Genomic DNA, 70,672 nt, shown 5'->3' with positions numbered 1-70,672 from the left:
TGAGAGAGAGAGAGAGAGAGAGAGAGAGAGAGAGAGAGAGAAATCGATTGCCAATTACTTTATATTGGAAAGAAGCTGAGGTCTACCCATGAGTGAGAGCATTAAGGTTTACTCCTATTTTAGCATCAGAGAGCCGATGATATTGTCTTTGGATTAATTCACTTTAAAACAACTTCTATAAACTGTGTGACTTTTGTGTACAACTTAACCCCAATCTTCATCCTTTAATGATTTTGAAACTCACATGGTTATTAACTAGTTATACAGAATCTTAAACAGAAATCTAAAACTCAGGAGTAGATTTCTTGGCATTTAACATATATATTCGTATTGTAAGGAAACCTAATAGGGCATGTTAATTATCATAAGAGATGTAGGATAATTTTAAGTGGTGAAATTCATAGTGTGAGATAGAGTTTGATTGGGAGTGTTATACATGACTCACTGTTCTTGAATGAACAGTGTTTAAGAATCTGACAAAGCCAAGACTTCAATAATGGCTTTCCAGATCTAAAATCCCTTTGCCCTGCTTCTGCTGGCCACAATAAGGACTTTGTCATTGGGCTTGACCACAGAGATGGGCATTCACTTACTCTGGGATGGGCCTTTCGTGTAAAGGTGATCATGCGAACAGGGCAGAGAGTGGGACCTCTTCTGCCACACACAGGCTGTGGGACTGAATTGTGACTTTGGGTAGAATTTGTCCCTTTCATTGTTCTGCAACCTGGTAGTGAGCTTGTGATGAGCAGAATGTCTAACCCAACCCACTTAGAACCACCAGAGGATCAGCCTCTGACATTTACCAAAACAGAACCGGACATTTCCTGAATGGCCAAACGGACTTTTCCAGTTTGCAACAGTGTAAGCAGCCCTCCTGGGGCAGCTCTGGGGTTGGGATTCCGGTCAAGACATTTTTGTTCAAAAATCTCTTTTGGGAATATGGGCTTCCTGAGGAGGGAGGACACTGGACTCCCCTTTCTGTGAAGTGAGTGATGAGTGAGCGACCATCAGCAGAGTCTCTTGAATCCAGTAAGGAGCCACAGAGCAATGATCTCCCTGTACAGACGCTGTGAGTCTGTCAGTAGTTTCTGGGCTACTGTTTCATCAGGTAACATTTCCCAAGCAGCCGAAGATGGTGGATGCCTTGCAGATGCTCTGGAAGAGCGCCTGGCACAGGGCTGTGGGTATGGGAGGCAGCATGGCATCGTGCCCAAGGCTTTGGTTTCAGAGAGACTTGGCTTTTAGTCCCAAAGGTCTTACTAGTAGAAGAAGAGGAGAAACAGGAAGGAGATTCACTCCTCATCCTGTAGGTTCTTGAGTCAGATCTCCCTCCAGGTAAATGTCCTTCTTTCTCACGATGTAGAAACAGAAGCTGTCCCCCAATTACTGAATAAGAAGGAGAGTTGATGGGGATACAGGGCTAGGGGAATGAAAGAAACGCAGGCATATTTTAATGGTGTCACTTGAAATGCAACCTCCCACAGTTTTGGCAACTGTTCCTGTAACTCTGTGGCCTACAGAGGACTTCTGCATGGCTCGTTTTGATGGACTAATTCTGAATCTAATCTTGGCTGGAGGAAGTGCTTCACACTGCTCTGAATCTCCAGAGGAGTCTCTCAGAGGAAACAAAGGGCAAGCCCTACTGGTTCCTATCTGTTCTAACTTTCTTCCTTCACTTTAAGGCCTTGCGCCCAGGTGCTCTGGGAGGACGGTCCTTGACGTGGCTCTCACTGATTGGTGTTTCTGTGTGGGACCTTGAAGAGGAATGTACTTAGGGTGTCTGTCTAGCATGGGGTTGACTTTCCCTTATTACTCCACTCCAGGCATATTTGGCATCTTGTTATTCCTCAGAGATTCAAGTTTCACAAACTGCTATTTAGAGAAAGGAAATAAACTCTCATAAAATGATAGGTTGCTGATGTTTGCTTAAGAAGTGTTGCAATCTCTTTAAAAAGTATGTAACCGGCATTTTTTCCATATGGCCCTTTGAAGTTTGCTAATTTATGACTACAGTATTTCCCATTCTCTGGTAAACCCTAGATACCTCCTCCCTGGCCTATCATAAAGGGCCCTCATCCCCATCTGTAGGTCACAAAAGTCCCACCACACCCCCTGCTGATATACAAGGCAATTCTCAGCTGTGGGGAGGAGCATGTGTCTTAGGTTGTATCAGTATGTGAAGGAAAGTCTACAGTTTTGATGTGTTAAGGATCTGGGCTGTTGTGTTCACTCAGCTTCTAAGCACTTCCACCCCTCCTTCCCGCAGTGCAGTCCTCACTGTAAATTCTGAGGTTGTGGTTTTCTTTTCCGCAGAGGAGTAAATGAGAGGGAGGTGGTAGAGGGTCGGAGGTGAGGACAGGTCACAGGGGCCTTACAGGGCACTGGGAGAATGTTAGTTTTCCCTCTGAGAGATGCCTAAAATCACAAACTTTTCTTGTCGTTTTACCTACGTGTCCCATAAGCAGCTTGATGGATGTCATTTATCTGCATGCTATCCAATCATCAGAAATTTCAAGTCTTTTGAATTCTTAGCCTTTCACTTCACTTACGTAAAAAATTTCCAACCTTGGGTCAATATTATGCTTTGCCTTTTCTGTGTCTATTGCAGGGTCTACAGGAGAAAATGACACAGTTGTGCAGGTTGACAAAAAAGCCAATTTCTCTCTCTCTCTCTATCTCTCTCTCTGAATGTGTGTGTGTGTGTGTGTGTGTGTGTCTCAATTAAATTGTGACTCTACACGAGTACACCCAGTCACAATATAACTTATTATTCTAATGGGGACACTGGTGAGAGTGAATAGATATGATGAATAATTACATCAGGACAATAGGCATAAACCAGGACTGTCTTGGACATGTCAAGAGTAATGGTCAACCTATTTATAAATAATTTTACACAACAGGGGGGAAAAGAAGGAAGATTGAACCAAGGATAATTCCAAACCTTCCAAGCCCGTGTTGAACCCACTTTTACTTTGTAGGCTCTTTTCATCCCATTTCATAGAGAAAACTGAGGCTACCAAGCTCAGTTCCCTGCACTCTGAGCTATAAACTTGCCATATGCCTAAGTCCAACCTCACCTCCTCTCCTCTTGTTCAGGACAAACTTTCGCTGTATCTGGACCCCATCACCTCCTGCCTCTTCCAGGACCCACCTCTAGCATCCCCTCTCTCTCCTGTAATGTTGCATCCCTCCTTCTCTATTTTTTCCCACTTAAAAACAAGCTCTAATCCTAAAAATCCCTTTCCTGTTGATGTTAGATTCGCCTCCCCCTGCAGTGTTCCTACTGTTCAACCCAAACTCTTTGAATCACCATCTGCACATAACGTTTTCTCTTTGCATCCCATTCATTCAGGGCAGTATAATTTCTGTCTCCCGCTGGGTTATTGAAGCTACTCTCATCAAGGTTAACTTTATCCAAGTAGCCAAAACCACTGGACGATTTTTGTCTTTATCTTACTCGACTTCTCTTGATGCCTTCAGTTTTGTTGAGCGTTCCTAATAAATTATCTTGATTCCCTCAACCTCCATGGAATGAGATTTCCTGGTTCTCTTGTTGCCTTTTAGATTGCTCATTTATCTCTTTATGGTCAATTGCCACTGGTACAATACATGAACTACCATATGAAATTATAAAATAGTTGGTTGTTTCTACTTCCTGCAGATGGCACTAGAGACACAGGATCATGAGTAGATAGGCAAGGAAGACGCTGTGGAAAAGCTGGTGATGCTCGGTGTTTCTGACATGAAAATCTTCAGTGCTCTGTATCTGGAGAAGCCACGAGACAGAGGGGTCTTTTTAGTGAGCACTTTTTCAAGTCTCACCCAATTGTGGGACGAAGGTAGGACTGAGTCACATGTGTAACTTGCATAAGGGGGAGGCCAAATGCAGCGGCAAATGGTTCTTTAGAAAATAGAGTTCAACAATTTAAAATCAATTTTCTAGTTCTAAGATACCCAAAATAGTTTCCTGTGGCTTCTTATATTTCTTTAACTAGGGTTACCAGAATGAGGCTTTGTGTTGGAAATACCGGTTAAGCAGAAATGTGTCTTCCCTTCCCTGTCGGCACTGTGTCTGAGCCCCTAGGGCTGTTCAGGGTGGGTGGGGTGACAATCTCTTATTTTCCAGATGCTGAGGAGTCCACATATTCTGTGGACATATAAATGGCCATAAACTATTCTGGAGCTTTGGGACTCCATACAGGGCTTCACGTGGGGCCTGACTCTACAAGGGGCCTTGTGGGTGGGCTTGTGTGGAGCAGCTCACCCCCCACAGCTGGCCATGTGGACCCCTCATCACTTGGTGGGTGGCTTTACATCGAAGCCTGTGGCCTGATGAAGACTTGATTCTGAGTGAAGCTAAGCAGGCGATGAGGCAGTTGGAAACAGAGGATTCACCAGTTGTGGGAAGGTTATAAGAATTCCCATTGTGACTACAGACAAGAGCCATCTTTGTGTGTTCTGTGTTACTGAAAAGCCTTTGTAAACGTTCATTTGTTCAAGGCATCATGGGATGTCAGAGCTGGCAGTAACCCCAGAAACCAGCTAACCCAGCCTTCTCATTCTTTTTAATATAGGTTTCAAAAGGCAGATGGTGGTTTGAACCCCATAATTGCATCAAGTTATGTGATTCCAAAATTTTTTACATTCTTTTAATATTAAACTATTCATTGCTGACAGCTAAACAAGAAATGATAACCAGGTGAAACATAAAAGGTTTTTTGAAGCTAAATTCCTCATACCATCAGCTTCCAGGACAACCCCCATTTCTTTTTTTTTTTTTTAAGATTTTTATTGGGGAACTGGGGGAATGGGAACAATGCTGGGGAATTGGGGGAAGGGGAACAGACAAGTTGCTGTCCCTTTGTTCCTCAGTCTAGTTGTGGAGGACATCACTCCACTGGCCCAAGTTGGCACCATCATTGCGCTCTTCCTGGGAGAGGCAGATCAGTCGCTGGCTTCTGGACGGCCGCTCACTGCGGCTGCTGGCCACTCACGCTGGCTGCTGGCTACACACGGCAGCCCATGGCAACCCACTGCAGCAGGGGCTGCAGCCTACGCCGTCACCGGCGACTCCTAGCAGCCCAGCTCCAGGTTGAGCTGTTGTTCAGCATCTTAGCTATGGAGGGCAGTGTCACTGGCCCTCATATGTGGGATCTGAACCGGGGCCCCCCGGCATCCCAAGCCAGTTCCCAACCATCATGCCACTCGGCCGGCCCCCCCATTTCTTTATTAACCTGTTGCCAACTGACTTCTCTCCTCACCCTCTACAGAAACAGTTTTTAAGTCCTCATGTCCTCCTTCCTCCTGGGATCTTACACCATCTCCATTGACCCACTCTTCAAGGTCCCACTAGAATACCAAAAAGGGCTCTTGTTTTCCCCATGTTCATCATATATTGCCTTTGTTCTTGTTAAGGCCCTATTGGTGGGGTTCTGTTCCTGGCAAGCAAACTAGTGTGGCAGAGTAATATTTTTTAAGTGAAATAAATCTCTGCATCCCTCCACACCTAGTAATTCCTTTTCCCCTCGGTCTTTGCATGTCTGAACAGTATTCTTCAATGAAGGGATATCTTACTTTGCTTAAAGGCGACAAGGAATAGTTAGTTAGTAGTCCACAATGCTACCTACCATCATGTGCCAAATACATTACATAAGCGACCTCATTTAAAACATCCCAATGGACCATATCACATCCATTTTCCAGATGATAAAAATTGAGGCACAAATGTTAAGTAACCTGCCTTGCTGAGTAGTGGAGCTGGGATCTGAACCTCTCACCACTCACCCAGTCAGGGGTTGTAGAGTCTACATGAAAAGCTGCCTCTCTAAATGATGAGGCTGTTACTATTTAAACTTGGGCCTTGGGTGGTATCTGACCTCAAGGAGAAAAGGGAGGTGAAGGAGGTTCCTGCAGAGTCAGACTGGCCCCACTCTAGTCCTCTGGTTTCCAAGTCCTCAGTCCCCAAACATGCCACAGCTTCTACATTATTAGCTGTGGTTTCTCTTTTGAGGTGGAACCTCCTATAAAGTGTTTATCTTCCTACAAGTCGAGAACAGCAGAAAACATTCACACTTCCCACTTGGATAACATTTCCCATTTTCTGCTTAGAGCAACTCTCTTAAAATAGTTCCTTTAGGGGTAGGCAGAGCCCCTGGCCAGGATGGAAGAGTCTATATGTGCTCCTGGCTGCTCTGCTCATGTTAGTGTGGCATAAGCTCTGCGGGCTTTGCAAGGTAATGAAGGACCTCTGGGTTGCTGGAGGTAGTTGGTTCAGCTGGACATGGGTCTTAGGTTGGTGAGTAAGTTTGGCTTAGTGAGTAAGGAGTCATCTCCACAAGGACTTACTAGTCCTGTGACTGCTACAAAATCATTGCATTCTTTAAAAAAACTTTTTAATTTCAATTATAGTTGCTATTTGATATTGTTTTATATTTGTTTCAAGTATACAACATAGTGGTTAGACATTCATATAATTTATGAAGTGATCCCCACCATTAATCAAGTATATACACCTGGCACTATACATAGTTATTACCATATCATTGACTATATTCCCCACGACTATTTCATAACAACTAATTTGTACTTCTTATTCCCTTAACTTTTTCCACTCATCTCCTGAACCCCTTCTCATCTGGCAGCCATCAGTTTGTTCTCTGTATCTATGAGTTTGTTTCTGTTTTGTTTGTTCATTTATTTGTTCTTTAGGCTCCACATATGAGTGAGATCATTGCATTCATAATGCCTCTTGGTTGAAAGTTTTGAGAAGCAATCAGCTTTGACATTCTTGTTCTCCAGGGTCATGCCCCTTACACCAAAAACCCATCCTGGTTCAATCCTGTGGGGTTAGAGGGTGAGAAGTCATGTAAATCAGACATGGCTGCTCAAGCCAGTCTCATCATCAAAGGTATATGGTTTTGACAGTTCCAGAGAAGTGTTGGGCCCAGTTTCTAATTCACCTTTGTTAAAATTATTTTTGTACGTCTCACACCCTTCTCTATGTTACTTCCTTGAAAACACAGGGTTTAATTCATCTCTCTATGCACCATGACATCTTTTGTATGTCTTTTGCATTTGGGAGCAGTCAATGAATATTTATTGAATAAATTCATATCTCTATTCCTATACCTTCATTGCTCTATATTCATTCTCTTCTGTTATAGAGATGAAGATATGGAGAGCATTCAGGTTAAAACCTGAATAGAATAATTCTTATTGCTGGGGTATGGCAGGTGAGTGGCAGCCAAAATGACTGGATTTGAGTGTGACTCTTACGTAGGTGGACTTTTTGACCAGACACTATCAAGTAACATCCTTATAGTCACTGTATTTGTGACTGGGCTTTCTCTAACAACTGAGTATCTTAATTTCTCATTATTTTAGAGCCATCTTAACCGCTATGGAAACTGGCTGGAGACTACATTCAATATTTGAGTATTTAAGTAATAAATTAGAACTAATTTAAAGAAAAGAAGCAAGTGGTTCTCTACAGGGAGATAATTCCTAGTTTTTGTTTTTTTTGACATTTTAAATGATTTTTCTAAATTAAAAGCCCTACGTTTATTAGCAATCACTGCCTTGGTTTGAGTAAAACTCAAACATTCCAAGTTTCTTGGTGTGATAATTAAAAGAGCTCTATATAAATGGCAGAGCTGTCCTGATGCCAATGATAACAAATTAGAATCATAAAATTTTGAGTCTGAAGAGACTTTACAGATCATTTAATCCATCCCTTTTATTTTACACAGGAGGAAATAGAAGCTAGTATAGGCTATGTGACTTGTCACCCATCTAGAGGCAGAGCTACAAGTCCCGCCCACCTGGTCCAGGGTTCTTCAACCTCAAGAAAATCAGAAATACTATGGGCAGTGGGGGATGCTGGAGATTATTAACATGGTGTGATACTGTGATTTATAATGAAATATATGTTTAGTTCAGTTTATGTGGAGCAGTAAATGGTGAGCAAGCCATAGTGGCTAAGAGTAACAGGTTTGTGTACAGTCTGGAAAATCAATCCTTTTTTGTCTGGTTCCCATTTTAGCTATTTGTCAGCCCAATGAATTGCTCATTTCTTGCTTGCCAGTCAGACAACACTAATAAAGTGCACATTATTTTTGTGAAAGAGAGGAAAGGTCACAAAGAAACTAGAAAACATAGATGAGTGAGACAGGGGTAGAATTCCACTGAACCAGGAAGCTTTTAGGGTTCTTGTGAGGAGCCGGGGAATCCGTAGTCAGACTCTTCATGCTACTCTGAAATCCTGTTTTAATTTAGTTTGAAGCTAAAGAACCCAGAGAAGAGAAAGGAATTGTATGAAATGAGGAACTTGGACTCATCCACATTAGGCACAAAACCATTTCAGATCTTAGTGGGATCTCTCTGCTTCTTTGGCCCTTGGTTCCATGCTAGGACCTCAAAAACAACAAAAAAAAACAACCCTTAATCCTCACACCGACTCTAGGAGGTAAGAACTATTGTTATGCTTATTTGCAGATAAAAAACAATGTGGCAGTCATGATATCAAACCCTGGGAGGCTAAGGGACTTGTCCTGGGACACTCAGGTAAGACGAATACAAAGCCAGTGGCCATACTCTTAAATGTGACACGGCTGCTTCTAGATCAGGAGGTCTCAAGAAGCTTCTTCCAACCCCAACACTTTTTCGTTTTGTGATTATCTAAGTATGGGGAAGAGGGTCCCCCAACTATCCACATTAATGAGCAGGTTACTGTTGTGGGCAAGAAGCGCTCAGTCCTGTAGGAGACTGTTCAGAATCCCACTCTAAAGCTAGGAAGCTTGGATATTTTCCCACCAAGTTCCTTCTGTTACTGGTTGAGAATTGCTCCTGTGAGCATTCACTTTTGCCTGCCTTGGGCATACTTGGGCAACCACACATGGGCCATACATGTGCCTGGACTCAGAGTAAGTCCCTATGCAGAGATCTGCAGGAGCTTGCAGGAGCAAGTCAACAGTATGTAAGGTAATCATGAGTGTGAAGGGAATCTAAACTGGGGGCAGACAGTGTTCTTGACACTCATGCTACAAGTCCATCATTCAGTCAGCTAGATGTCTGCTCCTCATCTCAGGGTTTGCAAAGTTATGGCCTGCAGAACATACATGGGAATTAGGGCGATATAACGCATGCTTGGATTAAAATCGATTACAAAGCTCTTTTGGTCATAAGTGTGGACGGAAAAGGGGCCACATGTTAAACCTGACAAGCTCAGGAGACTGGAAATAACCACAAAGGATGGTGTGAACATAAAAATTCTTAACTAAAGTGGGCCATGGCAGGAAGTCACATCTTGAGCATCCTCATTAAATTAATCTGTGCCGTTTCAGTGGGGCTGTTCTTTGTCTTTTTTGTACCTAAAATAACACCTTTAATCCTTTTTCCGGACCAGAGCTGGAAACTGCAAAATTCCTCATTATCTTGCTTGTCTCCTGATTACCATTTCTATGTGCTGTAAAGAGCTAACTGTTAGCTATCCTGCACCCACCCATGTGGGAGGAGTACCTGTCTCTCCAATGTGCTTTTATCCAATCTCAAAGACTTCCCCGCTTTGCTTTCTCCCACCCCCTTAATCTATCACCAATGGATTTCATGTAACTTTCCTCCTTTGATTTTATGTATAAAATAAACTGCAAACTACCATTTTGTGGAGCATTTGCTCAACCCATTGCGGTTCTGTTTCCCGGCAATTGTCGACAGTTTGGCTCAAATAAACTCCTGTAAGTTTTCTCTTAGGCTGGATATCTTTTGTCAACATTAGTAGTGGAACCCAATCAGTGCCATCTTAGGAGACTTCACTGACTCCTGGAACCAAATCCCAGAAAAGATAAGGGAAAAGCTGGCCTCCCAGCCCATGCTGTAAATCTTTGCTGTATCTGCTCTCTTTTCTTATTATGGTCTAGCTTCTTTGAAACAGCAGAAGACTTGGCTACCAATAGCTTCCCTTTTTCCTTTCCAGAGAGGAGCAGACCCTCTTCTAAAAGCCTCCCTTAAAGTTTCAAATTGAAACTGATTGGCAGGACTGTACATCAAGTACCCATCCCCTGACCAATCACTGTGGCCTGGAAAGGTCTTGAAAGTTGATGGCGGCTCCCATCGTCAACACTTGGTGGGGAGGAAGACAGAGCGAGGGAGTAGCAGCGGTGCCCCTAGAGAAGGAGTGTGAGACTCCCAGGAGAATGGGGGGCTGCTGGGCCGAGGAAACAAATCTTTTGAGGAGTGAAACACATCACAGATTATCTGCTGGAGAGAAGGTCAAACGTGAACTCTATACTTAAAAAGCTCTTTATTACAGAACTCAACTAAGGAAGGGCAAACGAACTCATTTTTAACTTTATTAGGAACAAAAAGTGTCACTAGCATTGCTTGCCTTTTTAGCACATGTAAGGGCATTTTGTCACACGCCCATGTTGCAGAGAACACACAGAGGGGTCAACGCCACCCAAAGAAGCTGATCTAAAAGGCCCTGGACTCTTTATCAGTCAAGTCCAGTTTTATCAGAACCCTCAGACCTTGGTGAGGCTTTTCCTTACTGGGAATATGTGCCCCAAATAAGGATGTGTGTGTTCCTACACATAACTCTTGGCCTTGACTGATTCCTCTTGAGAGACAGTTGTCCCCAAATCAATGAATATTTTGAGGGACCATCCTTTAAAATAAATAAAAATAAAGCTCACATTTGAGGACTGATTATGTCGTTTTCTCCTCTCTCATTCTCACCCACTCATCCAATGCATTTTTGCTGGTGTCCATGCACCAGGTATACACTGGGGACACAGCAATGAAAAAACAACCTCCAGCCCTCCTGAAGCTCACTGTGGCCAGGAGCACTGGCTGCCTTAAAGCCTCGTTAGGGTCCTTCTCCCTCCTGCCAACCCCTCCAGCCTCCAGTTGTCACCATCGCCAGCTTGAACACTTCACTCCATCGCAGATCTCGTCCGGCAGGGCGGGGGCCACGAACTCCGTGTCCTCTGCGCCTGTCGGGGCGCTGGGACCCTCGCACCAGCGCCGTTTGATTCCACAGTGAGCCGCAGGGCCGCGGATCCGAGTGAAGCCGAGCGCTGATGAGGCGCAACAGCTGCAGGTTGCACAGGGCTCTCTCCCCGCCCTGGTCCAGCCCCCGAGCTGGTTGGGGGCGGCGCCCCCTTGCCAGGCTACAGGTCAGGGCCGCGGGCGGAGCGGGGCCGGCGCAGGTAGCTCGGCGGCCGCCGGGAGTCAGCGCGGGGTGCGGGGCCGCCGTGGCGGGATGGCGCGGCCCGCCGCCTCGTCCTGCTCGCCGCCTGCCTGGGGCTCTGCGGGGCGCTCGGAGGTACGCGCCCGAACTTCCCCTCCCCGTCCTTTCCCCGGCTGGCCGCGCGCGGAGCCCGCTGGAAGAGGGTGGGTGGCGAGCAAGAGGTAGGGCGCGGGCGGGGAGACCCCCTTGTGCTCTGGGGACCCCAGAAACGCCAGGCCGGGCCAGTCCCGCTGCGATCCCGGCTTAAACTCTCAGGCCGGGTGTTCATTCCTGAGCTGGGCGGCCGGGGGAGGAGACTCCTTCGTCCTGCGCAGTGGCTTCGGCGCCGCCGCCGCGCAAAGCTTCCAACTCCTCGCTCCGTGCGGCCTGGCCCCTCGGATTCCGGCCACGCGTGGAGCCCTAGGCGAGGGCCCTGTTACCTGACCTCCGCGCGATCCTCGCCGCGGAGTTGGGGTTTGAAAGCCGGACTCCTGGTTGTACTCCGACTGGCAGCATGAAGGATTCCCGCTGTCCTCCCTTCCGATCCTTTCCAGCTCTGCCCCTTACCCAGGCCCCTTGGGAGCTCCTGGGTAAGCTGACCATCAGAGGTTTGGGGGCCTTAAACTCAGCCCCGAAATACTCTGATTGCTGGCCTGTTGTTCCATAAATCCCTCTACATGTTCGCTTGAATTTTCTGGGCCCGATTCGCTGTTAGTGTTTACATTTTCATGGTGCTCTTTAGAAGTCAAAGATTACTAATAAAACCAAGTTATTGAGACTTTTTACATAATTGAACCCTGCGTTTGGGCCTTCCCGCCTTCCATGGCTCTTTGAAATTTAATTCAGTTCAACAAAAGGCTTCCTTCGAGCCATTTTTAGAGAACACATTCTAAATCAAAGGCCAGTATCTCTGTAGTGTTCATATTCAATTCTGGACCCTTATTTACTTCGTTTTAGGCATACACAGCGTCATTGCTGTCTACAGCGCCTGACGATTTCACTAGGAGCTGTGGAGTGGTGTTCCAGCAGTGACCACTCTGTAATAGTGACTGCCTCACTCTTGCCCTGTGGCCCCGAGTCTCATTCTAGCTCCTCCAGCTCTGCCCCACTCCTGCTGTTTTCAGGGCCCTTCCAGAGCCCCTCCCTCCTCCTCTTCCTCCTTCCTTCCTGGTTCTTCCTCTGCCCCTTCCCCAGCCCCTTCCTGCTTGGCAGGCAGGGTGGATTGGGCCAATCAGGGAACTGAAAGTCTGAGTCCTGCTGTAACTTGTGTCTTTGGTGTGGCTTTGAGGGGGAAAGTGTGAGCTGCAGGCCAGAGAGATCTGAGAGGGCACTGGGGACCAGATTGGGTGTGATGGACAATGAGCCCGTGATCCTGATGGTCAATGTATGGTGATGAAAAGCCCAAGGCTTTGGAGTTAGATGGACTTGGGCTTCAATCTGGTGCTATCATATATTCTCAGATTGACTTTGGGAAAGTTACTTCACTTCTCTAGGTCTTGATTTCGCAAGACCTGTAAAACTGAGATAATAGCTTCTTCAGAGAGGCTTGAATAAAATAACTGTAAGACTTCCTAGCAGCATAAGAACTACTTAATACATGTTCATTTCCCTCCTTTCCTCTTCTTCTGTGCAATTAACTTGGGTATGAGGCCAAGAGCTGATGGGTAAGATATCCATTTAGGGGTTCAGAATGTGGACAGAGGAGATATATTGAATAAAAATTCCATAACATATACTTTAACACACATACTATTCTTCACCCATGGCTCCAATTGCATGACAAATATTGATACTGAGGTCTTACCAAAAGCTACTTTGGAGAATATTTTCTTGCGTGTGTGGTCAGCCAGACGTGTGATCTGAATTTAGGTTTCTTCCTTATCTCTTTGGGCGATTCAGGCTGTTGCTTTGAAGAATCTAATTGTCAGACTTGGGTCCTCAGAGGACACAGGGCAATGTGTCCTCACTTGGTGAGTCTCACCACAGCAGAAAGCCACCTTTGTCTGGTAAACAGATTTTCTCGGTAAGAATATCTTCAGCATACATCCCCAGTATATCAGTACTACTGTCACTAACCACTTTCTCAAGGTACAGTATATACTTATACTAGACACATGTTGTCAATTGTTCAATAATTTCTCATTTTTCTCATACCTTCTTGCCAGTTCATTTGCCTTATTTGCATACATTTTTAATCTATGACTTGTTTGCAGGAATTTTTAAGTCATCCTGACCCTTTTATTGTTGAAATTAAAAAATAAAAGATTCTTAATTAACAATGGTGAAGATAGAGGGCAAAATAGAATTATAAAATTTAATGTTGAATTAAGCAGTGAGCTGAGTGTTTGGGTCTCCAAATTGGCTTGAACACAAAACTGCTTAAAAATGGGTATGATCACAGTTAACAGCAATTCCGTTGGCTTACAGGTGAGAGAATGGTCGAAGTTGTTCCAGGCAAACTTCCAGGGAAAGTCTCTCCTTAAGAAAAACCTCTAATTGTTGCATTTGCAGGCATTTTTTAAAAGTAAATGATCCGTTTTGGGAGGATTTATTTAGTTATGGAGAGATAATATTGTTGTCAACCCCGTTAATCAGGCAAGCCCATATGTGGCCTGTCTCTGAATGGAGAAAAGAGCGGAAGAGCGAGGGCACCCCGCCAACCCCTGTAGAAATTCTTTTCCCTTAGGGAGACTGTGTAGCCAGTAGGTGAGACTCACATGCCAGCCGAGGCAGGTTGCCAATCAACCTGTAAAGTAGAGATGAATAAAGCTTCAGTTATTTCCTTTTTAGATTAACCCCCTCCCCCCCCCGCCCCCAGAAGTCCTAATATTTTCTTCTGGCTCTGCAATGAAGAATCTTGGCACGTCACTTGCTTTTTTTGCCTGAAGCTGTGGTGCCCGAACCCAAATGGTTAGAGTGGCCCGTGAGTCACGCTGGGGCAAGCAGCAGCTGGAGAGGCAGGGGATGACGGGCGTGGGGGACCGTGGCGCTGAAGCATCCACACCCCATACGTGGTTGCTGCTCTGTGGGAATAAGTGAGCCCCAGAGTGGCTTGAGTGGCTGATTTATGTAGGGACGTCAAAACTCCCAGGTTTTTATTTAAAAAAATAATTTAATTTAATAAAAAAATATAGCTGTATAGGTTATGCAAAACTCATACCCTCTGCTTCTGGGGACTTTTCCAATGCTACTGCTTCATTCATCTCTGTATTCCCAGCACTTAGTCCAGTACCTGCAAATGATAGGTGTTCAACAAAAATATGAGTGACTGAATGAGTGACTGAATCCCCCCTGGAGATGGTGGTGGGCAGAATAACATGTGACCCCCCCCCCAAAAAAAAAAGTTCACATACTAATTCTCCGAACATGGAATATGTTATTTTCAATGGCAAAAGGGACTGTACAGATGTGATCAGTTAAGGATTTTGAGATGGGGAAATTCTCCTGAATTATTCAAGTGGGCCTTAAAAGCAGTCCCAAGGTTATTGTAAGAGGGAGGCAGAAGAGGCAGAGGCAGAGAAAGAGATGTGATGATGGAAGGAGGGGGCAGAGTGATGTGATTGTTGGCTGGGGCCATGAGCCAGGAAACGTGGCAGTCTCTAGAAGACGAAAGGCAAGGAAGCAGATTTCCCCTTAGAGCCTCCAGAAGGAATGCAGCCTTGCAGACACTTTAATTTTAGCTCCGTGAGACCTATTTTGGACTTCTAACTTCTAGAACTGTAAGACAATAAATCTATGTCACTTTAAGCCATTAAATTTGTAGTAATTTGTTACAGCAACAATAGGGAACTTACACAGGGAGTTTCTGTCCTAGTAAAAGCGATAACACAAGAGCCATACTGTTCTGACAGTCAGAGATCAAGCATGCCATCAGAGAGGAATGAGGGGGCTGGGAGCTTTAGGAATGGTTCTGCCCTGTGGGGAGCGAAGCTGGGTCCAGCACTTACTCCAGAGACGGGCTGGGACCTGGAAAGCTCCCAGACAGCGGGGGAGCAAACCTGGAAATGCGTAAGGGTCATATAGTGGAACACACAGGATAGGACGTAGGCTCTGTAGTCACTAAGGAGGCAGTTGTCAGAACAATCAGGGGTGGAGGGGTACCAGGTCTGCCTCACTGCTCCAGTCCAAGGGGTGCTATAGAAATCTACAGTTTATATGAATAGCTCCCCTAGGAGTTGTGCCGGGCACAGTCTTCAGGGCCATATGCTGAGCCCTGGAGTGAGTGCCCCATTGAGACGAGGTAAGGGCAAGGCTAAGTGTCGGTTTTCTCTTTGCAAACTGAGCAGCTGGCATGGAGGCTAACGTTTGGGGAATGAATGAAACACGAGAGCCGCCTGGTGGGCCCTGTTCTGAAACCGCAAGAATTCCAAGGCTGTGAATTGCTGGGGCTCTACCTGGAAACCCAAAATTTGCATCTTCACAGTGGCCCTGGACCTGCTACCAGCACCACCGCCACCCTCCCAACAGTGTCAGTAACACATTTAGCATAGATGTGGTGCCAGAGGGTCCCTCCCACATCGGCCCCAATGTTCCCAACCCCCAGCTCAACATCCCCTCAACTGCTTGCTCTACAGCCATGGAGCAAATATCTATCTCTTCTGCTCATTCATTTTATTCCAAGTTAAATATTAGGGGACCTGAGTTTTGTTGGGGAGACTTTTAGAACTGTCCCTGTGTGGGTTTGCTTTCAATGAACATGGAGGTTGGGCCCCCCCAGGGCATGTTAGATGTGTGTGCTAAGTTATTTCTTACTTGTAAGTTTTCTTCTTTCTCAGAGTGCTCTGGATAAAGGTAGTTTTCTCTTGAAAAAATATTCAACTTCAGTTTGGAAAAGCATGCAACACTGTAGAGATTCTTAAGAATAGCTTTGCGGGGCAAAATGTGCCTTTTCTTTCCCAGTCAGGTTGCTCCACTCCGATGACCCTGCATGAGGAAGAGCTGTTGTATATAAAGCTCCTCTGAGGGTCTCACCTTAGGACTTTGTGTAATGCAAATATTTTAGCAGAGAAATTTTCTGTTGTTTTTAATTTTCATTTAAAAAATAATATTCTACACTTATGATATATAATCTGTAGAACACTTTTAGAAGAAGGGCGGTATGTAAAAAGGTATAATACAAAATTACCTCAAATATTATATTATGAAAAGGCAACTCAAGTTTTCAGTGAAAGCAAACAGTTCTGAAATCTTTTTTTGGAATACTTTCTCAATACGTTTTCATCCTACTTTTGATTCTCCCTCAGAGTCACCAGACCGATCTTTCTAAAACATACAACTGATATGCCTCTTTTCAACTAAAAACCAGTAATGCAGACTAAGGTTCAACCTTCTAAATATCATTTGTAAGGCCCTCTGATGAGTGGGTCTCTACCCTTGGGGATCCAGTCAGTCAGCCATTTGCTCCTCTGTTCATTGAAAATTTCTTGTCGAACATGCACCAACAAAACAAAGCAAAAGGAAACCGAAGCCTCCCTCCCAGGGTCTCCTTCTCAGTAAGGAGATACCCAGCCAGAAATCTAGAAGTTAATCTGGACTTGCCTCCTTGTCCTTTCTCTTTCCCTTCCCTGAGAGTCCAACTTTTTAAATATCTCCTGAGCCCACCCACTTCTCCTCATCTGCTTCCCTGAATGCGACATTCCTTCGAGTTCGTTCTCTACGTTTCATCCAGAGTCAACTTCTAAATTGTAATCTGATTGTGTCATTTCTCTGTTTGATCCCTTCATGGCCCTTTTTGGCTTGAGTCTGAGCCCTTTGACTTGACTTCCAAAGCAGTCGTTTATTGAGTGCCTACTATGTGCTGTGCACTGTTGTACACACTGAATATTGAGCAGAGATCAAGACTAATAAAGGCTCCTGACCTCAAAATCTTACATTCTATTTATGGTGGTTTGGTATCGGGGCTGAATAATAACCACAAAAACAAAGAAAGTAATTAGAGATCATGAGAAGGACCTTGAAGGTGTAGCTATCCATTGGCTGTGTGCATTTGCAAGCATGTGTGTGTGTGTGTGCATGCACATTTTAAATTGGGCAGGCCTTTCAGATAGATGGATGCAATGGCATTTTCTCTCTGACTGTTTGACCTTGAACTCTTATACTGGCCACTTCTACTGTGGCTTACCCCCTTCACACTGTGCTCGGCCAGACTGGACTTTCAGTTCCCTGCAGTAATCTCTTTCCTTCCTTCCTGATTCTTCTCTATTTTTTCTCTTTTCTTCTTCTCCCCGACCCCTCACCAGCTATTCTTAGAAGCCATTGCCTTGCCTGGGAGCCCTTACTTCACCCTCCCTGACTAGGCCAAGTGCTTCTGTTTTGGTCTGCATGTCCCAGTTAATAATCTAGCAACTGTAATTGCATGATTAGCAGTCTATATCTCATTCACCATTGAATCCCCAGTACCAAACACACACTTGTTGTATTTGTGGACAGAATAAGTGTGCATAGGATGGAGCACTTAAACCTGCCAGGGAGAGATGCTTTATAATTAGATTGCTCCTTCCCTCATATGCCAGCTGGGCCCCAAACAAGCTTCTGCTGCACCAACTCGCTAATATCACGTGGATGAACTCTTCTTTCTAAGCAGCCTTCTCCTCTGACTGCAAGCCCCTTTGTCTTATTAATTTCCTACCTCTAACTCCTGATAGTACCTGGCACATAGTAGGTGCTCAATAAATAGTAAGACCCCCCCCCGCCCCCAAAAACAAATCCCAAAAACAAACACAAAACACAAATCAAACAAAAAACCAGAAAGATGTAGTTTGGAAGAACGAATGGGAACCAGTTCTAAGATAGAGAAAATGATTACCCACTTATGATAAATTAGAGAGAAATAGAAAGGCTTACTTTCAATTAAAATTATTTTACCCACCTTACTGCCAAACTTTGGCTTCTATTCAATCTTTTCACCTTTTATTTAAGCACACAAAACCGGGACGTTGCTCTGAATCTTGTTCAACTTGATTTGCTACATGCATATAATACTGAAATCATACTTTTCCTTCACTGCAGGTAGAGATCACCTTTTTTTTTTAGGCGTCAGTTTTATTTGTGCTTCTCTTTGTTTTTCATTGTTGTTTTGCGGCACTTACTGGGGGCCACAAAAGTTGGGGTCAATTTGGAGGTATGTGAGGAAGTTTTAAAACCAGAGGTATTAAACCTGCTTCCTTGTTTTTCCCCTTAGGCAATGGAAATTTCTAGCCACCAACCGGGACTAGAATTGATTTAGTGCCAGAGAGGTGAACCGTGGGAAAATATAGGGATGTTGTTTATTAATGTTACTTAGTCATTCTCAGGGGTAGATTTTACGACTTAGAAAACATTTCCTGATTTTGAAAACTTAACAATACAGCCTCTAAGTCTGTCCAAAATTGGAGTGGGGGGATTCAGTAATGGGAAGGCCAGGAGGATAAACTAGGATAGCTAGTGGGTTTGTAATTACTTATGTCAATGTTATGCCCTTAACTCTACATTCTAGTTTGAGTTGAATTACTAATGGCTGTTTTTAGCTAGAGAAAAGGGTGCTTGTACATATTTGAGAAAGTCTGTAGAGATCATAATCATCTCTATCAACTTCATATCTTGGTGAAAACACTGGATTGGTTGTTGGGAATGCCTGGTTTTTGTCTTTGCTCTATTTATAACTAATAGTGGACTTTATGTAAGTCCCTAAGCTTCTCTAGGTCTGAATTTACTCCACTATAAAATCAGGGTCTACTAGGTTGGATTAGTGTGGTTCAATAAATACTTGCTTGCTCCCTGCCTGTCTTAGGTGTGATTCCCTTGAGAGGGAGGAGTGGGCAGGGGTTCTTGTGTAAGTGAATTATTGAGTGAGTACTACACGGGGAGGACTGTAAGGATGTGAAGGAAGCAGGATAGGGCAGGGGAAGCAACCAAGCAAAGACGTGGTCTCAGCTGATGTAATCCCAGACTACCCACAGACAGCACTGGAATATGAGTGGCAACACAGAGCTAGCTCTACATACTTTATACATCTGTTTCAATCAGTCATTGGCTATAGGTTGCCTCCAAGGCAGGGGTTATAATTTTATGGAAACTTTTGGATAACAAAGTTAATCAGCTGGAAGATGTGTGCACCACCCTGTTTAAAAGGGATCTAAAAGGGGCACCAACAGACTCTATTATACCACCTGTGTGCCAGGCACTGTGCTAGGTATTGGAGAGAGAAAGATATAAAAGATAAGGTCCCTGATCATAGGAAACTCATGGAATAGTGCAGGAGATGGTTGAATAAACAAGGAATTTTTTATTCAAATGTTCCCATTCCACATGTCAGGGTTACATTCTTCCCCAACCAGGGCCTTCGCCTTGTCAGAGCAAGCCTGTCTTAGTTGGGGCTTTATTTGGAGCTCCACTACTCTGATGATTAATTCCTGGGTGGGAGTCTCAACTTCCTCTGCCCTCCTGCTGTAGGATATGAGAAAATTTATATGCTACCAGGGAAGCCCTCCAGCCTTCACACTCAGCTTGTAATTGTCAGCTAATCTCTCCTAGCTTTTCCTTATCTTTTTCTGAAATTTCATTCAAACCTAGCAGTAGACACCCATTTCCATTGACTTCATAGTTACTATTGGCCCTACATTTTTCATAGATTGATGTTTCGTAGCCTATGTGTTCCCTTCCACTGTTATGCCAGTTCACCCACCAGTGACCCAGGATGAACCCCTGTGGGAGGGAAGGAAGCAGTATTGGGTAGATGGAGAAGTGAGTGGCGATTCAGTTTTAGTGGAAGCCTCAGCCACTCCTCTTGAGAGTTCTAAAGAGGGGCTGACCCATCAGAACTGTCTTGAGTTGGGGTGAGAGAACATAGAGATTTTATACCCCCGTGTCAGATCCATGAGCCTCCCCAGGAAGCAGGTGTGGCCTTGGGTAAGGCAGCTTTCTTTAGAAGGGTCAGTCCCTGAAGGGAGGTGACAATATAAAGTGGAATAGTCATTGTGTGATAAAGTTACTAACTTATACTTCTTTTTAAAAATTTCTCCCTAGCATCTTTTTATGGCGAAAGCTATGTGGAGCTCAACATCATAGAAGTTTTCTCTGAGTTATCTCTTCAATTAAAATTTCAAACAAGCAAACCACAGGGCTTACTTTTTCTTGCAATTGGGAAAAATGACTACTGTATAATAGAACTTCTCTCAGGAAACTTGTGGGTAAGATTTTTAAAAATTCTTAAAAACATGTAAGCATTCAATCACTGGAGAGAAAAACAGTGAGAGAGAGAGAGAGAACAAAATAGATGTCCCTTTGATTAGTATTATTTCACTATTATGAAATCTCGTGCCATTTGTAAAGGTGGGATCCTCTCCAATTTTACCAGCATGTCTTAAATATCCTTACTCTGAAAAATTTTAACCTCAATATGTAGTCCATAAATGTAGGAAGAGTTTTTCATGTCCAAGTTTCTCTCTCTCTCTCTCTCTCTCTCTCTCTCTCTCTCTTTCTCTCTCTCAATGGCCCCATTTTCTGCATAAAGCACTATGAGATGAGACTGATTAATTATGATTCTTTCTCTTTCAGGTCAGAGTGAATTTGGGTGCAGGTGAACAAGTACTTTCTGAACAAAGGCTTCGTATGGATGATTTGGCTTGGCATTTAGTGGAACTGTACTGTGTTAAAGATAATATCTCTCTGGTTGTTGACAAACATTATGAGACAACTGGCCAAATCACTGGTGGAATGCGCAATTTGCACTTTCAACATGGAATCTACGTAGGAGGCCACGGTGGTCTTGATGTCCCTTATCTAGATGAAGAGCTCCCCAATTTCCGTGGTTGTGTAGAGGGTGTGGTATTTAACCAGAGGGAGATCCTTCCATCCCTTAGATCTTACCCTGGTTTTAAGAAGGTTTATGAGGTGTCACTAGGATGCAATGATGAATTTTTTGCAGGGGAGGGTGAAGCCATCAATTTCTTCAGCTCCAGATCCTATGTCACCTTCCCACAATGGAGGGTGCAAGGGGAAGGGATATTGGAATTTACTTTGCAGACTGGAACTCAGCAAGCCTTGCTTGTATTTCAGTCAGGTCAAGAAGGAGATTTTGTTGCTTTGGAGATAGTTCAAGGTGGGTTGAGGGCTCATGTAGGAAGGAATAAAAGTAATAGTCAGCTTTCTTCTTCTAGCTCAGTTAGTGACAACAAGTGGCATGTTATTCAATTCAGATTCACTGAAAGTTATCTGGACCTGATAGTGGATGAACAAGGGGTAAGGTCATTGCTGCCTTTGCAAATCAAACCATTTGTACCTGAAGGCCCCCTCTTCGTGGGAGGTCTTGATAACCGTAAGAAAGAAGAAATTAGGAGGTTAGTAGAACTTCCCTCTGTGCCTAGGAAATCTGCTCGAGGAATCTCTTTCAAAGGGTGCTTAAAGGGCTTGGTAGCCAACTCAGAAAACAGAGCATTAAAGGATGCCCTTGTTTCCAAAGACATATCTGCTGGGTGTAAAATGAAGAATAGTGATGCTGAAAATCCTTCTATAACAATCACAGAAAACCTGCGTCAGTCAGAAATTCCCCTTTCCACTGCTGTTCGTGCAGTGGGTGAGCCTCTTCTTCAAGATGCGAGTAGCTATTTCTTGGTTCTGAATAACTTGGAGGTCCAAGAAGGTAGGCAAGCCTTACTGGAACAAAGGCATTTGAAAGTGGATATGGAATTTAAAGATTTGAGTCTCCATCTTTCTCAAGTACTATTTAAGATAAAGGAAATGCCTATTCATGGGTTCCTTCGATTAGATGTTCCCCCTGAGCAAGAAGTGGAGAAGGCTTTTACTATGTTAGATTTGGGGCAAGGAAAAGTTTGGTATGTCCATGATGGTTCAGAAGAACCTAGGGATTATTTCACATTTTCAGTCTCTTCCAAGAGCAAGAAGGAAATGCCATTGTATCTGCAAGGACATGTTCCCTATGTGTTTAACATTATTGTCATTCCAGTAAACGACCCCCCACACCTTAAGCTCCCTGAAGGAAACTTGCTTCTCCTGTTTGAGAACTCTAAGAAACGACTGACTCCAAATATAATACATGTGTCAGACCCTGACACGGATTCCTTGAGTCTTAGTTTTTCAATTCTTGGCAACTTCAATTCAGATTCTGGGTTTTTAGAAAACACCAATGATCCTGGGAGAGCCATTCATGGTTTTACCCATGAGGCTTTAAGAGATGGCCACATTTTCTATGTGCACAGGGGCCATCGAAACTCCCGGGTCCTTCTCAGAGCAAGCGATGGAGAGCTGGTTAGCAATACAGTGGTGTTACGGGTCATGGCTGTTCCTTGGAACTTTGAAGTGGCCAACAGAACTGGTGTGGTTGTACAGCAGGGTGGCATGGTTCTGATTACACAGAGGAACTTGTCAGTGGAGGTTAATGGTGAACGCCATGAGATGGAGACCCACTATGTTATCACTCGTCTACCCCAATTTGGCCAGATTCAGCGGCAGGGGTCAAATGGTGAATGGAAACAAGTTAGTACCTTTTCTCAGCGTTCCATTGATCGGGGTCGGGTTCGGTACTGTAGTACATTCAAAGAATTGCAGCTCGAAAATGTTACAGATCACTTTAAATTTAAAGTTAACATAGAAGGAAAATCCAGTGGCGAGCTGATGTTTCCTGTTACTGTACAATGGCTAAAGTTTACACTTCTAAAAAATGTTCCTCTGGAGATCGAGAAAATAAACAGACAAGTATTGAATTCTGATCACTTACGGGCTGTGACGGAGGGTGGGACAGTCGCTGAGAGCGAACTACATTTTAAGTTACAGACCCCACCGAAGAAAGGAAAATTGCTACTTGGGAATAAAGTTCTAAAAACAAACTCAGTCTTCAGCCAACAAAATATTACAGACTCAAAGATAATTTATGAACCACAGGAGAGGCCCAGGGAAAACACACAAGATACTTTTAGGTTCTCGATTATTGCAAAACACATAGAATCAAAAGATTATACTTTTACAATAAGCTTTAAAACTGCTAAGACACACATTATTTTAACTAACAGAGGATTATTTGTAAAAGAAGGAGAAGGGAAATTAATTACAAAATCGGAATTATTCGCTCAAACCCTGGATAATCAGACCTTCCAATATAAAATCACCAAGAGTCCTCAACATGGGACGCTGAAACTGATTAACTTTTCCAATTCTCTGGGAAGTCGTGACAACATCACCACATTCACTAATGAAGACATAGTCGGGGAGCGGCTGCTGTATGTCCACGATGACTCTGAGACCCAGTGGGATGAATTCCTCCTCGTGGCCTCCACCACAGGCCAAGAGGGAGATGTCAGGGATTTGGACATGGAAGATTTGTCTCCAGAAATCAGAGTCACCGTTTCTGTTGGGCTGAAGAATGATGAGAGACCAGTGCGCGTGGTAGATAAGGTCTTCCATGTCGTGCGGAATGGCCAGCGCTTATTGACCCTGGCCGATCTCTGTTACCACGACCCAGACTCAGATTTTGACGATGGGCAGTTGCTGTACATCCGGCGGGGCATCCCAAATGGGGACTTGGTACGAGACGGGGACCCCACTCAGAAACTCTACCAGTTCAGGCAAGATGACCTCCAAGAAGGGCGTGTGCTCTTCAAGCATCGGGGTGCAGACTCGGGCCGCTTTGTGCTGTTTGTGACAGATGGCGTCCACTACACGTCGTCCCTTCTTGAGGTCAGTGTGTCAGACCCCTACATCCGGATAGCCAACAACACGGGGCTGCTCGTACAGAGAGGAAAGCACAGCAGCCTCACCGCAGCCAACCTCAGCGTCACCACCAACCAAGATGTTAGAACGGACCGCGAGATCGAATTCCACATCGAGCGGCCCCCAAAGCATGGCAGAGTGCTGGTCAGCAGCTCCGTGTCCCACTCGTTTACCCAGCACGACGTGAAGCAAGGACGTGTGATTTATAGGCATCACGGCAGTAGCAACTTTGATGTGTTCAACCTGACAGTGAAAGTTAAAGATACATATTTAGAAGTGGGCGTCTACGTGCAAGTGTCCTCGGAAAGCTACCAACATCACACCCAGGTTCTACACAGCAAGACCCTTGTTGTTGAGGAAGGAAAACCAGTAAAACTGAGTAGAGGAAGACTCCCGGTAGGTCTAGTCGTCCTGACACCACGGGGTCTCACCCTCCCAGAATCACAGGGGCAAATAATCTATTTGTTTGCTTCTGAAAGCTACTTTTGTGTTGATGTCTCTTTTGGTATTTGGAATTGGTTTATAAAATGTAGATGCCATTAAGAAGAAATGCTGGAAGCTTTCACGATTTTGATACTACTAATTTTGCTATGGTTGAAAATGGAACATAAGTAATACTAAGCCTCGTTTTAAAGCTGTGTGTACACAAGTATGGTTGTGTGTTTAGTGTAGGACAAACTGGGAATGAGCAGGGGATGTATATACTATGGTAAATAAAAGGCCTTTATTTTTAAAGTTTTGCATAGCGACACTGCCAATATTTTATTTGGTATGAGTTACATTTGTAATGTGATGAAGCAGGGTATAAAAACTTCGAGTAACCCAACAATCATCAAAAGGATTCTTAAACCAGCAGAGGATACTGTATTACACAGTTTATTTCCTTAACTCTGAATGGTAGCCTTATTTAGTTTCTTGAAATTGATGGATAAAATTTGCCTAGACCAGTGGAATTCTAGGCGTGAGACCTCACACCATAAGCTGCCTGGTTCCCTGGGGCTCCTACTTGGAAACTTCCAGCAGGCACAGCCCTGATGAGTTAAGAGAGAGTGTTCTTTGTGGGATAATCTTGTACAGGATATGTAAACTGATTTATGACAATTGGCCACAAATGCCGGGTATTCTGTCTGACTCTACCCTCAGGACTGCAAACTAGTTTACTTGCATTTTAAATGCAGCAAAAAACATTAAGTAGAAATGAATTCAAATCAGAAACAAATGCCGGGTATTCTGTCTGACTCTACCCTCAGGACTGCAAACTAGTTTACTTGCATGTTAAATGCAGCAAAAAACATTAAGTAGAAATGAATTCAAATCAGAAACAGTTTACTAAGCAATGAGGTTTTTTTGTATCTTATATTCTGTATTTTGAAAAATTAATATTAAAAACTAATCAATTCTCCATATTTTACATAGTTTTATAATCATCAGTTTAATGGATGTATAATATCCTTAGAGGGGATGTACAATGTTTTTTAAATTAAATTTATTGGGGGGATGCAATATACAGATGATACATTATAGAATTTTACACTTGAAACTTATATAATGCTACTAACCAAATAATGAGTTTTCCTCATATAAGGATATATGGGGCCCACCTGCTTTTCTCATTTCTTTTTCAGGATCTTAGAGAGTTTATGTTTAAGTTTCACCACAAGGGGGCATGTGCACTTCAGTGACTATAAATCAGTTACAATGACAGTTTTGAGATGGATTTTGCTGAATCAGTAGATTAAATATATATTGAAAATGCTGAGCTAGTTAAAATGGGAGAGAAAAATAAACTTTCCTCTAAAGTCTTACAATTTTAATGATTCAACTGCTACTTCTTCCACCATCTTTTATTCCTTCTCCGTATACCATTTTATTTCTTTCACCTCAACATTCTGAATCCTGGGTTTTTTGCCATTGTGGGTGATGCCTTGTTAATATGTTAGTAGCTCTTCAAATGTTGTTGAGCATTGCTTTTCTTTGCCACTAGAGCTGAAATTCAAAATATTGGCATAGTCACCAGAACAGACCCAGGCTTAAACTCTGTGTATCGACCCTGATTGTAATAACTTAAGACATTTGTGGGCATTAATAGAAAAAATGTGGTTCCAGGGCCTTGATTCTTACATGTATTAATGTGTTTTTCATTTTGTGTCTGTGTTGTATGTATGAACTCAAGGCTGTGCATGAAGATAATATTCCTCCTGAGGCAACGTTCATTGTCAGAACTCCACCAATGCATGGCTACCTCCGAAAATCTTTACCAGAAGAAAACAGCTTGGGTGCAGATGCAAAGTCCTCTTTCATTTTTACACAACAAGATATTGATGATGGTAATATCCATTATGTGCAGACAGCGCCTGACCAACAACAGGACCGTTTTTTACTGGATGTGTTGAATGATTTCCAAGCTGTGAGGGGAGTTGAAATCTTGGTGGATATCGTCCCTAAGCGGATTCCTCTGGAGGTACAAAATTTCACAGTCCAAGAAGGTGGTTCCAAAGCACTTCTGGAAGACCACCTCAAAATTCCAAGCAAATATTTTGAGGGATTTGACTGTGAATTTGTTCTACTCAAACCACCAAACCATGGTTACATTGAAAATTCTCATTTTCCAAGAGTAAGGCTAATGAAATTTACCAGGAAACAGGTAATAACTCTCAGTTAATATTTTGGGTATGTTGGATAAGAGAAAAAAATTATTTATTATTTAGATTCATCAACTCTTGGGAATGATGGGACCTCAGAGGTTATCTTAGTTCAATCTCCCAACTGATCCTAGAAGCCTTTTCACAGTAACCCCATAGACAGGTTATCTAGCCATTGCTAAAATATTTTAAGTGATGGAGAGATTACTTCCTGAGATGGGCCCTTCCAGTTTAAAAACACTCCAATTGTTAGAAAGCTCTTTATGCTGAGCTGAAATCTGCTACTTAAAAACTTCTCCTGGGTCCTGGCTCTGGTAGCTTGCAGAACAAATTGTACCTCCTTTCATGAAAGCTCTTTATATATATGAAAGAAAAAGTTATCAAATTCCCTTGGATTTTATCTTCTTTGTGAAACATCTCTAGTTTCTCCAGCTTTTGCTCATATGCGATGGGTTTCTAGTGCCTGCTGCATCCTGTCTGCCCAGCTCTAGAGGAACTTTACACTGGCAACGTCCTTCTCAAAGTATAACATCCAGATATTTAACACAGGCATGCTGTAATCATTAGTGGATTTTTTTCATTCATTCACTTCCTTATTAAATCGACAGATGCTGACAGAGTGCATACTCTGTGCCATGGCCTATCCTAAGCATAGTGCTATCAATGGCTAAAATGGCCCAGCCCCTGCAATAAAGCAGCTTGACACAACTGCCAATCTGGTGTTCAATCAGCATAAAATAACCAGAGTCAACTCTGGGCTGCTCTCAGGTTTCTTTGCTTTGGGCTAGAATGGTATTATTGTGAGACTGCTTTCTTATCATAAGGGAAATAATGATTTCCATTACTCTCTTTTTAAATATTGAAAAGAAGCTGGCAGATCTTCATTATTTCCTTTATAAGCTCCTACGTGAACTAGGTGAATATGGGAAAAGAAGCAAGTGAACAGCTCTGTGTGGGGAGCATGCAAGGAGTGCAGTGTGGCTAGAGCAGTAGATGAGGTTATGGAGGAGGTCCCGTATGGAAGGGCCTTCGACTTCACCTTTGACCCTGAGTGAGGTGGGGAGCAGTAAGGGAGGGGGATGTAAGCAGAGGAATGACACAATGTGCCCCTGAACATGACTGGTGACGGGACTGAACACTTTTTAATCTTGTAAGATTTTCTATAAATTTGTTATATCCTTTAATTTCAGGTCAGCAGATGTTTTTCTAGTGTTAGAAGTCTAGGACTAGATAAATTCCCACCAGACCTTCTTGGCCTCTAGATGAACACCTATTAAATGGCATGTAATTCGGGGGAGTGACACTCCATTGAGGAAATGATGAATTTCCTCAGGAAAAATACTGAGGAGGTGACTTCTATTTAAATGCTATGTTCCTAAAGCATGTTAGATTAAACATTGTCTTGCCCTCTGATCCTTGCCATCTTTTATGTTTGTTTTCAAATAGCTTAAAAGAGCATGTTCCAAGAACATGTGGTCAGCCCTGTGATCTGGAATTCCTCTGCCCATGGAATTCTAGAGAATTTCTCAGCACACCTGTGTATGAGTAGCCACAACTTTCTCTTGAGATTCTTCATGAACTTTTCAACTCTTGTCAGAAACACCTCTGAGAGATCAAAAGTCTTTGCTCAAAGGAAGTGCACTATAGGAGTGGGTGAAGTTGGACTGTTAAAATTGTTGGCTGTCTTTTATCAAAACAAACAAACCCAGAGACTTTTTTAGAAGTTCAACTACTCCTGTTAGGCTTTGGAAGTTCTCTGCTGTTGTTTTTTTGGGTCACAGACTCACTGAAGCCAAGTTTCCTTCTAGCTTTAAAACTCTCTTGGTCTCTGATTTTGATCCTGAGTTCTTGGGTATTTCCATCATAACCTTGAAGACATGAAAGGCATGCTGATCAAATGTGTGGTTATTACAAATCCAAGAGGAATAACCAAATTCATTGGATGACCATTTCAGAATGAAAACTAGAAAGATGAAATCTAATAAGGATAAAAGTAAATATTTGCATTTGGGTTATTACAGTGAGGTAGATCTGCCTTGATATGATAACTTGGTTCCAATATATTTTATTATATTCTGTCCACAGGAGATGTATGGTAGCTAGTATTGGCTAGCATTTATTAAGAGATGCACCAAAAAATGATTGTATTCTGAAGGAAGAGAAACAGGATGAGGAGGGAGCAGGTGTAGCCTCACATACAAAGAACAGATAAGGGAATCCTGCATGCTTAACTCAGAAAATAGAAGTTTGAGAAAACTTAAGAGTTGCCTTTGCCCATGTATCTCCAAAGAACAAAAATCCAACCATTGATTGGAAGCTTCAGAGCCTAAATCTAACATTCTGAATTGTCCAACAAAGTAATTCACAGCTTCAAAAATGTGTCACTCTAAATCAACAAGTAGAGTCTGAATTTTAGTGGATGTTGTTCCATTGGAAGAAAGGCTGGATTATATAATTTACCTACAACATATTTTAGTGTTAGATGTAGCCTTTGAACTCAGGCCTTCTGATGACCAGCCCAACATTCTCTTTACTACCTCACATTGCTCTAGCACCCTGTTCCTCCCTAAACTTATTTCTAGAATGCAGCATCTCTTCATAAGAACTATGCAACCCATCATAATTTGCACTCTGATTGTCAGAAGCAAACTTCATGGGATGAATACATCTGCGTTATAGAGGGATATAAAAAACTAGGATTTCTCTACAGCAATTTATTCATCTTTTTATATCACATTTGAGTAAGTGGGTGATTTTTTGTTATTGTTGTTGGTAATAGGTGGAAAATGAATTGATTTACTATGTTCATGATGATAGCGAGGAACTGCTTGACAATTTCACCATCTTTGCAAATAGCTCAGAGCTTGGAAAACAGAGTTTTCCCCAAACTCTTTTTGTGACTGTTGAATCCGTCAATGATGAGGCTCCAGTAATAACAGCCAATAAAATCCTCCAGGTAAGTGCTCCGTGCTCTTTGATTTATCATAATAATATTAGGGCTACTACTTTGATTTTCTTTTGTATTGCTCCTAGTGCTAACTAGTAAGACATATGACTATGTATGTACAGTTGCCAGATTCCTACTGGTTTAAAATAAATGACAGTTATTACCATGATATTCTGGTATGTCAGACAGTTGGGTACTGTCGAGAGATGATGAATCACAATGAGTTATTGTCATACTGTATTTCCTGAGTGGGCACCACTCACACTGTATTCCCTGAAACCTGGCCTTTTCTAGTTAGGTTAGGAAGGTGTATGCATTTGGGAAATACAGCCTCCTGCAAGGATTGGAAGCATAGTGGTTAACAAAGTGGGCTCTGCTGTAGACAGATCAGGTAGAATCAGCACCCCACCTTTGGCTGTGTGACCTTGGACAAGTTATTTAGCCTTTTTTAAAAAAAGATTTTATTGGAGAATTGGGGGAGGGGAACAGATAAGTTGTTGTCCTTTTGTTCTTCAGTCTAGTTGAGGAGGATGTCGCTTCACGGGACCATGTTGGTTTTATCACTGTGCTCTTCCCAGGTGAGGCAGTCACTTGTCAACCATTGGACGACCACTCGCGGCAGTTCACGGCAGCTCATGGAAGCTCATGCCCGCTGCCAGCCGCTCACACTGGCTGCCAGCCACTCACTGTAGCTCACAGCAGCCCACTCCAGCAGGGGCTGCAGCCTATACTGTTGCTGTTGACTCATGGCAGCCCAGCTCCAGGTCGAGCTGTTGTTCACCACCTTAGCTGTAGAGGGCAGTGTCACTGGCCCTCAATGTGGGATCCGAACCGGGGCCCTGCTGCTCAGAGCTGGCATCCCAAGCCAGCTCTTAACCAACGCACCACTATTTAGCCTTAATTTAATTGGCTCTTATCTAGGTGGTGGAAAATGGAGGCAAAGTTTTGAAGATTGAATGATAAAATGATAGTAAAACTTTCCCACGTGGTTAAGGCTCAATAAGCAGTAGCTATTATTACCAAAGAAACTTCACGGTCACACCAGTTTTAGAGTAAAATAAGGCCACCATGCAGTCATGTGTTTTGCTGGTTCTGGGAACTTCTATCACCCTCCACTCTTTCTGAGAATTCTTTGGGGGTGATTCTTAAGCACTCACATATAACATGTCGTAGTTGCCACGTGGTAGCTATTATATTGCACCTCTCCTGATTTGGAGCCCTGAGGTAAGGTCTGCTGCTGTGGCTTCTATTGCCCACACACAGGGGCTGATGCACAGGGAGCCTTCTGTCTCTGATGACACCATTTCCTTCCTGCCACACCAGTCACTACCTGCATCAGTGCTGGTGAACCCATCAGTGCTGGTTTACACTCAAGTATCCCAAAGCTTTCATTTAATAACTTTTCTTGGTTTGAACTCACCCCTTCTTACTGTCCCTTCTTCTAAGGACTGAACCCAGTATTCTGGCTTGGAGAGTAATTATAGCTGTTATAATACTAGGAGTTCAAAAAAAAATAAGTGTTAGCTATTATTATGTGCCGGCTACTGCTCTAAGGGCTTGCAGCTCACTGAGATATGCACTACCATTTCCCTCATTGGACAGATGAGGAAACTGTGAGATGGCTGACTGACAGGCTCGGGATAAAGTGACAGCATGGGAGCCTAATGGCTTGTTCATACCTCTTTTCATGGTCTCCAGCAATGCCTGACACTGTAAAAAAGAAATATGTGTTGAAGGAATGAGTAAATGAAAATATAAACTGTCTATTCCCCCAGCATTGGCCCATGTTTCAGAGGCCAGGCTTTTGTCTTGGCTCTTTCTTCCTTTAGTATGGCTGCATTTCTGAGAGAATCCTTGGCCCCTCACACAAATAAGCCCCTTGTGGACTCATTCATCAGATACCACTTCATCAGGATACTTTACAACATGGCAGGAGGCCTCTGTGTTTGGGTGTGGGTGTGGGGTCAGATTGTTGCCCTTTGCTTTTAAGTCTCTCTGCAACTGCCCGTCATCATAGCTCGACCGCCAGCCCATATGCTGTCCATCTGCCTTGTTCTTTCCTGAAGCAGAGGAAGTGAGGATGGAGGGACCAGGGACATTGTCTGCAAAATTGGCTAATTCACTTTAGGTACTGCTATTGTGGCCCAAAGTCATGGTGAGGAGAGAAAACAGAAAAAAGGGAGAACATATAATAATAAATTATAAAAATTGTAAACATTTGAAGATAAAGGGATGTAGACCAGGGCACAAAAATCACAATATTGTTTTCCTATTATATATAGTACAATGTGAATGAAATTGCTGTAAGGATTTTAGAATAATGAAGCCTTGTGCAGTGAAATTTATGCTATAATCACATCTATTATCAATCTCAGTATAATTTAGATTTGATGAGAAAAAACCAAGAGGCAGCCAGGAATTGGTCTTGCTAATTTTGAGAACCTGTATAGGCAGTTTACAACGTCTTAAGATATTCTTTACTTTCTAACCCTAATTTTGTTGTTGTTGTTGTTGGCATATGATATCTCTGTCATAGCCATGAGAGTATATAATAACAATGGAAAATGAAAATTGAAAACTTTCTGGTGAGACTGTGTGTGTTGGATGTATTGCAAGGTGTCCTCACAAACTGATAACTTTTAATACTATTAGCTAATGCTTATACAGTACTTACTCCGTGCCTGTCATTGTTCTAAGCAGTTTACATTTATTTACTCATTTAATCTTCAGCTACTTTGAGATACCACTTTTAATTTAAGATTGAGGAATCTGACGCACAGAGAGGCTTACACACTTGCCCAAGGTCAAGAATGGAAGAGCCACTGGTGAGGCGTTAAGTAGCAGAGCTAGGATGCAAGTTTTTGCTCATAGTCATAACACTTGACTGCCTCTACCTTCACAGTGACAGTTAAAAAGCCCAAGGACCTGGTGTAGTAGATAACGTAAGTATTACTCTTATTCCCATTTTAAAGAAGAGAGAGTATAAACTCCGGAAATTAAGTAACTTGCCCAAAATGACAAAGTTGGACAGTGGCAGAGTCTGTGGCTAAATGTGAATTTATAAGGCCTTTGTATTATTATTATTATTATTATTATTATTATTATTATTAATCTCTGACTTTTCAAACAGCATTTTCTCAAGACCTTCAGATTATCCTACAGGACTCCCACTCTCTTGTCATCAGAGCGTGAAGGAGGTGGAATAAAGGGTTATCTGCAGTCTACTTGACAGTAGGAAATGAGAATGTTGAGGGTGGATAGAGCTGCTGATAGCATCTCAGACTCTGCAAGGGAGTTCACAGGCAGAAATATGAATATTAATGACTCTGTCCTAGCATTTCAGATACGTTTCTTTCTCCTGAAGTACTTTAAACAAGGATTCTTTAAGCCACAGGACTGTAGCCGGCTGATCTCTGAGGTCATTCAGTGGTATGGGAGGTCATTTCCATCCTGACAAATTGGAATTAGGAATTGAAGTTAGACTACCTAGGGAGAATCCTTTGCATTTTACTCTGAAATATGTTCTGCTGAGTACTTTTGTGTTCAAGTGTGACCAGTGATTTTTGTGTATCTTATCAAAGATATGTTTGTGTCCACAAGGGGGCTTCATTTTCCTATTTTCCAACTTTTGCTTTCTATAATTCTGTACGTTTTGTTTTGTTGTTTTTTTTGTACCAAAAATAGAACCATTTGCTTATTTCTGATAAGCACTTGTCATCACTAAAAAGAGCTTTGAGAGCTAGGGACAGCGGAAGAATTTAAGACAGCGAAGTCTGAAATGATGACTGAAGACCTGGCAGGATCAAATAGTGGGAGAATGAATTCATGAACATTTTACAACCCCCATGTGAAACTCAAAACAAAAGTCTGGGTTTTTAAATAAAAGGATCACAATCAGGATTATATTGAATCATAATTAGGTTTCTAAATCCCACCAGCCTCCTGTTTAAGTTAAAGGTGAATTTTAAAATACAGTATTCCAATTAATAAGTATCAATTTTTTCAGATATTTATTCCTTAAACTATGATTTCTGGGGCTTTGGGTCACTTTTAAATCTGAATTCAAGTTTGCAGTCTTTGTTTTTCTTCTCCCCACCTATTTGAAATTTTATTACCAAAGACTGGGCACTAAATCAGGTCTCACCCAAAGCAATGAGGCTGTTAATAGAACTAAATTTGGTTGAGTGGAAATAAAGACCTGAGGTTACTAGCTCTTGTTTTGAGTGTCAGGTTTTCCATTTGTTTTGGAAGATGGTATATCCCAGAGGCAAGAAGGGGCAAAAGCGGTGTTTCACAGAAGAGTAATACAGTGGAAAACATGCCTTGTCCAGCCATTGGCTACATGGTGTTGGAAAAAATGAGTATCTAGAGTCATGGGAAGAGAAATGGCAGTACATTTCCAAATCAGTTTGAGTTCCTGAAGAAATGAGAATAATATGCATGGATGGATTTAAAAATGTAAAAAGTGAAAAAACTACAATGAGTGGGCTTGGAATTTTGTTAAACAATCCATCTTGTATATTTTATAAAAACTGTAGCCTTTCATGGGTTAATTAAAGGCCAAAACCTTATAATTTGAACAGTAGATTGGTTAGAATGTCTGGTAGCTATTAAAAAGTTGATGTCCTTAGAGTTTAAAGCTGAAAAATCCTCAGTGGGCCTATCCCAAATGTCATGATATAGAAGCATTCTTGACAACACAATCATTAAACATATAAACTACTCAGCCCAAATTCTGAAGGAATGCTGTGTGATTAAAGGAAATCTGCAGTACATGTTACAGAGTGGCCCCAATAGTGGTTAACATCACACTACAAATGACTTTTAAGTAATATTTTTAAAAATCACATTCATCCTCAGAACCACTTCGGATGGAGATAGGTAACATAAAGCTAATCGTCATTGAGTGCCAACTATGTACCAGGTGAAGCATGTCCTAAGTTCTTTACAAATCTTGTCACTCATTATACATAATAATTCTATCATTCCTAGAGTACTGATGAGAAAATTAAGGCACAGAGAACAGAAATGTGCCCAAGTTTACACAGCTAAAGTGGCATATCATTGCCTTACATGAAAATGTCGAATTCTATATACTTTCTGATCTCCCTTTCTCAAATTGTGTTTAAATAGTTATTGGCTGATGAACGGGCATGAATTAAGTTATTTCATAAACTGCCTATGTTGCTGAGGAAAACAGCCCCTTAGACCAGAGAGGCTATCTGTTAAATGCTTAGGTTTTCATTTTTTAAAAAGTTCATAACAAGTGTAGAAGATGATAAGGTCCTAGTCAGCGTGCAAAGAATGACATAAGCTTGGGAATGTGCATGGTGTTTCTGGGGGGAAGACATTTACAAATACAGATAGAAATGTGAAAATTCAGTTATTGATAAAGCCACCCATTTTTAGTGTTAGTGAAATATCATGTGACTGCAGGATTATAGCAACTCAAATCAACCTAATTCCATAAAATATGCTTTGGTGTCTCAATAAGCATTTTGAGCTCAACATGTTCAAAACTGAATTCCTGATCTTACTCCCCATATCCACTCTACCTGCAGCTCCCCTCATTTCAGTTGATGGTAACTAACTTTCTAGTTGCTGAGCCCTAACCATGGAGTCATTTCTAGCCACCTTTTCTTCTTCCATGCCTCACGACATCTAACTTGTCAGACACTCTGTTGGCATTACCTTCAACACACACCCAGAATTTGACCACTTCTCACCACCTCTACAACTTCTGGTTAATCCCGTCTCTCATCTCTGGGGTTGTTCCAGTCACCTTCTAACTGGTCTCCTTGCTTCCACCCTCACCCTGCCACAGAAGCCAGAAGGGTTCTGTTAAGACCTAAATCAAACCAGGTTAGTCCTCACCTAAAGCCCTAGAATGATTCCCCATTGCACTGAAGTAAAGCTGAAGTTCTCATGGTGACCTTCAAGACCTGCAGAATTTGCCCTTCTGTTCCTTGTTTGACTCATCCCCTTTTACTCTTCATCTCGCTTGTCCTGCTCCCACCACACGGACCTCTTTGCTGCTCCATGCAGGCGAGGCTCGCTCCCACCTTAGGGCCTTTCCCTCTTCCTGGATGCTCTTCCCCTAGATATCTTCACTTCCTTTGATTTTCATCATCTAATAAGCCCCCTACTTAACATTCTCCCACTCTTGAGCCCCTCATTTTGCTATATGTAGTGCCTGTTTCCTTCTAACAGACTATAAAATTCATTTTTTTTTAGTATGCCTGTTGTTTCTTCCCTACGTTCCTTCATCCTCTCTTGCTGGGATGTACACTTCATGAGTGTAGGATTCTGTTTTGTTTACAGATGTATTGCAAGCCTCCAGAATGTTGCCCAGAACATAGCAGTTGCTCATTAAAAAATGAATATTTGAGTAAGATACTCAGGCAATGTAAATAGATTTTAAATGTAATTGGAAAACAGAGGCTGTTACTCAGAAACAACTGCAGATGAGCTGTCAGCACAGCAAACACTGCAAGGCCATAGGAGCCAGGTATTTGTTTTCTGAAAGACAGGTGGGATAAAGGAAAATAAAAAATGTGCAGTGTGTGTGTTCTCCTCAAATATTCCAATGCTGATGAAATCGTCCACTTTTTAAAGTAATGAATAGAAGTCCCTAAGTCAACCCTGTAAGGTAGGTTCTATGATTACCTGAGACTCCATATATAGGCCGTAACATGTGCCAGCCACACAGAAGGTGCTTAGTAACCATCATCTTTTATTGCTATTATGCTTTATATAAGTGCATATGCAGTTTAATTAATTTTGAATAAATAGCTATGAATTCTATTTTTTATTGAAACCTCATAAACCTCATAAATTAAATAAACACTACAACATGCCCTGCATTTCATCTGGCATTTAATTGTATGTCTGTTTTGAATTAGGAAACCTCATGCTTCAAAAACTCTGGTGAATTGCTTTAGTTTTTAGATCTTTGGACAAGGATCAGGCTATCACAGTTCTCCAGTTTACTAATGTAATGTAGTTGGAATTGGTCCTTGCAAGATCTGTGGCTCTTTTCTTTTTAAGGTATGGGTGAATTCTGTCACTGAGATTACCAGTAGTGACCTCTGTGCGGAAGATGGGGACTCGTCCCCGCAGGACCTTGCCTACTGGGTCACTCCACCCAGCAACGGACATTTGGTGCTCAAGTCCTTTCTTGGCCGAAGCATCCAGAACTTCACCCAGGCTCAAATCAACAACGGTCAGCTAGTGTTTGTACACACTGGTATGTCATACAGAAAAACAATGTGAAACTAAAAATGTATTTCAATCAGAGATTAACATGGCAGTCAAACCTAATAGTTGCTGACTGAAAAATCAAAAGCCATCTAAGAACTTTTCAGACACTATAATTTTTTAAAAAGTGACACATTTTGGTAAGGCTAATAATAGCTAACATTAAAGTATCTTAACTCACATATCATGGGAGGTCTGCGTTCAAATATAAGCTCCTCAGCCTTTTCCTGACCACCCGATAAAATAGTATCTCTTCTCTGTCAGCCTTCATCTTTTCCCCTGACCTGACATTGTAGTATAGATTGATTTGTTTATTTGGTTGTTGTCTGTCTTCTCCACTAGGGTATTCGTGCTATAAGAGCAGGATCTTTGTTTTGTTCACTCTTGTATCCTCAGCACCTAGAACAGTGTCTGGAACATAGTAGGTGCTTAATAAAAAAGTTAAAAGAATGAAATAATATTGAATACCTATTACATGCCAGGTAATGTTCCAGATGCTAGGGACACATTAGTGAACAAAACAAACATATTTGTTAAATGAATGAACACATGAATGAATGATTGAATGAATGACTGTAAATGTAATTCTAAGAGACCCTGACATTAAAAGGCTTTTTTTTCTTCCTTCTGGTCAATAAATCAATAAGCCAAACAACCACTGTAAATCTGCACAGAGAGTGACCCAGCTTGGCTTTGTCAGCGGCCTGAGAGGGGAGACAGCTCATTCCCAGCTGTAGGAGGAAATGTGAGGGTGCGTGATGCGAAAGCTAAAATCATATCTTTTCAGCCATTTTTATTTATCTTCTTTGAAAATTTAGTAACTAAAGGTTAAACATCTAAATCCAAATGTTGTAATTTCCTGATTATCTTTGCAGTTAATGCAAAGAAACCCCCAATAATCTGAAAATAATTTAGTGCGTGAATGCTCTCAATCTAGTGGTTCCAAATCTATAGCCTGGGGACCTATGGTGTTAGTGTCATTGCAACAAGGCCCTAATCTACACGCATATGTGTCAAAGCATTGTTTCTAGACGGAGTGATATTTTCCATATATGTGTGTTCCCGTTTTTTAAATGTGTGCAGATGTGCTGACGAATAAAATACAATTCATTTAAAGAAGCACTGAATTGATAAGAGGTTTCTGCCAATTCTGTGTGGTTTTGATTAGTAGATAGCAAATGTCCAAGTAGTAGGTGAGGACCTAGAAAGACTTTTATTTTTATAAAAGGATCATATTTTCAAAATGAAGAGAACTGCTCTAGAGGCTTGCACAAGGAAAGTTTCGAATTTCTAAAACTACATAGTTTACAGAGGGAAGGGTGATGGACTCTGGCACATGCTGGGCACCACAGGAAGTACAGTCACAGGATCCATTTCATTTAATCTGCAGAAGTCCTCTGAGCCATTGGGAGTAATGACCCCATTTTAGAGATGAAGAAACTGAGGCTGGGAAAGATATAAGTTGGTCTGACCCAGAAGCTGGGCTTTCTCCACTAGCTGCCACCCACTGAAGAGCATTGTAGGTTGAAGAACTGGTTACTATTTGCAGTGAAGGAGTCAAATAAAAATTAGCTCCCTGAATTAATTTATTTGTCAACTACCAGGTCAATATTTGCTCTTGGCGAGCAGAGGAAATAATGTCTCCCCCAAAAACAGGAAGGAGAGTTAAAGGCAAGGTCTTTGAGAGCCAATCCATCACATTTTCTAAATGGACGTGGAGGCCGTAATAGCTCTCTGAGTGGCTGGGGCCCAGCTGCAGATGAGCCTGTTGCTGAAGCCAGCTGGTTCGCCCTGCTACATCTGTCCATCAGCAGCCCCGAACAAAGGCTTGGGTTTAATTAGTCTCTCTTAGCATTTTATATTTGCAAAGTGCTCTGCCATTAATCTAATTACAGTCCACCTAACAACCTAAGTAAGTTGATAAAACCAAGATGTGAGAGGCTAAGTGATTTAAGGTTGCCCTTCTGAAAGTACTGTCAGGAAAATCTGAGGTTCAACAATAGAAAACCCACTTTCATGTTTTCCTCCTTTCCTCTCTTGGGTCACAATTAGCATGATAGTTAGGGTACACCCAGTATGCTATTTTAGTATGTATTTTGATATAATTCCTTTTGATACCATTTCCATTTTATTTCCGAATTCATGAAATGCTCAAAGTGCCTAGTGGTAGAAAGCATGCTCTCCCTAATTTCCTGTTAAATTAAACACAACTTTCCAAGTGCTATTTCTAATAAAAAACAAGCAAGCAAACAAACAAACAAATTTGGTTGTGGGCCCTTGTGCAAAATTAGGTAGACTCAGAATTCTCTTTTTTAATGATGACTCTTAAATGTATTGGGAAATTTTTTTAAAGTCTGTAACCTTTTTGTGAGGAATCAGAACTCTCAGGGTTTGCTTCGATAGCAGGGACTTGAGAGACAGTTAAGCCATGGGCCAACCCCTTTATTAAATTGTTATTAAGGGAGTAGTTGTATGTAATTGTGGAGTCTGACCATGCCTTCTTTGTTCCTTGCCACATGTCCCTGAGGGCAACAAAGAGGACATTTCTACCCATTACATGAGGCAAAAACCTGTGGGCCTCCAGATTTACTGCTGGATGAACATTTTCAAAGGGTGATGGGAATGAGAACTTCAGGCTCTTTGCGTTGTGGTCTTGCCTGGTGCTTTGTGAGACAGATTGGTAAAACACTCCTGGGAACCGGATCGATAGGGGGGCCCATCTCCATGTCTGTTTGGCGCATAAGTTAATTTACAACTTTACTGATATCACTAATGCCTTGAAATGCTGGAGTAGAATTCTCTTCTTGCAGGAATTTGAAAGAAGTGGGCCTGGATCTTTTCCCACTCTGCCCTTTCCCCTCTTAGCAGCAAACAGCCAGTTGGAGATAGATGAATAATTAGAAATTATTTTAGGGGGAGAGGCTAGGTGGTATGTGCTTCCCCTAATTTTGATTTTCAGTATTAGCCAGTGTTATCAATATATCAGGAATCACTAGGGTATGTGTGTGTGTGTGTGTGTGTGTGTGTGTGTGTGTGTGTGTGTGTGTGTGTTACATGCATGCATTACTTTTACTGGTACAAATTGATTCCAAATGATACAATGCAGGTAATGAGTATTTCTTAAACTTTTTAAGAAATTTCTTGGAGGTACCATCTTTGCTTTCTTTCATTATAGCATGGGTAAAGGGGGAGGGGATACCCATTTTAGATCTTTATTGTTGTTCTTTTAACTTCCTGCTCTGTTAATATTTGATTTGGTGAGCTCAGCGACTGTTAACACACTCTCCAATTGATAGGGGTTGCTTTGCAAGGGGATCAGGTGGGAGAGTGAAAGTGGGTAACTTTTGCAAAACAACTAAATTGACTCGAGTGTAATTTCTTCTTTTGAAGGAGCAATGTCAGGAGGCTTTAATTTTCAAGTTACTGATGGTTTGAATTTTGCACCGCGACAAATTTTTAGCGTCACAGCTCGAGCGCTGACCATTAGCTTAGAAGTAAACAAAGGACTGAGCATCTTCCCAGGTAAGATTTTAGCTTGACTCGGTGTTTGGGTTTAAGTGGTTTTCAATTTATTTAGAAAGGCTCTTCCTGCATGGTATATACAGAGGGTGTCAAAAAATGTATACACATTTTAAGAAAGGAAAAAACTGTATTAAAATTGTAATAATATATACTGATAACAAAAGGTGAATACAAGTCATGTGTATACATTTTTTTGACACCTCCAGTAATATCATCTTTAACCATACAGATAGTTATAAAGTCCCAGAAAAAATTCTCTCTTTGCAGGGATTTAGCAAAAGCAAGGCTGGTTCTTTCTGCCTCCTCTATGTCCCCTCTCCTGTTCTTCAGAATAGGGCACGTCGGTAAAGGGTGATAGCAAAAGGAACCACTGAAGCCGACGCCTTTATAGTCCATGTGTACTTTTTCCTTACTCTCCTTAGGGTCCTTAAAGAAGCAAGGAGACCCAGGCTCTGCGGTGATCTTCTAGATCCTGGGGTTTTCTCTTTCTGAGTATAAAAACTGTGCGTCAGGGGACTGTAGGGGATTTCACTGAGAGCTTGCTTCAGGGGCCTGCAGCCTCCAGACTGCTGTTTGCCAAGAGTCTCAGCCTGGCTGAGGTGGAAAGATCTCAGTCAGCATCTCTGACTCAATACCCTCATTAGAGGGCTAGGGAAAGATTTACCCAATGGCAGGGAATGCAATAAAAAAGGAGAGAAAAGAATTTAAGCTTGCACTGAGACAGACAGCCCAGCAAACAATAAAATTTCTATTTCAGTTAAAAAAAAAAAAAGCCCTGTGCATTGTGACTTTTTTAATTGATTTGTATTACCAATATAACATAGATAGAGGAAGACACTAATCATTTTATTATTTATGGTTACTCTAGTCAGTTGTTCTCAAGCCTCTGGAAAGCTTTTAGAAATACAGTGCCTTACACTTAGTTGAATGAGAGTCTTTGCGATGGGGCCTGGTCATCATTATTTCTTTTAGTCCCAAGTCGTTCTGCAGGGCAGCCAGGATTAAGATCCATGGGGCTAGGCACTGGACTAGTCTTTGAATCCTCACATCTACGTGAGGAAGGTGATAAATTCATAGGAAGCTGGTAGGATTTGTGGCGTAGCGAGATGATGTAACTTGGCTGGGCCAATAAACGGCAGCTAAAGCTCACATACTTCTACAGTAGACCTAGAGCAAAATCACTCTGTGTAACTTAAAAACACAAAACAAAAAAAACCTAACAATTTTTAGGAGAAATTTTCAAATTTTGAGTTGCCTTAAGCATTTAGGCTCATGAAAAGAAACCTTATTAAAATCTAATTAAAGATATGTTAACCCAGATTCTTCTATTCTAAAACCTTATTAGGTTCCATAATTTTTCTCTGAGAATAAGATGCTTCTATTGATTTTTCAAGGTGATTAGGATGCCATTTATTGTCTTAAAAAATAAAACAAACCAACTACTGCACCTTAGTAACTTGAAATACATGTCTATACAAACAATGTTCTAAAAAATCAGAGTAAATCTGATTGCTGCAAAAGATTAAATTCCTTTCATCTATTCTGGCTAAACTCTGGATTAGTAATTGAAGACAGTTATATTAGATTACAGGGATGTTATAGCCATTACAGCTTAGAAAGTTTGGAGTTTCTGGTGTCTGTTTTACAGAATATTAGTTTAGCAAGAAGAATATATTAAAGTGACCCCAATTCCCTGTCACCTTTGTGGAACTGTACAAAACATATGGTTTTCATAGCCTTTTGTTTAACATTTGGACACGGTCCCAAGTGATCGACTCCTTTCCCTTTCTGACGTGCCCTGCACCTGTCCTGACCTGGCCTCCCTGTGTCTGAGAACTCTCCACAGGAATCTGCACATTATCCTCAAATTTCAAAGTCAGCTGCTCCTACCATGTTAACTGTTTGTTACTCTTGGTTACTGCGTCGCCCGCTATCCCCGGACTGTGACTTTTTTCAGCTCCAGCTCCTGGTCAGTAGGAAGGAAGATAGATTTTCATGTCCACTTCCATTAGGTGGCTCCTGCATTTGATAAAATCTCAACTTAGGTGGGTGTGGAAATGAGAACTGTGGAATCACAGATTTTAGAGTTCAGGATGGCCTTGATGGATGCCTGGTCCAGTCGTTCTTGGTGTTTTTCCTACCCCAACATCCCCAAGAAGCAGTGGCCCACTCTGCTACTTATGAGAAGTCCCTGGTGGGGGTGTGGTTCTGATGACCTCATCTCCTTGTCTTCTCCCTTTGCTCAACCTGTTCTTCCCCAGCAGCCACTTGAGGATGTTGGCGCTAGCACTGTGTAAAGCTGCAGGGGGTGATGATGACAGATGCCTCACTCTGTCTCTTCCCTCAGGACCTCCGCCCATTATGGTCCTGCTGGAAGCGGGCCCTGAGTGACCTCTGCCTCCCTTGTCTGTCAGCCAGCCCATGCTGTGGACCGCCTCCGGGCATGACGCTAAGTGTCTGCTATCAGCTGCTGCTGCTCTAGTCAGACTCAAGTTGACCTATATGTTCTGAAATATCAGGGAAAATCTCTTCCTTTTTATAGAACTATAGATTTTTATAGAACTATAATAGGAGGAAACCTATTCCTATTATAGAATGAACATTAATATACTATTGATACCTGTGTTTTTATAGTGCTTTATATTTTTATCTACTGCACTGGGTTGTTATAAGGATGTAAATGAAATAATGTATTTAAGAACAAGTTTTGATCATCCCCATTTGGCAGATGAAAAACATTGAGGCTTGGGAAGGCTTGAAGTCATGTAACAAATAGGAGTCATAAGCCCTAAGACCGAGTGAGTGCCAACTTCAACCTCAAGTCCTGTGCTTGAATCCCAGCATCTTCTCTTCTTTCTGTGTGCCTGCCTTCCAGGGCTGTCTCTATTTTAGAATGTCAGTTCCCTGAGAATGGGGCCATCGTGGCGGCTGCTTACTTTGTCTCCTTTTTTTTTTTCTTTGTGGTGCTGATGTGTAATCACACTTCACCCCTTAAATACAGGTTACATTCCGTCAGGTTTTTAATCTGTTTACATCATTGTTAAAGGGACACAATTCCACAGTGTTTTATAATTTACAAATAAATATCTAAAGTTTCTAATGTTTTATTTTTTAAAATTATTTTTTATTATGAAATACACATTTTTAAGAATTAGTTTCAGCTGTACAACACAGTGCAATAGTTATACTTTTTACCCCTCGAAGTGACTTTGTCTCCTTCTTAATGTTAATGATGGATTGATATACACAACCAGGGAAATGTGCAAAGCCATTTAACAAACAGCAATGATTATGTAGAATTTCTGTGTGTTCTTCCCTCTTGGATTAGAGAAATATTGCAAGCCAGCATTAGTCAACATTTTATTTTCCCTCATATTCATCCCATACCAGCTGGACTTTTTCCGCCAGCCCGGCTGACTTTGCGCATGTTGTTTTGCCTCCTTTGCATACTCAGTCTTAAAATATGGCCCTGGCTTGAGACTTGCAAGAATTTGTAGGATGAGCCAAAATAATTATAAGAATACTCAGCAGGTGAATGTTTTAAGGTGAACCATAGCTTCCATGACCTGCCAAATTTGAAAGTCATTCTTTAGCTCAGTCATTTTAAAGTAGGAAGGACTATAGTTGTAAAGTAACTTTTGGTGTGTGAACAAAGAAAGAAATCTATACAATGTATATTTTCATTTTGTTATTTTGTATTTATATATACACAAATACACAAATACACACACACACACACACACACACACACACACTCACACGTTCTATTTCTTTCTGCAAAATTCACTCCCCAGAAAGGAGTTTTGTAAATAGTTTTTCTCCTTGAATGCTACTATTGAATGTATTTGTTTATCTTTAGTAGTGACATGCTGGAACATACTGTGGCCTCAGGACCTAGTTTTTCTGCATATCCAAATTGCATTTGGCTCTTTTACAGAGTGTTGAGGAGGTGACCTTGAGAGTTTTGTCAAACTGGTCTAGAATATAAGCTTACACAGACCCAGAGTTAAGTAGCCCATTATTGGAGGGTATTCATAGCAAACTGTGTGACTTCAATACCCTTGGGGTTTGGTCATAATATGGAGGAAATCCTGTCTCACCAATGGGCCATCTGTCTTCCATGGTGGGAATTAAAGGAGAGAAAAAAGCAGAAAGAAATCACAGTGTGTTGCTGAAGGGTTTAGAGCAGAGATTTGTAAAAAACTTTTAGTTCGCTGATCTTGAAACACTGAATTGAATATTGTAAGACTTAGTGGGAGATAACCAAGAACTAGAAGAAAAGATTGCCAGTCCTCAAGGAAATAAGTCTTACTAATTAGGGAAATAAGAGAATTACACTCAAGAGCACAGTAATCATGCAAAACATACTATGCTAAATTTCTGGTGAGTGGTACAGGTTAGGTGAGTTACATGAATTCAGGGGATGGAAATTTCCCATAGACAGCAGTGGTCAGGGAAAGTTTATTGGCCAGACGGGTCTTGAGCTGCCTCTGCAGAGTAAGTAGGATTTCAATGGATGGCAATGAAGAGGGGTGAGCCTACCAGAGAGGACAATATAACTGCAGAATTGAAGCCCAGGAAAGAGGAAGGGTATGTTTGGAAGGTGGAGAGGAGAATCTGTTGGGTTTGTTGAAGGAGTCATTACATTATTTCCTATCAAATATCATTTCAGCACTGACCTCCAAGTAGTATGGTGTAGGCAATCTAGTGTCAACTTTAAAAATACTTACCTCAGAGTCAGTGAACTGTGCATTTGACCATTAAGCAAGTTGCTTAAGCTCTCCAAACCTTATAACCCCTTCTTAGTGGTGTTGAAACAAATACATACTTCTTAGGATTATCATGATGTCTAAAAGAAAGGGCAGGGACAGTGTCTGTGCTATTTCCTGGTGTATCGCTACTCCTTATTGTAGGGCTTGTCATATATGAGGCATTTGATAATATCTGTTGCAGAAATATATAAGGTTTTCTAGCCTGATGACCATGAAACTCTTGCTTTTAAGGTGGTGGTTGTTTTTCACAAAACAAACACAATAGGATACAAGCATGTTTGAAAAATGCTGTATTTAAAAGAGGGATAAAAGAGATTTCTTTACCCCAAGATTTAGATTCTTTAACACTGATTTACTTATTAAATCTCCAAGAGGTGCATATGGAGCGAGGGCTTGCCAAACAGGTAAGATTATAGATAAAGTTATAGAGCCCTTTTCTTACTGCACCCCTCGTAGGATAGTTAGTCTGCGGAAATGCTTTAGGTGGGACCTTAGAGAAATCCTCCCCAAATTAAGTGCCTGAAGCTTATTGATGAAAATAGCAACAGTGTGGATGAATGAGGTGAGTGGGGGAAAATGATGTTTGGCTTTGGGTAAATTGGGCTGAGTGATAAAAGATGCTTGTCAGGCAGTTGTGACATGAAGTAAACTAACCTCCCTGACTGAGCATGCCCAGAGTGACTGCTGAATAGGAAATAAACCCTATATACCGTCCTGGGTTAGGCAGCTGGACAAGGTGATGAGGGGTTGATGTACTCTGGCTGAGAGAAAAGCACTCTTGGCCTGGAACATCTCTAGTGGGTCCTCTATTCCAAAAGGCTAAGATAAATGAAGTTATGTTTTAAAAAAAGAGTTCCCCTTACCCACTACCTGCCAAAGGTAACCCTAGAGGTGAAGGAATAAGTATAACGCTAGGGTCCTCTATAAGAAGGAAATAATTAAGAAAGCACAGTGAGGAACAGTTCCAAAGAAAAACCGAAGATGGAGAAGTTGGATGTGCCCAGAGGCTGCACACATAAGAGACATAATCTGCTTGACAGGAAGTGGGGCCCTACATTGGCCTCAGTCATGACTTTGAGTAACACTAAGAGTACAGAATATTTTCTCTTGGCCTCCCTGGGGTGACCTCTGATCCCCTAGCTCCAGACACTTGCAGGTGGCAATAATTGCAAAAATTTTCTTGAGGAACCTGCAGTTTCCCACAGTGGCTGTACCAGTTTACACTCCTACCCGCAGAGCACAAGGGTCGCCTTTCTTCCGCATCCTCGCCAGCATTTCTGATCTCTTGTCTTTTTGATGATGGCCATTCTAACAGGTGTGAGGTTATATCTCATTGTGGTTTGGATTTACATTTCCCTGATGATTTGAGATGTTGAGCATCTCTTCATGTACCTGTTGGTCATTTGCATGTTTTCTTTGGAGAAATGTCTATTTAGTTTCTTTGCCCATTTTTAAATTGAGTTGTATGAGTTCTATGTATACTTTGGATATCAACCCCTTACTGAGTATGTGGTTTACAAATATTTTCTCCCATTCCATAGGCTACCTTTTCATTTTGTTGATGGTTTCCTTCATTGAGCAGAAGCTTTTCAGTTTGATGTAGTCCCACATATTTATTTTTTCTTTTGTTATCAGGCATTTGAAATAGAGTTTCCAAATTGAAGATGCCGAACAATCCTTGTGTGGATGGAAATCTTCCAGACGCAAAACTGGCTTCCCCTTGCATTAGCTGTAGTTGGGGTCCTGCTTTTAAGAGCCTAACATGATTTAAACACTACAGTTGGTGGCCCTAACTCTCTAAGGCTACAATGGCTGAGTAAGGGAAAGCAAAATGGATGTCATTCAGGAAGCTTCTTGGGTGGTTTACTCAGCTTCATAACAGTTTATAAAGTGCCTATTCTAAGAGCCTAATGCTGAAGCCCTTTAGCAAGGGCTGACACAGAAGCGATAAGGTAAGATCCTGGGCCAGGAAGACTACGTGAATCTCTTCCTCAGCTGCCAGCCTATAAGGTTGGGGATATTCCCTAAATCAGTGCAAAGTAAAGGGATATATACTCCAATCCTATGCTCCTCAAACAGTGGTCCACAGACCTTCTGGTCTGTGAACTGCTAAGTGAGATGAAGTGTTTAGAAATTTTTATAGCAATTTGATATTGCTGTGATGTTTTATTGTATTTTATAAAATTATTGGTTCACAATGGGTTGGGAGGGGAAGCACTGACTCTTCGCCCCAGAGCATTTGAGAAGAACTGCTCTGGCCTGAATGTCTCCAAGCCTCTCTGGCCTTTGGTTGCTGGTGAGGTCACAACAGCACACAAAACCGTGTGTCACTGGCTCTTCCCCTCTTGGCATTCTCACAGGCCCTCTTCTTCCACAGTGTCTGTGCAACCTGCATGTCTGGGGTCCTCTGGAACTGTCTCACATTGGTTCAGAGTCAACCTTACCCCCAAAATTGTCTACAGATGGGCATCCATTGAGCACCTGCAGCCATCTTCAGTCTAGGACCCCTCTGTCTCCCTGGGGAGGCACTGTCCCCTGTTGCTCTCAGTGCACACAGCCTGCTTCCCCTTCCTGAGCTGGAAGCCCAGCTGGGTGCCAACACACATTGGCATTGCCTTCTTTCTCTAGGGATCCCTTAGACACACAGGCCGGGTGGGGGCTGAGGAGCCCATTTCATGTGATTTTCCTCTTTTGTTTCTAGTCTCAGTAGCAAATCATGACCATAATTAGCCCCTGACAGCCCAATTATAAGCTAGAGCTAGCTGGTCCCCCCAAACGTAACCATGTGTTTTCCAGAGTTTCCAGGAGTCTATAAAGATCATTTGGTTAATCAGCAGCCTTCATATACTTTATACTTACTTGTGTTTTCATCTTGACTTAGGTTCCATGAAGTCCCTTTCCTCTCGTGACCTGAGAGCTGTGACCAATGACATGGACCGTGCAGGAAACAGAGCTATAACTTTTACAGTTGTAAATTCCCCAAGACTTGGGAGGCTGGTGCGAGTAAATCCTGACAACAGCACTGAGGATGTGTCCATGTTTACGCAGGAGCTGGTGAGTCCTGACGTCTGTTCGTGCAGCTGGGCAGGGCTGAGCGTCTCTGCAGAGCAGGCCTTCTCGTTCATCTTCATCCCATTAAGCTAAGCAGACGTGGGCCCAGGCAATTACTCTTTTCACTGTACGGGTTGTAAAATCAGACACTGCAGTGAGCACAGATGAGAAACCATTGTCAGAAAACATTAGGCAAATTCAAATTCTGGGTCTAATACATAAAAAGGGATCCTTTCATCACTAAAGACTGATTTAAAAGCATAGTTATAGGAATAAATCAAAAGCATAGTTGCAGGAGTAAATCTACAAGATATGTCAGTTCACGTTTATATTTAAGATATATGCATTATTTCCTAGATTATAGTTATATATGTGTATATAAACATGTATGTATATGTGTGTATTTAACCTGTATCCAGAGGCATCTGTTTTCAACTTCTCTGGTACTTGACCACCACTACTACCTACAAACCTTTGTGTTTAAATAGATAAGCCTTCAAACCTTTTGATAGTTTTTCCTTTTTCATCCCAGAAATCTGACTGATTGGACATATTTGCTTATATGTGATTTCATTTTCTAAATGGTCTATATTTTCAAATGGTCTTCTTACATATAACTATTTATCATTTGCCATTCAACCCTCTTCTTTCATTCTTGAACAGGGTGGACAAGGATCTGACAGTTGATTTGACTACAGCTTTACATGACTAAGGAATTTAAAAACCCAAAGTCAAGTTTAGAGGAAATAGCAAGAGTGTCTGCCTTTAACCTTTGAGCCACTTCTCTTCACTGTGATGTGGCAGGATTGCAGTTGGCTTTTGCTTTGCAATTGCCTTTGTCTGGAGGCCTTTAAGGGAGCAGATCATGAGGTTAGCAAAAGCTCTGGATGTGATGCTGAAAAGAGGAAGTATAAATTCTCTAGTTCCCAGATGCACTCTGAAGGAAGAACAAAAGGATTAGAATGAAAACTAAATTCTGTGGGGAGCTTAATGTGCCTGACGGCATCAAAACTCGCCCAGGGTCAGTTGCATTTTGAACACAGACAAGAATGATATCAGTTACATAAAGATGCCTTGGCTCTAGCCCTAGTTTTAAAAGAAGAAATTGATGATGATTACTTAAAGCATTAGTTTCCACTACTTTTCTTTGCAAATATATAGTATTTTAGATTAATATGGTCTATATAGGTGTTAGTGGATATGGTAGCCAGGATCCACCAGGTTTTGCTGAGGTAACAAATTCCCAAATCTCAGTGCTTACAATAGCAAGTTTATTTCTCACTTGTATTGTGTATAGGCTGTGGGTTTGCAGTGGTCTCTCCTTTATTCCAGGGCCTAAGTTCAGGGAGCAGCCCTCTCTCTTGGGTATTTTTGTATTTGCAGCAGAGAGAAAAGCAATGATGGTGGAACCACGTGATGACTCTTAAAGTTTGTGCCCAGAAGTGCTGTGTAGCTCTTGTGTTCACATCTCATTGACTAAAGAAAGTTGCATGAGCAAGCCTGAAGTCAAGGGGGTGGAGGAGACTGGTTACAGGGAGGAGGCCCTGAATCATTGGAACAATAGAACAATCCACCACAGTGAGCTAGCCTGGTGATCTGAAAACTGTTTATAATACATTTAGAGTACATTTTCCTATGAAAACAAACCACCTTTAGAATAGAACCCATTTGTAAACAGGAATTAAAACTCCAAGCTAGTTATTAGGCCCTAGGGCAGCAGGCAAAGTCTTAATTCATTAAAATCCAATTATTTTAAGGTTTTATTTTTCTTCTCATTATTCCTTCTACTTTAAAAACCAAGAGGCAAGTATCAAGAAAACATACGAACAATGGCGTATTAGCAATAGCAGATGTTAGCTGGGCAGGCGATGTATTACACGGCGGCTCAGGGCTAGAAGAGGCCCGCATAGGGGTGTCTTGGAAGAGGGGCTTTTGACCCCAGTGTTGGTCCTTTGGGGGACAGGGACAGGCTCCAGTGTAAAAGCACAACCTGGGCTGTGCCACAGCCACAAGTCAGGTGTGGTGAGAAAGGAGTTTCCTTCTCCTTTGCAAATGGACCAGGTGCACGTCTCTTCTCACTACACACAGCCCTTTCTTCTCCAAAGCATGCCCCCACCGTGCCAGGGGCCTGGCTCTGTGCTTTGACTCAGAGGACAAAGGAGAGCTCCTTTTATCGTATACAAGGCATCAGGCTGTGTAATCAGGCTTTCTACGCGAGTACACCCCTGGATGCGATGATTCCTGTCTCTGTAAAATGGCATTGAAGACGTATTCAGAGTCTATAGAAATTCAGCTCAGCAGCCCACGCTCTCTGTGTCTTTGGTGTGAGGGTGGAGAGAGCATATAATTTAGGAGGCTGGTGCCCTGTTGCTGCTCCTTGATCAACTGCTGACCACTCATGACTGAGGACACTCCCTTGGCCAAAGTCAGAAGATCTGGACTAACTCTGTGAGTTAGGGCAAATTACGTGCCTTTTAAGCCTTAGTTTCCTCATCTGTAACGTGGAGGAAATAACAGTAATGATAATTAAAACCATTTACCTGCCATGTCCCCGGCATTGTTCTAAGCTCTCTTCTGTGTTACTCATTATCTTACTCTATAGGCTTGGATTCTTTAGCACAGGGAAGTTAAGCAACTTGCACACAGTTACACAGCTCAGAAATAGCAGAGCCAGGATTTGAACCTAGAGCTTTGACTCTAGGTCATGCTCCTTTCCACTAGGCTATACTTTCCTCTTGGAGTTTGTAATGGAGTAACACAGGTAATGAATACCAAAAAAGCTTAGCGCGCCGCCCCACATGTAGCAGACACTAAATAAATGAGAGCTAAGGCTGCTGTTATTATCTTTTTGGTTTTGGAAATGTGAGAGGTTCCTTTCCTCTCTGAGTAGCCAAAAGGCTAGTTTCACAGGGGCAGGCAATTTTCTGGGACACAGAATTGCTGTGTGCTTACCCTCAAGTGCAATAGTGATTAAATGAATGGAAATGAGGTCATTAGAGAATGATATTTGCTTCACCCAGTAACCTACTTACTGTTGCCCTTTGGGGGAGAGTCCCTGGTATTCCAGAATACATTGCTCTGAGTGATGCTGTGAGGAGGGGCTGAGGGAAATGTCAGGGGGCCTCAGGCCTAGATAGAGCACTTCATCCTTGGGCAGAGCACAGGCTGGAGGCAGAATGAGGCCTGGCGCTGGGGGAACGGGTCAGGGCAAGGAGCACTTGGTAGAAGGACTGCCCCCAGATCCGCTGAGAGCTGCTGTAGCAAAGTTGAGGTATTATTACAAAATATGTTTGGCAAAATTTCTATGAATGCCTTTCATTGAAATATCCTGTCTCTCCTTCCACTTCAGGAGTCATAAAGAACATCAGTAATGTTCTTGGAGGAGGGGTGTGCCGAGGAAACTCTGTAAGGACATAAACCAAAATGCTAACTCTGGCTCTTTCCAGTGTGCATGTTTTTCTGAGTGTGAAAGTAACACATGCTTATTGTAAAATACAATTAGAAAACATTAAAGCATTACATTTATATTGAGAAAGAGCAGGGATCATCAATAAATTCAGTACAATCAGTGTTAACCTGAAGGTATTTCAGTTGTGTTTAGCTTGTTTGTTCAAAAATGCACGTTTTTGTTTGTGACCTGGGAAGAGAAAGAAATGCATTTATTTTCCTGACTTTTCCCTTTCCAGCCCCTGTCTCCTTTTTCACATGAAAATGGAATGTGACTCTTTTCCTAACGTTTGCAGTTTTATGACCTCTGTCAAATAGAACCCTGGTCAACTCTCAGCCGTTTTTTGTGGCTCCTATTATTTCCCAGCAGCTCCAGAACATTTGGAAAAAAAAAAAAAGGTTTTGGAGGTGGTGAAGATGATCAAAACCTCTTCTCTGAAATTGCTTAATGAAGACATTTATTGAACACATATTATGTGCTTCGATTAGCCCTCTTCATTCTGGTTGGTGAAAAGAAATATTACCCAGGAAATAATTTCAGTTTTAAAAGGGCTCAGAACTATTCAGCTACGTTCACATACTCAAATGGCTTTGAATGTTTTTTGGCTTTCTAGACCAGTTTTTCTAATTTCAAGTCAGTTCCAGCCAATAACCTGCTAAGTGTCCAACTGGGAGAGACTTTTAGGCAGTTGATGGTGGAGTCCTCTTTCTCACCTTTACCTTAAAGGACTAAATTGTTTCCAGTCCTCTACCACTCTCAGATGGGGGAGGAAAAACCACCGTATCATTTGCTCATAAAACCCACACTGTTTTTTGCTTTTTATAGAGAAATAAAAATGACCGTTTTAATCACTGGCTCTGTGTGGATATAGCTTACGAAGGGACTCTAGACAGCATCCATTATGCTTAAGATCATACTTTGGCAAAATAATTGTGGGGAAAACATTTGTTACATTACAGCTCAAAATATTTTCTTATTCCAGAATAAGAAAATTCACTGCTTTTTCAAGCCATACCATGACAACCTACCAAGATAAACAAGTACCATTCTTGTTTTTCACTATAATATTACATCTGCCTAAATGGGAAAAGCTAAACCACAAAAACTTGTGCTGAAAATCTTATATCCTGAAGAATGAAACATAGGAATACACAGAAGAGGTGAATCATCACATTTTAAAATGAAATGAAAGCTTTTCACAAATTTAGAGAAATTTTTGTTTATTTCAAAGAATGTATGAACACATTAAGAATTGAGTTCTATAAAGCACTAATCTCTTCCAAGTAGAACACTAGGTTAATTGAGTGATTTTCATTCCAGAGCTTGTTTAGATAATTTAGAATCATTAAAAAGCAAAGTGTTCTGGTTTGGGGGTTTATGAAGCCTAGCCTTTTTTCTTTCCCATAAAGCTAGTAATTGCGTTGTAGCTATTGTGCTGTTATGGATGGAACATTACCCATCTTGTCTCTGCTTGCTGCTGTGAGATGAATACGCGTTTCCAGGGCCACATTTAGGAAATATGCAATCGATTCTGGGTTATGAATTTTGTCTAATTACCTCTTTTCCCAGAATCTGGATTTGTTGTTGAAGACAACACTTACATTTTATGAAATGAGGAACTCATTTCCCAGAGGATAGAATTAATGTATTACAACTTAATAGAGAGAACCGTGGGATCATTAAACTTTGGCCCTTTCATTTTCTGAGAAAGGAAGGATGAGTGTTGTGTAGCAATCACTCCTGCTCACCCCTGCTTTTCTGGGGTGTCTTGAGTAGCCAGCTTAAAGGCAACTAAACTCAGTCATCATTTTGGACATTTTCCACATTGTCCAAATTGTGTTTCTTTTTGGTAATTTTGATTTTGCCAGTTCAGATGACTGAATTATGTGTGAGCCTATTTTTCATGTGTAGAAATTACTGTATGTGGTGTCACTTAGTCACCTATTCATTGTTCAACTGACAATTGGCTGATGAGTCCTGGCGCAATGGCTTAGAATAACCAAAAATGTATCTTTCTCTTTGAACTATTGGCTGCTTTCTTTGAAACAGTGATAGAACCAATTCCCGTTTTAGTGGGAGAGATTTATCCTTTCTCCTTTTATTAATTTCCTATGGCTGCTGTAATAAATTACCACAAACTTGGGGGCTTAAAACAGCAGAAATTTATTCTCTCAGAGGTCTGGCGGCCAGAAGTCTGAACTGCATTTCACTGGGCTGAAATCAAGGTATCAGCAGGTCCCTGGTCACCCTGGAGGTGCTAGGGGATAATTCCTTCCTTGCCTCTTTCAGTTTCTGGTAGCTGCCAGCATTCCTTGGCATGTGGCTGTATCACTCCAGTCTTTGCCTCCAAGGCCCCATTGCTTTCTCCTCTCCTGTCTGTGTCAAATATCCCCCTGCCTCCCATGTGTAAGAATGCAAGTGATTGCAGTTATGACCGACCTGGATAATCCAAGATGATCTTCCTATCTCAAGATCCTTAGCTTAATCACATCTATAAAATCTTTGCTATGCAAGATAACATTCACAAGTTCAAGGGACCAAGACCTGCTGTCTTTAGCCTGCTACATTCATATAGAACAGAAGCAAGATATCCCATACTATCTTCTGCTGTTTCCCAATGAATCACCTTTTACATGATCTTATTTGGTAGTTTTATTAAAGGTCTACATGCTTGTAATGGCATAATATGCTTACTTCTATCTAAATGTGGATTTGGACCTCTTTGTCATGTAGAGCTATAGATAAATATATTGTTTGGCTCCTTAAAAATCATTTTGTTCTAGGGTTTTTATGCAGAGTCTGACCCAGTCATGGAGGGGTATGAGCCACAACTTTTTGGATAATTATTTGGACCTTGTTTTCAGCTGCTCTTTTCTAGCTGGAAATTTCACCATTTAGGAACTTAGGTTTCCTAAAATGCCTCTTCTATCCATTGCTACTAAGGGGAATCACACTTAGGCTTTAACCCTGCCCCACTTTATTTAGTCTGATACCTGCATCCTCTAAGCTGTGGCCCCAGACTTCTGACCTCTTCCGGGAACCTTGAACTCTGTGCCTGGCTACCCTCTGCAAACATGATGGTGCCAGTCATGGTGGAAATAAAAAGGGCAAAGAGAGAGGAGTCTTTTCTCTGAGCTCAGCCTCAGGAGCACAGGATCTTATTGTCTTGTGAAACTTAGCTTTTAGAATTTTTTGGTAAATCCACATGGAACCTTAGAGACTTTACCTTTTTGAATTGTTTGGCTTTCTGTAATCTCCTGTCTCCATGAATATCTGCCTAAGGTAGAGGATTTGGGGCCAATTATGTTTCCCTTGGCTCCTTCTGGCCATCCATTGTCCTGTCTAGAGACTTGGAGCTTTGGTAAAGCCGTCATGTTGTGGAGAATCAAACAACATGTCTCCCTCTCTTCCTCTCCCTTCTCCCAGCCAACCCTGAAATAATTTGGTTACTCTCTTTTCTAGTGGGAGTTTCAAAGCTATGATTGACTTTTAGGCTCCATTGTGGGAAAGGTCAGTGTAAAGGACTCAGGCTTTCGTTTTCTTATGGGGACAAAAAGGAGCTATATTTAGAAGGCCCCTCAGAATAAAGATACTGGCATACTCCGAAGCATTCTAGCCCTGCCTTTTGGACAAGTTTGACAATTTTATTCTCATAACACTCAGTCTTGTCCACAAGTACTTTTGTGGATCTACAGAATGTCCACATAGTTTTACGGAAAAACATCGTCAGATTCCCTGCCATGGTTGACACCATCAATCATGGTGTATCAGAGCTTCCACTTCATCCCTGGGTTCATTGAAGAGCACTCACAATGGCCCTTAGCTCTCTGCCTCCAGGTTTTGAAAAAGCTTAGTCTTAAGAAAAAAAGTTATCTGCTAGTCACTTTGGGGCTCAAAAAGAAATTACCCTCAGCCTGGAGCCAGAAGGAAATTCCTTTTCCCTTAGTCCTACTCTCTTCCCCCTAGTGCCTTGTGAGAAAGTCTCTACCTGATCAACAATGGCAGTAGGATAGAAGAACTAGAATACAACCTTTCTTTAACTTGCCATTTGGAGTAAAAACAGTATATAGAATATATAGAATGAGCTATTTCTTTGAATTATTACAGACTTTGGCCAATAGTGACTGTGTCTAAGCCAGTCAGACCACAAAATGGTATTTTTCTGCCCTCATCACACCTACCAACCGACTTCCAACATTACTAGTCTCCTTGGGGTTGGAGAGCATAGCTTGTGAATTTCTTGGTTGCCTGAAGTCTTGTTGAGCTTTCCACACTGTAAGTTCAGTGTGTGGGAAAAGCGTGAATTCTGGAATCATGTGGGACTAGATAAAAAAAACTGGGCTCTCCCTCTTGTTGGCTATTGATAAATTATTTACATTTTCTGGGCCTCAGTTTCTTTTTTTAAATCTGACAGATGAACATAACAAGGTCTTCTAAAAATGATTAAATAAATTGAGTTACATAATGTGCCTAACAGGGTATCTGACACATATTTAGGGCTTAATAAAAGTTAGATACTGTCTATGTGTTTTTTGTTAAATAAATGGGTAAGAAATGTCTTGGGTGCTTTATTTCTACTATTTCATGATATAAATATATACTTTATAATTAAATTTGATAAAGTACTTTTGGAGTAGTTTATTTGTTAATTACACTAATATTTGTTGAAATGACAAGTATAGATTGGTGAACTAATACATATTTACAAAGCAACCAAAAGTAAGCTCCTAGAATATGTGCCAAGATTCCAGCCTACAAATTCCTTTGTTTTTATGGAAAATATTTACTTTACTAGGCATGCTTTCTGCTTGCTTAATATTTTTGTTCCATGATTCAGTATAAAAAATGAGTTTAGCCTTCCATCTTAACCAGAATCCCCTGATGTCCCAGTGAGGTCAGTGAGGACTTAGATGCTTACTTGAAAGATCTAGAAACACTCAGGGCCATTTTAAATATTGATGTGGCAATAGACCAATTAGGTTAAATGCATATCTATATGTGAGATATTATTCTATATTGTAATGTAGAAACGGAGGCTCAGAGAGATTAAATGACTTGCATAAAAACCACAGAGCTGAAAGTTGGTAGTATTCCTATTTGAATTTAGGTCTGATCAATTCAAGGCTCAAATTCTACTACACTCCTCTGCTTCCATTTTCATATTAATAAGTGTCCATTTCTTTCTTGAAGGAAAAACAGTAGTATATCAGGGAGATAGAGCCAAGGAGGCACCAAGGAAATGCTATGGGAGAAAGGACTCATCTACAAGCCTGGAGATCTGGCTTCTGGTCCCAGTTCTGCTACCAATGGGCCCTGTGATTGAGGGGAGGGAAAGGCGTTCCCTAAATCCCCAACTTCTCTGAGCGTCTCAGCAGCCTCTCAGCTCTAAATTTTAACCCATCACAGAAAAGTCAGTTGGACCTCTGGCCTTCTTAGAACCAAACTTATCTCTTTAGCCTCACAAATGTTCTTCTGTGTGGTTCTATAGGAATCAAGGATATGAGACCCAGAAGGTTTAGATCTCAGAGATCCAAGGGATGGTATCATATTGTCCCTTCAAATAAAAGCACTACTCTGAGGAGGTCTAGCATTTGGATCCACATATCCACCCACTCATAGGCCAGGGGGGAATACAGCCTTGTTAAAGTCCTAGAGAAATGGACCAAGGTGGAGGTAGCGGTGGAGAGGGAAACAGATTGGGATAGGAAATGACCACTTCTTGATTTCAGAGTGCCCAAGGCATTTGTGGGTTCCTGCCCCTATTCTGTATCATCAGAGTAATGGGTCATCAGAGAAAAGAGACTGTTGGCCCCTTCTTGAAGTTGATATGTAAAACACCATAGATTCAGACTTACAGAACAATTGCAAAACAGTACAAAATATTCCCATATATTATTCATTCATATTTCCCAAATTTTAGCATTTAAACTACCTTACACACACACACACACACACACACACACACACACACACACACTTCCAAAAATTTGAGAGTTGCAGACATGATGCTTCCTTACCTCTAAATACCTCAGTGTATATATCCTAAAAACAAGGCCTTTCTCTTTTATAACTACAGTATAATTTTCAAAATCATGAAATTAACATTGATACAGTGCTATTACTATATAATCTATAGACCTTAATCAAATTTCACAAATGTCCTCTTTAATATGTCCTCAATAATGTCCTCTATAGCAAGAAAAAAAATTCACAGCATAAAGCATAGCATTTGGTTGTCAGATGTCTTTAGTCTTTAATCTGGAACCATCCCGTAGTCATGCCGACTTTTGTGGCCTTGAGATTTTTTTGAGAGAACAGGCCAGTTATTTGTAGAATGTCTCTCAGTTTGGTTTTATCTGATGTTTCCTCATGATCAGATTCAGGTTGTGCATTTTTGGCAGGAATGCCATGAGAGATGCTGGGTCCTTCTGAGAGCTTTATGTTAGGAGGCATTGATGCTCACTTTGCCTGTCATTGATGATATTTTCTTTCCTCACGGTCAGGTGATATGAAGGTATCATTTGCCCCATTGTGATTAATAAGTATCTTGTGAGAAGACACTTTGAAACTATTTAAGTATGCCGTGTCTCATTACAATTTTGCTTACTAGTTTTAGCAACCATTTTAGGATTTTTGCTTGAAACATTTATTACTATGGTGGTTGCCAAATGCTGATTTTTCTCATTCTGCTTTTCCTTCTACGTTTATTAGTTGGAATTCTACACCACTGAATTTCTAATGACATTCCAGAAAGATTCCATCTGTAAAATAGAAAATCTCCAGACTAATCTAAATCCATAGGAAACAAAACCTCCCCTCTCCTTAATCTCAGAGCCCAGGTATTCAGCTAAGTGGCTTATCTATCTATATTTAACATGGTAGAAATATGCAGACCTGCTGGAAGTTTTCCTAAGGCCACTTTCAATTTGAGGTAACCAAATTCCTAATCCTTTCTGAGATCCTTTCCTCCTCAGGTTTACCCTCTATGTTTTCTCATAAAGTCTTCATCTCATTCTCTTTTCCTGTTTCTCTCCTGCACACACACACACACACACACACACACACACACACACACACACACACACACACACACACACCCTTAGAGCCTGACTCTTAATGTTGGTTAGGCAAAGGCTGTCTTCTAAACATTAAAGACCACTCACCTCAAACCTCTTTCAGGGAGTGACTGGAAAGTTGATATCCCACAGGCACCCTGACTCCCTTTGACTTCTAGCTCAGAACTTTCAATTACATGCTCTCCAGTCTTAAAGCTCAGACATTCAAGGTGAATCTAATCAAATTCTCTCTCTCACTCTCCAGTGTAAAAAGAGACAATTGTTTATTCACAATTTTGCACTTTTGAAATGCCTTTTCAGAAACAGAACCTATCACAGATACGGCTCCACTAGTCTCCTGAAGTACAAAGCCATGTCTAGGACTCTTCCTCAACGACTTCCCTCAGGAGATTTCTGACCTTCATCTCAAAGGTTCCCATCTACGAGAACAATTATTTCCCTGGGACAATCACTCTCCATACTATGGTTATCAGAAGATCCTTAGATTATTCTAATAACTTGTTATATGTTTCTCAGGGAAGCTAATTTTCGCTCATAAGAAAGGAACAATGGACAAGATTGTCGAGCTTCCAGAAAAATTTTTCCTCCTGGTTAATAGACTATGTTACTTTTAATATTAAGAAACTGGATCTATTTTTCCATATAATATTATGCCTCGCTCAAAAAGAATGGAAACCTATTAGGAACCATCCTTCAGTCCAAAATCCATAGCACAGTCACCTACTTATGGGAGGAAGAATACATTTGTGACTAATCTTTTGTCATAAATCTTAAGCTGGAAATAGAAATGGCAGAACTAAATAAAACTGACTTGATCTCCAGGAACTGCTGGAGAATTAAGTTACTAGTTTGTACCAGAAATTAATGTCTTTGGAGAAATTCCAGTTTCTCATGAGTAGCCTTGCTTTTTAATGAGGAAATGTTGCAATATGGTATTTTCTTCTCAGTTCAAATCCCCATAATGGCATTTCCTTGCCTTGTCTCATCCTTGTATAGGATAAGAAACAAAAAACTCACCAACAGTTTTTGGTTACTGTGGGAAACAGATAGCTTGTATTCCATGGAAACTCACTAGACCAAAAAGCCTAGTTCTAGATACATCCATCGTACCAGCAATGAGCCAGAGCAGTACATCATCAAATTCTATTCATTAATACAGGATTTCCAAATACAACTACTCTGTTAATTATATAATAGTTTATCTTAGGCACTTTTGATGTGGACACTCAAATATGTTGGCAAAATCCACTGGTATGTTCAGATATTACAATAGAAAGCAGGTCAGAAAAAGATGTGACCTATAGGAATTAAGGGTTGAATATTTTATCTCTAGCCTTCTCTTCCATTGTTCCAATGTTGGAGCTTTCAATCACTGTTGTTGGAGAAAGGACTACCCACATGCTATCTGGACAACAAAACACTGGGTGTTACCCACCTCCACCAGTTGAGTTAGAAAGGACATTGATAGGCAACAAGCATTAGGAACTTACATTAAGTCTTGAAAAATACCTTAACCAAGGTGAAAAAATTTGAACATCAATGAGAATAATAATTGCAATGGAATTAAATACATCTATTAAAATTCACGAGTTTATAATGATTTCAAAACAAAGAAATAAACAAAACAAAACCAATAGTCATATTTGGAGATCAGAACCAAGGGACTCTTCTAAAAATTGGTACATAAGGGAAGGAATCAAGCATTTATTCTGTCTTTCCTGCATGCACTGTACCTCAGTGTAACCATAAGCTGATGAGGAATACTTTATACAAAAATTCCAAATAAGAATGAAGAAGGAATAAGAAAATAAATAATATCATTTTTTTGCCACAGCAAAAATAAGATTTAAGCAATCCTATCAATGACTTTGTAAAACTACTAGGTGACAGGCTGATGGAGAACTTTAATATAGATGGAGCAACCTGGCAACACTTGAATCCACCTATCAATCGTAACATATCTGAAAGAGGAGCAACCCAGCATGATTTTTGCCTTGTGATGAAATGCAAGAGAAAATAAACTACACCACCTGTAAATCATTCTTAACAAAAAATTGAACTGGCTTCTTATTAAGCCTCTAGATTTAACTACCAGTATATAGGAACTACAGGGGACACACGGAACTTGTTAAGCACCATGCAATCAGCAAAACCCAGAATACAGGAAACACTACAAGACAAACAACCCAATTTCTTCAATAAATAAATTACAAGAAAAAAATTACAGAAGGGGAACCTATAGATTAAAAGACACCCATGAGACATACCAAACAAATTTGATGTGTGGACTTCTTAGGATCCTGACTTTTACAAAGCAATTATGTAAAACACACACACACACACACACACACACACACACACACACACACACCCATCAGAGATATTTGAACACTAATTGAATATTTGATGATATTAAATATTTATAATATTTAGGTCTGATGGTGGTATTGTTTTTAAAAGAGTAATTTTTTACCAATATATATTAAAACATTTACAGATGAAATTTTATAATGTCTGTGATTTGCTTTAAAATAATATATTGGGCAGAAACAAGTGTAGGAGTATATATGAAATAAGATTGGTTATGAGTTGATAGTTCTTGGAGCTGTCTGATAGTTAAGTGAAGGTTTATTATAAACTTTCTGTAAGAAAAATACTTTGGCCATTAGTTATCTCAAAATCAATGTGATTTTCTTCCTCTAATAAATAGATCACTTTGTAATAAAATCACCTAAGTTTGACAAATAAGTTAGCACATTTTTAATATTCCTGCATTTGTATGGATATGTGCAATAATTTGAGCATGAGAAGAGTAAACCCTGAAATGACAGTTAGGATGTATGTTAATCTTCATATTATCCCTGAAACCAGGGGCTGATTTTTCTTACTGTCTGGCCAGATCAGTGAACAGCTGATATTATACCAGCATGTGGACCATGAGAACACTGGCTGGACAGCAGAAGACTCTTTCACGTTCACAGCATCCTCCCCACCGGCAGCTCTAGGCCCTGAGACGTTTTATATTACAATTTCATATGAAATTAATGAACCTGGTCGGCAGAGCCGTCTGCTTGCAAATACAGGTAAAGTCACATTGCTATGGCCAGTGCTTTATCTCTAATTATTACAGTAGGAACAATTTGAAAATAAACCTTTCCCTTGTTAATTGTCAATGCCACGATATCAACCTTTTGAATAGAACTTATATGGTTATAAAAACTTGTTATTTCGTGCTATTTCTCATAAGCCTTAAGAGTTGTAGTGGAAGTACGGCAAATTGGCTTTGAAGAATTTAATTTGTACTTCCACATGGGGACATGACTGAAAACTGTTGATAGAAAATGAAAATGACAAATAAGTCCTTGAAAGGAAAAGGGTATTAAAAGCTGTACCTGTTTCCATGGCAAGAGGACGTCTGGTAGTAGGTAAGTTAGGAAATGAAATTTTTATAGTGAATCTCATGGCGTTAAAACGCCCTTGCCTCAAATGTTGACTTAATAATGTGGGTGTGTATATTTACAATTTATTTTTTTATATGCCTTGAGAAGCATTGTGAATTCAGGTCCCTGAGCAACAAAGGCGTTTTGAGTAGTTTCCTGGGAGACTGGAGGGAGAAAGAACCTTACAGCTGTCATCTGAAAGTTCTAATGAAATGCCACTTTGTTCTTTATATTTATATTTTAACAGGAGCTGCTGTCAAGGAGGGAGACAAAGTTCTCATTGACCAATCTAAGTTGGATGCTTCCAACTTCTTACTGAAATTGCCCAAATTTCAGCGTTCTTCCTATGAAATTTGGTTCCAGGTTACATCTCTTCCTCACCATGGAACCATTATGGTTGGAGAGAGAAATATCACCAAAGGAAAACCCAATTTTTCCCAGAATATAATTAATAAATTTGGAATCACATACCTTCATGATGACTCTGAATCATTAGCTGATAATTTTACCTTTGCCGTTTGGCCCAACCCAAAGAGCAAGCCTACCACCAAGCCAGAGGCTGACTTTCTTGAAGAGATGTTTAACCTCACCATCTCTCCTGTTAATGACCAGGTGCCAGAGATAAAGACAAAACAGCTTCGGCTGAAAGTTCTGCAGGGTAATAGGTTGGTTGTGGGACCTGAAAGCCTGAAAGTGGAAGATCTAGACAGTCCTCCAGAGGAGATCAGATATACAATCATCCATAATCCTAATAATGGCTTTTTGTCAATGGCTCACCATCCAGACACACCTGTTCACCATTTCACACAAGCCAACATTGATAACTCTCAGGTGTGGTTCATACAAGATGGAAGCCCATTGTCTGGAGTGTTTTACTTTAGTGTGACTGATGGCCAACACCGCCCACTCTACAAGCTTTTCCACCTGGATGTCATCCCCCTCTCTGTCACCCTTGTGAACCTCACTGACCTACTTCTCCCACAAGGCCAGACAACCGTCCCCATCACCAATGCCCACCTGTCAGCAATGACCAATGGAAGGAGCCCTCAAATCACTTACCAGATAACGTGGCCTCTCCAAAATGGGCATCTGCTCATCGATAACCAGATGGTCATCAACTTTGGACAGGAGGATCTGAATTCAGGAAGACTCTCTTACCACATGACAAACCTTGCTGCCTCAGAGGACCAGCTACAGTTCTCACTGTTTACCTCAGAAAGCAACCTGACAGGACAAACACTGAGCATCAGGGTACAGCCTTTACTGAGGGTTCTGTCAAACCTGACAATTGCCAACACAGTAGCTTATCAGCTAAGAAGAAAGGACCTTGATGCTACTGAGCTTGCTAATAGGACTAATAGTGATCCCAGATTTGAAGTAACAGAACCCCCTGTTCATGGAAGACTTGTACGAAGAGTAGGCCATGGCACGGTGATGGAAGACGCTACTCTATTCACTCAGAGGGACATTGACCAAGGGCTGTTGATGCTTGATCCAAAGGCAAATCTAACTGGCACTGATATGCTGAATGACTCCTTCACTTTCTTGCTCCGGGCAGACCATGTACAACCAGCGATAGGCTGTCTCCCCTTTACCATAGTGCCACCTGATGCCTTACTTTTGCAAATTTTTACCCCTGATGTTCCTTTACTAGTCACTGCAGATAACTTTGTGACTTCAGCCCTGTCTCAAGAAAAGCCTGTGGTTTCCTCAGGACCCACGACACAGACAGAAACTCTGGGACAGCTGACCCAGATAAGATGGCAGGAATCAGATCCCTGGGGACACCACAGGGGTGATGGGCCTATGATGAATGACAAGGCTTCTCCCACCGGGGTCATTTGGCCACCAGCTGCCACCAAAGCCAACCCTTGGGCACCCACCCAGCCCAGGGAGGGTAGTTACTCTCTGATGGTCATCATACCCTTGGCTGCTGTGGTATTCCTGCTGATAGCAACTGTGCTGGCCTTGTGTGTCTGGCTGCTGGGCCGGAAAGCAGAAAAGGCAAAACCTCTTATCAAGCTCCAGACCAACCTGGAACCCACAACCCAAAATCCAAGGCCAGAAAAAAGTGGATCTATTCCCACAGTCACAGTGACGCCCCTTCTAAAAATCTCCAGCAGTACCCCCATCAGTCTTTTCAGGGCCCTACCATGTGAGCAAATGGTGTCTCCCGTCACTGAGCCGGTGGAAAAATGTGTTCCTTGGGAGACATGGGTGAATCTGGATCCCGACATGGTCAAGCTCTGCCGACAAACCAACCCAACACTGAAGCACAACCAGTACTGGGTGTAGACTGAGGGCTGTTGTTCTTTATTGACCATCTACTATGTGCCAGATACTGGCATAGGCACTGGGATACAAAGGCAAAGAAAGCGGGTTGGATGAGCTGAGAAAAGCCTGGCATTGCCAGTCACTTGGTGCTTGCTTATGGTGCCATGGTTAGATGTTAACATGTGTTTATTATAACTTCTGTACAACACTCATGGGCTCCCCACAGTGAGCTTTATGTGCCCTCTCTGGACCTGACTCTCCAAGGGTGCATGAGATGTGGTCAATATTTAAACCCTTTACCAAGGTGCTACAGGACATGATGGACCAATTGGCAACAGCAGTGTTACCTTGGGAGCTGGAGTTGAGGGAGGAAGGCTTTGAAACTTCTTTCCTGAGGATTCATTCATTCTCTCCGAGTGAGTCAGTAGAGAGTGCAGGAACTGTTTCAGCAAGTAGAAAAGGTTATTCATCAAATCAGTGTGTTTGTTTCTAGTGTTTTTCTCTACTGTTTTTTCCTCCTTGGAGCCTCTAGGTTTGACTTCCAACTGCAGGAAGTGGCCTGGTGCTCCAGATAATGGGACAGCCTGGCCCCTTTTTAGGTATTCATTGAACACACTGTGTTTCATCAAGAGGCTTTGTCTATTCTGATTGGTACAATCAAGACTATTATTTGAAGCTCTAAAGAATAATAAAGGTTGTTAAATGCTTTTGTGATGCCTCAATTCGGCTGAACTTTACAATAAATTGAAATAATGGCAAATTTGTATTTGACTGGTCTATTTGAGCCTACTATTGACAAACTCAAGCCTCAGTTTCTGTAATTGTAAAATGAAGGTATCAGTATTTGTATTAGTTAGGAATGCTTTGGGTTGTGAATCACAAGATATCTGCTGTGAGTGGTTTAGGTTGGGGATTGGCAACTCTGCAGGGTCACAGAGTAAACATTTTTGACTTTGGGGCCATATAGGGTTGTTTATTTTAACTTTTTAACAACCTTTTAAAATGTAATAACAATTCTTAGTTCTTGGATGTGACCCACAGATCATAGTTTGCCAACAATGAAAGTGTTGAATTATTTCAAGTAACAAGCAGCCTGAAGTGGACATTCTTAAGCTGGTTCAACAGTTCAAAGATGTCATCAGGGACTGAAGCTCTTTTGTTCTTTCTACTCTATCTTCCTTAAGCTATTTTGCTCGGGTCCTTGTGATTGTAAGGTGGTTGCTATACTTCCAACAATACAGTTACATTCAAAGGCAGAGATCCTAGTTGGGGAAAGAGAAATATGGCAGAAAGACTTTTTCTTAGATAAGACGATATTATTATTATTATTACTATTATTACTATTACTATTATTATTATTATTATTTAATCTTATAAGAAGAGTTTCTTTCCAAACATTTTCTCCTTTTGTCTCATTATCTAGATCTGAGCAACATGATTCCCATCTCTTAGCCAACCACTGGCAAAGGGAAATGCAATTCTCATGGCTGAGCATCTCTCCTGGGGCTAGGCATAGATTCTGCCATGTCAGAGGCCATTGGATTAGCCCACCATGTAATCAGGGAAGAATAGGGGGAGGGCAATTAGATAGGCTATGAAATGGGATCTTTTAAAATACTCTTCAAGTATTGCTATACTTGAGAAACAAAGATTTTAATTTTTAAAATTGAAGTCTACTTCAATTTCTCTTTTTCATATTTTAATGATTTTCTTAAAGCCAGCAGACTGTGTTTCCAGGGTGAGGGGAGGAACTGACCCCTTGGAGGCATTTGGCAATGTATGGAAACATTTTTGGTTTTTACAATTGGTGCTTCCAGCAACTACTGAGTAGAAGCCAAGGATTCTGTCAAACATCCAACAATGAATAGGACACAACAAAGAATTATCTGGCCCAAAATATCAGTAGTGCCATGGTTGAGAAACCTTGGTTTAAGCCATAATGAAGAGATTTCCTGTATACCCATTGAAGGAATAATAAATTCATTACCAAGCCTAACCAACAACTGTATTCTAAAAGCAGAACGAAAGGGTGAAAGTTCCATAGTATGTTTGAAATTCTGAGTGGCTAATGGTAAACACGAACATTTTTTAAACAAAACTTTGGCTCAGACTAATTTCTTCATATTTCTTCTCCAAGGAAAAGATTTTGCCTTGTATTAACAGGTGGAACATATCAGGAGAATAAGAAGAGGTAAGATATTTACAAAGGTAAAGATGAGGTCAAAGTGTCCTCAAAAGTCTGATGCCTCTGATGTGTTACATGTGGACAAGCCTTTTATTCCCTCCCCCTCCCCTTCTTCTGCTCCTCTAGGTTGCTTTTCTCTCCCAACCCAATTTTAACTGCCCCTTGTGAAAACAGATTTCACAATCTACAGAATAAATGAAAGCATAACATACTTGGGCCTAGAGACAACTAACCATGGCTTAGATCCTTGGATCTAATGCCACGGACAACTGTTGCCATCATCCCTGGCCATGGACAACTGTTGTGGAAGAAAACTTCTCTATTCTTCTTCCAAAAGTGATTCTTCTCCCCTGTGTTTCTGGATTCCTGAATTTATTTATATATATATATATATATATATATATATATATATATATATATATATATATATATATATATATATCCTTTCAAGTGTTTCTGTACTTGATCCCTTTAGAAAGGAGGAGGAATGACTGTCTTAAGCCAAGGTCGGCTTGATCACTGTGTGACTCAGAGTGGTTCTTAGGCCTATTCTAAGCAGCTGGTCACTCAGAAGGAACGAATGACAGTATGTGCTTGAGCCTGCATGGAGAAGGGAAAGGCTGAGGAGCATCTTTGCATCCAGGAAGTGGGTTTTGCTCTCCCTCCACTGGGCAAGGAGAATGTCTGTTCTTTGTGAGAAAGCCAGACATACTTGGCTCTGTGACCATTTTGGCCTCGTTCTTGCTGCAGCCATAAGATTTCTGGAGCTAGGATTACCAGTCTGGCTAAACAAAAATGTCTGGTTTTCCCTCCTCTTTTTCTTGTTAAGTCTGCAACTCCAGACAAATAAAATTGGTGTCCATATTGTAATGAGACATACACCAATGCTTTGAAATAATAATTCACATTGTTTGTGAGGGTATCTGCTAGAGCAAGAACATCAGTGTGAGATCCAGATGTCTAGACTCCGTGATTAATCAAGTACTTAATATAGAACTTGGAAAGTTTTCTTCCAGAGGCTCTGGAATATTCTACTGATTTGCAGATGGGCTTAATTAAAAGGAAACAATGCCTACCATTTGGTGCTGGCTCAAATAAAACATGAAATAAAAAGTTTTGGCAAAGCCTTGTTTAGCGTTGAAAATTGAAGTTTTAAAAATGGAAAATCAGTCTGAAACAATTTCTCCCATATGCTAAGCTATAACTGCCTAGTCTCAACTCTTTGTCATAATGAATTTGCTGCCTCTTAACAAATGACTGGTAATTTAATAAGTGGATACTGAAGGTTACTATTAGAAGAGTGGCTGAATTTTGCTTAAGAGAAGGTGTACTTTGGGGTGGGCTGGGGGTGGAGGGTCTAACATTTTTACATATCTGGAGGTGTTGGCAGATTCTAATTTTTCAGGGCCTCTGCTCAAACACCCGAGTGCAGTTCCTCACACTTCTGCGTTAACTAGGTGCAGTGGGAGTGACACTGAAGCTATCCCCACTCTCTGGTTCTTCAGATTTCTGGGACTGTAATGGACAAATTTTGAGGATGGATGGTACGTAATGAAAGGTGATGGTATATATCATATGACTTTCCCTGGACTTAGGGATGGGACTGTACTATACACATTTTGTACCTTTCAGAAGAATTGTAATTAATAATGAACTTCAGGTTGGTCCTGTGTAAGGAGAGACGTGAGGATGAAATTGGGCATGGAGCCACTATATGACAGGCTGAATGATGGCGTCTTTGGCTAGGATGCTCAAGAACACCACTGGCTGCTTAACAGGGACCTACAAGAGGCTGCCTTCTCATAGTGATCTACAAATATTTATTAGGCACCTACTGTATGTGAAACATGATAGGATACTGTTCCTAGATACTGAAGATGCAAGGTGTTGTCCTGGAAGGAGCTTTATGGTCTGTTTCTTCTAGTAGGTTCTTCCAGAATTATCACATCTTCAGGGCACCAGATAGCACGTCTTCGAGGCCCCACGTTGGGGTGCCAGATATCACGTCCTGCGTGACAAGGGCTGGGAGGCTTGAGGAGGGGCGGCAACCAGTTAAGAAATCACGAGTCAAAACTGGCAGCTGCTTCACCAAAACTTATTGTGATTAAGCAGTTGTGCTTTCACACATGCGTATGATCCCCGGTATGGCATCAGCATTCCGAGACCACCTGATAAGGAAGTTTTACCGAGATCATTCCCTCGGTCTTAGCATTCCAAGACACTTCCTTATAACTTCAAAGGATCAGTGTGCAGGAGAATTCGAGTCAGCAGCTGCAAGGTGACACAGAATCACACAGTAAGTGCCAGGAAAAGGAGGGTACAGAAAAAAGAAAAACAGAGGTTAGGAAAGGGCTTCATGTTTTCACTTGAAGCTGTCATAGTTGCGTGTTGTCCACCCAGTGGTGCAGTGAGTATTACGGAGCTCACTGGCCCACCTTGGTCTGTCTCCCACCTCCACATCTCAGTGCAGCCTTTCATCACCTGTTGCTCAGTGTGCCCCACCATATTCTCACCAGGCCTAGGAACATGGTAGAGTGTTTAAATAGTAGACCCTGGGGCCGGCCGAGTGGCGCGATGGTTAAGAGCTGGCTTGGGACGCCAGAGGGCCCTGGTTCGGATCCCACATATGAGGGCCAGTGACACTGCCCTTCAGGGCCAGTGACACTGCCCTTCACAGCTAAGATGCTGAACAACAGCTCAACCTGGAGCTGGGCTGCCGTGACTCGCCGGCGACGGCGTAGGCTGCAACCCCTGTGGCAGTGGGTTGCCATGGGCTACTGTATATAGTCAGCAGCCAGTGTGAGCGGCCATCCAGAAGCCGGCGACTGAACTGCCTCGCCCGGGAAGAGCGCAATGATGGTGCCAGCTTGGACCAGTGAAGCGACGTCCTCCACAACTAGACTGAAGAACAAAAGGACAGCAACTTGTCTATTCCCCTTCCCCCGATTCCCCAGCACTGTTCCCATCCCCCCAATTCCCCAATAAAAATCTTAAAAAAAAAAATAGTAGACCCTGGGTCTGTTTTGGATCCTGGCTGTCTACTTCCAAGCCGTGTGATTTTGAGTTACTTATTCAATATCCCTGAACTTTAGTTTCCTCAGCCAAAAAAAATGGGAATAATATTAGCACCAATCTCTTCGGATTTTCTTAGGACTTAGCAATATTAACCTGATGTTAATATCATCATCTTTGCACAGCATTTCCAATGGATCAGACATTGTACTACTATAAAAAATTTTTCTCACTTAGGCTTTTAATGCATTTTAAAGAACTAACACATGAAGTCACTTGCGTCAACCAGAGGCTCATGTTCAACCTGAAGCAGTGCATTACTGGCAGTGGAATTTCAGGTGGGTGATGTAGGTCTAGACGATGTGTTTTTAAAGAGAGCTTCCCAAATGCTCATGCTATACCTGGCAGTCAGGGCTTTTCCCTTTACCATTAGACAAAGCTCGGCAAGAAAATGGATGAAGAAAAGAGCACTCCAGGGACACTTGCAAGGGGGCAGAGTGGAGCTCAGAGGTGTTCATGGTTCTCTGTCTTACACGGGGTGCTGAGACGCTGATCAATACCTTGCACCCGGCCCTTCCTATCTGTGCAGAATCAAATCCCTACATCAACCAGACCCTTGATTTTGAATCCTTACCTGCTCTTCTTCCTCCCAATCCAGTATTCTCAGGCTACTCATTTTCTCTTTAAGTTCAGGATTGGCAGAGGACTACCACTTTAAAAAAAAAAATTAACATCCTTCCTTTGCAAAGTCGAAAGTGCTACTTACCATCACCATAATTTCATTTCTAAAGTAAGGTCTTTTAATAAAAATTAAATTTTTATTAAATTTTATAATAAAAATCTTATAATAAAATCTTATAATAAAAAGCATTATGGAAAAAAATAAGCAGCTTTATGAAAAATTATCTTCTTTGCCCAGATTTGACCTTGGTCTGGAAAAACCTCAGCACCTACCAGCAGGGTCAGGAACCCTCCTGTGGAGGCTGTGCTTGTAGGTGTGAGGTCAGAGCTGAGGGGAGGCAGGGAAGAGAAAACTCAGCTGCTCAGTGCTGGTGCTTCTCAGATGTGGTCAGGAGTTTTTGGAATGTGGAGTGTGTGTGTGTGTGTGTGTGTGTGT

The 70,672-nt window shown here is 41.6% G+C and overlaps 1 protein-coding gene across 1 annotated transcript; it reads left to right on the top strand.

Annotated features, from left to right (window-relative positions):
- Positions 1-11,270: 11,270 nt before the first annotated feature.
- LOC109382152 (chondroitin sulfate proteoglycan 4-like) lies at positions 11,271-65,158 on the top strand. Its single transcript, XM_019641454.1, has 10 exons — positions 11,271-11,323; positions 20,231-20,394; positions 20,762-24,325; positions 26,103-26,573; positions 29,351-29,527; positions 36,566-36,764; positions 40,166-40,297; positions 47,951-48,123; positions 61,544-61,727; positions 62,332-65,158. The coding sequence occupies exons 3-10, from the start codon at positions 20,816-20,818 to the stop codon at positions 64,377-64,379; spliced, it is 6,894 nt and encodes a 2,297-aa protein (XP_019496999.1). The 5' UTR covers positions 11,271-11,323; positions 20,231-20,394; positions 20,762-20,815; the 3' UTR covers positions 64,380-65,158.
- Positions 65,159-70,672: the final 5,514 nt, after the last annotated feature.

Source organism: Hipposideros armiger, unplaced genomic scaffold (assembly GCF_001890085.2).
Source record: "Hipposideros armiger isolate ML-2016 unplaced genomic scaffold, ASM189008v1 scaffold_60, whole genome shotgun sequence".
Taxonomy (NCBI): domain Eukaryota; kingdom Metazoa; phylum Chordata; class Mammalia; order Chiroptera; family Hipposideridae; genus Hipposideros; species Hipposideros armiger.
The sequence above is the reverse complement of the archived record's forward strand: the minus strand, read 5'-3'. Positions and strand labels throughout refer to the sequence as shown.

Bases quoted from the DNA above. Each gene is read 5' to 3' on its own strand.
- LOC109382152 (XM_019641454.1), top strand. From the start codon at position 20,816: ATGGATGATTTGGCTTGGCATTTAGTGGAACTGTACTGTGTTAAAGAT. The intron at 24,326-26,102 runs GTAGGTCTAGTC...TATGAACTCAAG, and splicing joins TGAGTAGAGGAAGACTCCCG to GCTGTGCATGAAGATAATAT. The intron at 36,765-40,165 runs GTATGTCATACA...CTTCTTTTGAAG, and splicing joins GCTAGTGTTTGTACACACTG to GAGCAATGTCAGGAGGCTTT.